Consider the following 72,089-nt stretch of genomic DNA (forward strand, 5'->3'; position numbering starts at 1 on the left):
AGAACATGCCCACCCCTCCAGCACCTTGCTGAACGCTGTGTCAGCTAATTCCATGGTGCCTTTGACCAACTGGTTGAGTCTCTCGACCTAACCATTGCTCTGTGGTTTGTAAAGTGAAGGGTTTTAGTGATGAACACCCACACCACTTAAACGACATTGCATTTCCCTGGAGGTCAACTGTGTACCATTGTCAGTTAATTTAGAGGGTATGACTTCCCTTCTAAATATCTCCCCAACACAGAAAGTGTACCTCTGGTGTTTATGGACTTCATAAAAACAACCTCCAACCACTGAAACTTGACATCTACTATAACAGCCGCATACCTTTCATGATCTGGGCGGGTGACAAATGGGCCAATGAAGTCCAAACACAGTTTTTCCCACACTTGCTAAGCCTCAACCACATGCTGATTGCACTTAGTCACCCTCAGTCTAACTTTCAGCCTTTCCTCTGAATTCTTGAAGATCACACAATTCTCTACCCATGCCTTAGTTTGGACATCCATCCCAGGCCATCAAAATTGGTCTTTAAGTCTCTTAATCGTTAGATTTTGGCCCAAATGTCCTTCATGGGCCAAACCTTTGAGTCTTTTCCCTCACAGCTGTAGGTGGCAAAAATCTTTCATTATGCATGATTAACACTAGAGATAACTCCCCCAGGACATTATAAAAAAGGTCTTACTGCCTGCGGTAGTGTGCTTTCCCTCCTCAGTTGACCTTTGAGCAACTCCCTCACTGCTTTAAGGACTTCATCACACTCCATGGCTACCCCCCAATCACCCATGGACACACATCCCTTTAAACCTTTGATCAAATCCTGTACATCAGAAACTACCTTTTCTGTTTCAAAAGTGCACTTGTCTGCTGCCTTGTCTGGAAACTTAGACAAACAGTCTGTTACCTTGTTCTTCCAACCCAGCAGATATTCAATTTTGCAATCATACTCCTGTCACTTCACAGCCAACCTTGCCAGACAACCTAAACATCTGGTTGAAGCATTAGGTCCTAATACTTGTAATAACGGTTTGTGATCAGTACTTAGAAGAACCTTTCCACCTCATATAAACACCCAAAAATGGTTGGTAGCCCATACTGCCGCCAACGCCTCTCGCTCAATGCTCCGAGTAGTTATTTTCTGCCTCAGTCAACAAGCACAACACAAAAGCTATTGTTCTTTCAGATCGCTCATGCACTTGAGACAACACAGCTCCAATACCATTTTCAATTGCATCAACAGTTCAAATAGTTCTTAACCCAAATTGAAATGTAACTAAAAATCAGCTTAAGCAATGTCCATTTTGAGTCATCCGAAAGCCATTTGCTGGGTTTTCTCCCACTCAAATTTCTTTCCTTTTCTCAGTAAGACCCTCAATGGAATAGACTTTGCATCAAAATCCCTCACAAACTTTGAATAGTACTCAAGGAGCCCCATGAAGGATCTTAACATATCTTTGTCATTGGGAACTTGTGAATTAACAATCATGCTTACCAAATTCAATTTTGGTTCAAACCTTCCCCAGTAATCAAATGGCGTAAGTAATCCACCACACTGACTTGAAATTTGCACTTGTCTTTCCGCAGAGTCATGCCTGCATCTGCTATGTGCTTTAACACTTGTTGCAAGATTTTGTTGTGCTCGGGGACATCTTTACCAGATATAATTATGTAATCCTGGAAGAAAACTACGTTTGTGATCCCAGCCAACAAACGTGTCATGAGCCTCTGAAACACACTTGCAGCTGAGGAGAGCCCAAAAGGTAATGTACTGAACTGAAATTCACCTTCAGTGGTGATGAAGAGTGTCAAATGGGTTGAGTCTTGATGAAATTTCACTTGATGATAGATGCTCTTATGGTCTATCTTCGAAAAGTATCTACAGTCAGATATGGAAGAGATCAATTCATCAATATTAGGAAGGGGAAAGCAATCCATTACTACTGCTTGGTTCAGACTGAGCAAGTCTGCACAGAACCTAAGAGAACAATCAGCCTTCTTGGTAATAACTACCGGAGACAGCCACTGAGATGCTGCAACAGGTACGATAATTTTGCCTCTGAGCATTTGATCAATGATGGACTTGACTTCAGCAAGAGCAGCTTGCGGAACCTTTCTAAGGCAGTGCTTTACTGGAAGAACATTCTCCTTCAGTATCATCTTGTTTTGGTAGTCTTTGACTTCATCGATACGATCCTCAAATACTCTTCCGAACCACTTGAACAACTCTTCTAACTCTCCTTCTTCGACGACCATCTCTTGTTCCTTGGCCCTGGGATTCACAATGATATGCAGATCATACTGATGAGACCACCCCAATATAGGAGGTCCCTCAGCTGCCACATATACTCTTCTCTTTGTCGAACGACTTTTGAACATTACTTCTGCTGCAAAGTAACCAATGACACCAATGTAAGCTCCCTGATAGCCTTTCAAGATCACATCTGATATCTCCAATTTTTCTTTTTTCTTTGGGCCACAAGTCATCAATCATGTGCTTAGGAACGATGGCGTACTAGGAGCCCAAATCTACTGTCAACACAGACATTTTGCTATTAATCCTAAATTCAGCCTTGGGTCGTATCTTATTGTTTCGTAATCCTCATCACTCACCATCAACACTGTTCTCCGCCTCATCATGGACTTCTTTCAGGAAGGCAACCCTTTTGCCTGATGCTTTGCAAACTCGTGCGAAATTACATTTTCTCCCAGATTTAGGACAGTCCCTACCCATGGCAAAAAAGATTTTGGAGTCTGCCAAGTTCGAGAAACGACCACACATGACAAGATCCATCACTTTGGTTCTTTTGTAGGTTCACATTGGACCAAGGTTTCTCCAGAGCACCTTTCACTGCCTATTTGTTTGAATTCACATTTTTCAAATTGAGTTTTCCTCACAACATTAACTAACTTGTCTACATCATCTACTTTTGCTCCAACGCCATCAGATTCGACATCCCCCGTTTAAATTTCCTTCATGCACCTCTTCCACAATTTCGGCTATCTTTATCTCATCCTTCAGAGTCGGGTCACACGTAGCCCTAATCTCTCCTGGATCTTCTTGCTGCTGCATTGAATGATAAGTTGATCTCAATTATTTCCTCAGTCATGGGTCCAAACTTACACTTAGCTGCAAGTTCATGCAACCAAGCCACAAACTAATCGATGGATTCACCAGATTTTTGCGGTTACTTTATTTCAAATGTTACACACTGACTGCCCAACCTGTTATCAGGAACATGGGTCTAAGCTCTGAGAACTGGTAGTAAAAGACCCTGAACTGACATGAACAAGTAAAGTACTAAAGTCTCAAGCATTGGCAAAGCCTTTAGAAGTACAATAAAAAGTGTTGGTTTGATTATCCAATGTATGTATGAGATACTTTTTATAATGTGTGATGACTGCAATTTTGAGAAACAATAGTCCCTCATATATTGCAATTCCAGCACTCGATAAAAGGTGGAATGATATATCAAACAGCCTGTGCCCATTCTATGTATATTCTAAGAAATTGTTAACAACAGATATATCAGTAATGTGCGCTGTCAAGCTAGACCTAAAAACAAGTGGTTATTTATTTTTAGGTTGAGTAGTTTCACATTTAATTATACACTGAATACACCAAAATACTAACCCTACCAAATCCTGATTTTCTTATATATGTGCCAGCAGACACTGTTTATTGCTATAGAGGGAGTTCCCATGTTGTTGGTTAAGATAACAAGCACTGACAAAGGTCTCCCCTTTGGAATCCATTGGCTTTGCCAATGGTTTTTAGCCAAGCTGCACAGCACCTACCATGCAATGTAGAATGTCTAAAGTTTTAAAAGAAAAAAAGGCTCTCTGACGCTGCTGCCGGCGTCATTCTGCAGAAGTGCGCATCAAGTGTGCACATGCCAATAAAATGTGCAAAAGCATTTTTTTTTAATGAAGTGATCGAAGGCGAGGCAATCTAGGGTGCAGGCAATACAAAAGGTGCAAATAACACAGGGTACAGAAGCAACACAGGGGAGGGCAAGGGTTGTGGAAGCAACACAGGGGAGGACAGGGAGATGCAGAAGTATCACTGGATGCAGAAGCAAAACAGTGGAGGGCAGGGGGAGCGAAAGCAACACAGGTTGGGGGAAGAGGGTGTGGGTGGAAAGAAGCAACATGGCGCAGGGAAGTAATGGGAAAAGCATGCGAGTAAGCACAACATTGAGGGGGTTGGGAGAAGCATGTGGGTAACTGTTGGACCCGGCCCTTTTTGGCAGGTTCACCCCGAAACTTTTTGCTTTTGCCTAGCCTGTTTCTGTAACCTGGTGTTGGTGATTTTAGGCCTCTGCGCACTTTTTCACTGCGGACCAGTGTAAAGTGCGTGCGCTCTCTGTATGTGTGTGGTGAGAGTGACCTGCCTTCCCATAGGAATGAATGGGGAATATGTGTGACCATGGTAGTTCCTGATGGGTGGGGAGTGCAGGGTCGAATTTGGTATGTGCAAACTTGTGTGATTAAATGCTGCGCAATGATGTATGCGGCGTGATTGTGTCTAGTGTGGAAGTGCCACTTCTAGAAGTTGGCATGTTAGTGTCATTTGTGTCTGGCGTGTGATTGGCTGGAGCTGGCTGGTGAGCCTGGCTCCAGGAGTCAGGATGGGTCTGCCCCGGTGGTGAGTGGAGAGATTAGCATGCTGATGTGAGGGAGGGGTACACCTGGGACCTGAATAGGACTGGTCCTTCCCTCCAGAATGCTGGCTCCACCCCCTGTGGTGCGTCTGATGTCCCTAGCCTGGCTAGTGAAAGGGAGTTCCCCATAACCAATTGTAGCTGGTTCTCACATTGCCTGCACCCTGCTAGACAAAGGATTTTGCTGTATAAATGAGGGGCTGTGACCCCATGTAAGTGTTCTTGTTTTCCTAACTTGAAACAACCTGCGGTGGGGCCCAGGGGAAGGCTTGCCTCCCTGCGTCCTGCCCAGCCCCTGGACTGCTGATGGACTTGGATGCCGGGAGGATCTTTTTGCGTGGGGTCCCCTTTGCTCCACTTTGCCACCAGGACCTTTTTCTTTGAATCCTGTGTTTCTGGGACCCTTCTGGTGATAGGGATCATTCCTGGAGCCTGTGGGCTTGCCTATGCCCCTAGCGCCTTGAGAGCGTGTAGTGTAGTTCCTAGTTTCCCACTAGGCCCTGCGCATTGGAATAACATAAACAGTAGTATCGACGTAGAAGTGCGGATCTTCCAGGCCTCCACTGACTATGCTAAACTTAATTGGGTGTGTTACCAACTAGTTCAGAGGTCACTGGAAACTTTCTTCTCTGCATGGGAAGTGATCAGCTTCCCTGGCACAGACAAGAAGGGATTCAGCTTTCCAACAACCGTGCAACATGACAACTTTGCTCCTCAGATCAAGAGTCAATCTCTAGGGTCGTGTGAAACAATAGACAGGTATTTCACTCAGTCAGATTAGTGCAGATTACTTTCACGATATGTAGAGAATAGAGAGACGGGCGTTTGTCAATAAAGGGTTAACATTTATTGAACAGTCTTTCTTCTCGTACAAGAGAAATGTATTGCCACAATTGCAAGACTTGTTATTATAAAAAGTATGTACAGTAAGATAAGTATTGCGAAATAATACTGTAAAAGCATTGATATGGTTTCGTAGCCATACAATGGTTTAAAAGTAATAAAACATATATACATTCATATATACATTAGGCTAAAATACTCAACTGGTGCTTCTAACTAAGCCTACCCCGGTGTGCCTGACCTAAGCCTAACACGTGGAAGGGGAGTAAGTAAGTAGCTTTAAGTTAAGTTGGTTTTGCCAAGGTTTGCTTCAAGAATTCTCTTCTAAGGGTTTAGTCAACACCATACCTCTGAATAGAATGATGGAGGTCTGGTATCTCCTTCAGGGGGTCTCGGTATCCCAGTCACCCGCGAGGGCAGTCCGGAAACGCTGGAGCTGGATTTCTCTGCAGGAGAAAGGCAGCGTCTCTCTTCAGCGCGTCGAGGAGGAGGAGGGGGGACAGCGTCCGCGGGCAGTTGGCATCTGCTGGGCTTCTTCGCAGAGGGACGGCTGTTCAGCTCCTAAGCTCACCACACCATCGTTCGTGCTTTAGCAGCGATAATGGTATCAGTAGCTTCACCACCAAAGGGACAGTAGCAGCATCAGCGTACTGCATACAGCATACAACAGCAATGGGACACCAGCAATTGCTTAAGGCAACGTTGGTAGTATTTATACCTGACAGGTGCCTGGTTTGACGCAAGTTTGCTGGACATAAGACGTCAATTAAAGATGTCACTAGGAAGTGATAGCTATCAGTTGCTCATTAGAGTTCCATTACTAATCAAAACACAGCAAGCGGGGATTTCCAGGTTTGCTGAGTTTTTATCTTGTTGAAGAACTCGGAGTGTTAATCTAGGAATATCAGATAGTGACTTCTGCTCTGTCATTGCACTAATTGGTTGCAAAGGAAGTGCCAGAGAACTATTCTGGAATGTGGCTCTGTTCGTGTGAGGCCAGAGATGACTTTCTGAATATCGCACTTGAACGGTTATGCCAATATAGGGAATAAATGGATTTATAGCCGAATAGGGTCATACGGTCACAGTATCGATCAGGAACCTAGATAAACACGCAACACCCACTCCACGGTTTCATGTCCATCAAATTACTAAAACTAGAGCAATGGGATGCATGTGTAACATTGCCCACCCCAAAATACATATATGCATTCGAAATAGGCGTATAATGTAATACGTGAAATTTAGGTACTGTACGTTTTTGAAGCATAGAAATCATTCAAAAATTATTGCATATGAAATTAATGAACGATTATGCAAAAGAATTACACATGAAATATCTCTGAAACAGAAGAAGGGCGAGATAAATCATCACATATAACTGCATTGCAATAACATGTGCTAGAGGCTGATGTAAGTTATTATGTCTCTAGATGTGTGTAGGAATAGAAGTTTGAACTTCTGTTCTTTAAGAATAGTTTTTACCTTAAGCAAAGAATTGTTCGTGCCAAGAAAAGGGTCAATATTAAAAAATGTTCAATTCAAAAGAATTATTGCTTGAACGGGGAAAAATAGAGTTCCAACGCTTTTAGCAGTTTTTGTTGTTCAAAACTGAAGGCCGAATTCAGAGTTCATGGGAACGCTGTGTGTCGGACAGTTTCTCAAAAGTTATTGTTTCTGTTCGGGTGAGAACATCATATCAGACAGGCTCTCAAAGAATTGGTCTACAAATTCAGGTGACAGTTCAACCAAATTCGATAGTGCTGTAACTTGGCAGGTGTGAGAATGATTGCTGTCATCGTAGTCTGGGTCAGCAATGCTCTCAGATTGTTGTACCTGGATGATGTTGCTTTTGTCACTCGCTCCACTGTTACCACTTGGTTGTAGCACAGGAGTCTCCACGAATGCCGTCATCAGGATTGGTAGCCGCTGGGGACAACACAATGCGTGAGCCGTTATTGGACTGAGCAAAGTATCGACGTCCATTGGTACTGCTGATGGAAGTGAAAGACAGATGTCCAACACGCATTCATCTCTGCAAAGCATACACCGTAGCACAGGTAAGATGCAATGTTGCCATATAAGTCTGAATGAAAGGAACCAGGTCATGTTTAGATCTCTCAGCCTGGCCAATCCGAGGACGTTAGTTATCCTGTCCCGGTAGCGCATTGCTAGGATTGTCTCTTCCATTCCCATGGGAGCTATGTCTGAGTTTCGGCTTGCCATAACGAAGCAGGAGGGTCAAAAATAAAATCCCTGCTACAAGTCCCAAAAATAAGGGTATGCCGCCAAAAACAGAGTGGACAAAATTTGGAACGATTCCCAGAATTGCTTGAAAAGGTGTTAGCAGTCCCGTAAAATCGTCTTAAATATGCCTGGGATGCTTGTGGCACTAGACATGTTAAGGAGTTGGCTAAGCATTTCTACGAAATGCACGGGGCAATTAGTTGATAAAAGTTCATGAACTTCAGTAGCTGTCCTTGCAACTAGAAGATCATACGTCTCTTTTGATGACGTTATAGGCACTGTTGTCTGCAAAAGCACAGACTTCATTTTGCTTAAAGTATCAATTCGTATAGAATAGAGATTCAGACGAGGCCAGATGGGAGTCACTGTGTCTGCAGGCCCACTCGGGAACAATGCCTGCATACAGCATTTGACCATGGATGTTACGCTTACTAGATAACTTTTCCCTGGCACAAGGCCACAACATCTGTGATCCGTTCTAAGAATGTAACTCCCGTTTGCAAGTTGCATAAAGAAGGGCTCTATCTGAGTTGCAGGTGTGACTAGCTGGTTGCATGAAAGGTTGTTAGAATTTCCATCACATGCTCCGTGTAAATTAATACCCTGACACAAAAGTGTACCGCTTAGTGAATGTTTACAGTTGTCACCACTAAGAAATACATTTTTGTCGCTGTCACTGTAGCAAGAATGTGTGTATGGTAATTTCCATTCTGATTTTACATAACCTTTACCCAATCGCTCATACTGGCCAGTAGGTATGTACTCAAGGCACTTTTTAAATCGGAAAGTTGTTATCGGAATGGTGATAATTCCGTGTATTATCCATTCAATGACAGGACTCTCTGACATTGTCAATGGTAATCTCTCGAGTTTTTCGATGCTCAGGATTGTATAGTCTGCTCCTTTCTGTGCCAAACTGATTTGTTTATCAGTAAGGTTAAAAATGGAAAATAATGACGTTGTGTTGATTAAACGCCAAGGCACATAGCCTGAACGAAGATTTTGCAGAGTCCAGCCCAATTGTACAATAGAACGTATTTGTGACTGGCCATGCTGTAACATTAGCAAGTCTCTGTCTATTCTGTCAAAGGCAGAAGATACAATATTGTCCAACGAATATATTCTGGAGGACAGAGTCATTAACCCATTGTCCACTACAGAAAGTGATTTTTCCAAATTAATACGATCAATTTCTCGTATTTTTTCAGCTGTTTCAATTTGTGTGACTTTCCAAGCCTCGTTGTACGCAGCATAGATACTGGTCGCTATGAAACGCTTTTGACGCTGTTTGCGTGGTCCAAGAATGAAATTGCGCAAATCAGCACCATCTTTTAGTAAAGACAAGTGTTGCTTAATTTCAGCCAGTGTGGATGATGTTAGCCATTCAAGGCAGAGTTTCCCTACACTGTATGTTGTTATTATCCCCGGATGTTGTCTCTGGGAGTATCTAGGGTCTAGTCTGGTCATTGTTAACCCCTGTGTTTTATTCAGGAATCTATCTTGACAGTTGTTTGTGTCACTAGGCCAGATTAACCACTTTTTCCAATCAGGATGTGTTCTGTTAAAATGTAAAATTTGTGATACGTCTAACTCAATATCTGCAGTTGTATTTTCAGGTATTGGCTTTGGTATAGACGGTTTTTTAAGGTCTTTGATCTTAGCTAGGCCAAGACAGGATGTTTGGTGTATTGTGTCATTTAAAAACATCATTTGTTCTGGTATCATGCAGGTTCTAAATAGTGCTTCGAGGCCTTGTACCTGCCAATCTTTTGTACCCCAAATTGTTTTCGTTTCAATGTTATTTTTCCAATAATCAAAACCAAATGTCATCATTTTGTCATAAAATGCTTCTGAATATATCAATTTAGAATTTGTCAGCATTGTTTTCATTCCTGTTTTATCTAACAGTTTGTAATAAAACGTTTCTGCATCACTGGTGTTAAAGCCTGAGAAGTACTTGAATTTCCCAAAGAATGTTTTAGAACTGCTTTTAGGTGGTGTAGCACAATGTTCCCATTGATTATACTTAAAAACATTTCTAGGCTGTGCAGATTTATGCAAATAATGATCACCATAATGTGTGTAACAGAATGTTTGCTCATAACTAGATGAACCTTGTAAATAATCATGATCTGTGAATCTAGCTGACATTACTAAATCAGACATCATGTCATTAATACTGTTAAAGTCCCAATCATCAGAGAATGTACTAGGTTTTACAAAGTCACTTAAGGAAACCTTCAGTTGATGAGGATACTTCAGGATTTCGACCGGACCATAGATCTCATAGTCTGTTTTCTCCCATACTACCCCACCAGGTATTGGAATTGCTGTGACATTTACTGTTGACAGTTCTCTTTTCTTCACATGGGATGATCTGTGTGGTTTCACGACTAGGTTGATGTTCTGACTTGCTGTGTCCATTGTACTATATTTTCCCTCAATGAAATTTTCCCAAACAGAGTACCATGATGAGCCAAAGCAGGAGGAAAAAAACACCTAGACCGAACCAGAACTCTAACCAAGGGGAAATAAGGTAGATTTCCTTCAGTTGATGAAAGAGTTCCGTTGCTTTTTCTTTAAAAGTCTTTTTTATTTCTGGTATCACTTGGGGTCGTTTTGATCTTCAGAGAAGTTGTCGAAGTTGATGAAATAACCAGAGGCAGTTCTGTCAATTGTTGGGATTGTTCTTTCAATCTGTCTTTCGGTAGCATTTTCTGATGCCACATTAGTGTAGACTGGTGTTGTTTCTTGACGAACTGTTTCAATCTGTGTCCCAAGAGGCACGAGTTCCATGGCATTATTGCATAGTCCTTCTCTGTGCACTGCAGGCTGATCGAATGTGATTAGTCTTTCAGTTTGAACCTCTTGGATTGTTGCAAGTTTGGGTATTCTGTTGTTTCTCGGGAGTCCACTGGGCCTACTGTTGATTATAGGCCACATGCTAGTGGTTTTACCAGGTCGATGGACACGACTCTGTTCTCCTTTTTACCAGCAAGGGGCGGTAGCACAACTGATCTTGTTCCGGTGACTGCCAAGACAGGTACTGCTTTTCTGTAAGAAGGCCCAAATTCCTTCTTCACCGCAATCTTTTCTCTGACTAGATCCCCAATCTTTGGAATCCAGACAGGCCTTGCTGGGGCTGTTGCTTGTGGTGCCTCGTCAGTGGTAGTTGGCTGTTGCTTTAACTTTATGTTGCTTAAGGATTTTCTTATTTCATTCAGTTCCTGTAAAACAGCCAAACGATCCTTTACATCAAAGTCTGTTGTTTTTTCTTGTACCACTGAAATCTGACTATCGAGGTCCTGAATGTTCATTCTAATTCCGAACAATAGTTCGTATGGGCTGAAACCTTTTAGAGGGTTTCTTGGCAAGTTATTAAGACTAGTCTGGACACTTATTAAATGTTTGACCCACCCAGCGCCTGAACCTAATACCTTCGCTGTTATAGATCGCTTTATGTCCCGGTTTTTTCTTTCTACCACACTATTCCCTTCGGGGTGCGACGGACAAGAATACCGCAACCCAATTCCCATGCTGGCCATGGCCTCCTTATAAGCTCGAGAGCTGAAAGCAGGACCCTGGTCAGAATGGAACGTGGTAATTGCGTATGTGCCGATAAAGACTCGCAAATCTTTTATAACCGTTCTAGCGTCAGCCGAGCGCTGGAAGCCTCATTTTTTAAGTGTGTTTAGCCTTAACTATTAATAGGACGCAGGATGGGGTGTAGGCAGCGTTACGCTCTTTCTGACTGGTAGCCGGTAGCATGGTTCACTACTGCGATCCCTGTTGCAGTTTTCACAGTTGTTTGCATATATTTGGTGTTCTACACTCATTCCCGGCCACCAGTACACTGATTGTAATTCAGTCAGTGATTCCTTGATCTCTCTGTGCCTAGAACCCAAACCCATATGTGCGTCTGCTATTAAAAATATTCTCCTGTTCGTGTTTGGAATTACTCTGTCCCCCACTCCAGGGATTCGAGCAAAAGGAACGGAGTTTGCATCGATTACGTATGCATAATTGAGTGGATAGTTCACGAGCAGTGCTGCACAGTCGCCTTTTACGGTCGTTTTTACTGCCAGCATGGTTTTCCCGTCTATGTATTTTTCTGTACGCTTTTTTGTGGCTACGGAAGCCAGTTTAGTTGCTTCCGCTGTGGCTGTATTAGCCAATGAATTCCCTGCAACGTGAACGCCATCACGTTGAAGACTCTGTGCGTGAATCACGTGAGTCTTTTGTAGTTCTTTGTATAAAAGAGCTACCTGTTTCCAGAGCAATTTATGCTTTATTGTGGCACCTGTGCCATCTTTGTAATCGTTTTCAATCCATCTCTGCAGTTTATTATTGTAAGAGTTGACGCAAAAATGAGAATCGCACACGATAAGTGTCGGGAATTCACGTTCTGCATTTTCGAGCGCCATCTTTAAAGATCTGATTTCAGTTCTCTGAACCGAACAGTTTCTTACAGATTCAATTTTTGTTACTTTCGGTCTGAATTTACCGCACAGCCAACGACCTTTAACAATCGCACAGGCTGCATTGTAGGATTTGCTCTCTACGTTGAAATGCTGTACAAAGCTATCTGTATAGATTATACAGGCGTATTGTGGGAGAGGCAGAATTTCAATTGGCAGAGGATATTCTTCTACATACTCTAAATCATTCAGTTCTTCGAATTGCGGGGCGAAATAGTATTTCACGTCTTCCGCTCCTAGAGAATCTATACACTGTATCCATTTCGGATCCAGTGACACTGTAGGCAGGTTTACTGGGCTGAATAGCGCCTCGAAGGCGGATTCCGCTGTGAGGATATTAATCCGTTTGCCGTGTGCTAGTTCTCTTTCATTTGCTAATGCAATTTGCACTGCTTTCACAGTTCTTTCTGTGGGACTGAATGTTTTTTCTACTTGTGTGTACAAGTGAGATTTGATTGAAATTGGTACCTTTTCTCCCTCATTAGAGGTCAGGTATGTGAATCCGCATCTTCCTGGGATGACTCGGATTACAAGATCGCGTGTATTGTCACGTGTATCTAATTTTGTTTTTGCTAACATGTCTGTTTGCAGTGATCTCAAAATTTCTGTGTGTTTTTTAGTCCAATTGATTTGTTTAAAATCAGGTTTAATTAGTTCGTAAAGAGGTTTAACCCTCTCTGCGTAATTTAGAATGTAAGTTCTTCCGAAATTCAGAAAACCTAGTATGGATTGTAAATTCTTCAGCGTTTTTGGAGCTTGGAGTACAGCGCACTTCTCTAAGAAGTTGTCCGCTAGGCTTTTCCCTTCACTTGATAATTCGTACCCTAAGAATAGTACTGTCAGCTGGGCAATTCGAGACTTTTTAAAGTTGAATTTGTAACCCTCTGCTGCGAACCCAAGTATAATGGTGTTCACTCTTTTCAAGTGAGTATCCAAGTCGTCGTCTGTGAGATAGATATCATCTACGTAAGATAATGCCTCAGCATCATATATTTGTAGTAACTCTGTTACCCTAGCTGAGAATAGTCCTGGGCTGTTCTTGAACCCCTGTGGGAGTCGACAGAATTTTTCTGTGACCCAAATGCTGAGAAAGCGGTCAAATATCTGCTTTCTGGTGCAATGTTTTGACAAAAGAAACCATTAGATATGTCTAATGTCGTTTTATATTTTTTCCTAACTATATTATTCATTAGGGCTGCACTATGCGAGTTTTGTACTGCAAATGTTTTACAACATGCATTAAGGTGTCTGTAGTCCAAAACTAGACGATATGAATTGTCTGGCTTGGAGACAGGAAACAAAGGATTGTTCATTTGAGAGGTGCATGTTTCAATCACCCCCTGGTATTCAAGTTGATCTAAGATCTCCCTGACTTGTTTTTTAGCTTCTTGCTTAATGGTATACTGCCGTTGGGCAGTTGGTTGACTTTTTAATTGGATTTTGTGAGGAGTTGAGTCCTCATCCCATCCTACATGATTTTTATATAATGCAGGTGCCTGGGCTACTGCCCATTTCCTTGCATATGTATATTTTTTGTGAATCGGAATGTGATTGGAGAAGGCAGGCATAATCACTTCTTCGCCACGAGGGCACTCCCTGACAAACTCTGGGGGCCAATCTTTTTCAGCTAACAGAATATCATAGCCTTTTGAGAGTTTATCCCAAAATAGACCCTTTATTTTCCTAGTCTTATCACCCTCTATGCGCAATGTTATTTCGTATATTTTATGGGGCTCGCTAAGTCTGGTGTCGGCAGTTTCAACCTGAATGTATTCATTCGTGTCCACTGTCTCCAGATGACTCATCAAGATCTTGCGCGCTATACTGATTTCTGCTGCACTGTCCAACATTGTCAATGCCCACTCCCCATTTTTCAACTGTGTCCTCAGTATTCTCGGCATGGTTGATTACTCTAATACTGGCTACCTTCTTTTTTGAAAATTGAGATTTTTTACTCTGAGCAGGTTCCTTGTCTTTGGACTTGGTGTGCTCTCCTGGGTCTGACCGTCCTCTTCTTTCCGATTTCTGCGAAAAAGATCGAGAGGGACGTGTATCAATACTTTGGTATCTATCAGGTTTTTTCAGATTATCCCTATTTCTAAGGTTATATCTTTTTTCAGAGGGCTTCCGTTGGGGAGACTGGTGTTCTCGAGTCGGAGTTCTTTCCCTCCGTCGAGGAGACCTTCCTCTGGACTGGAAAACGTTTTCCTTGGGAGTGGATTGTTTATTTCCATCCCAGCTCTTTTTAGGAGTGTTTAAATTATTTTTAATAAATAATTTTTCAGGATTTTCGAGCAGTTGGGGCTTTACCGGTTTCCCACCCAAACTGCCTCTACCTAGTTCTTCATAGCCTTTTTCTATGATTTTGAAAGCTCAAATGGCTGATCTTTTATATCTGTTTCCTTCAACTTCTGGCGGATCGCCACAGATGCTGCTTCTCCTTTTATGTTGGCTAATAATATAGCCGAGACCTGCTTGAAGTCTTTCAGTAATTTCATACCAAGAGTTAAAGCGGGCTCTGGACCGTATTCATTTTGAATCTGTTTTAGCACTTCTGGTATTACCGCCATAGACAGAAACACCGTGTGTTTTCGTGTAAATGGAAGCAAAGACTGTACCCCAAGTGTCACAGTCTTCTATGTGTGGTGCGATTCCCATAGGAAGGCAGATGGTCAAGATTCTGTGTTTCTCTATAGGTGTAGTATCAGGAAATACTGCCTCTATTTGAGTGATTTTCTGTGCTAACCAGAAAGGAATTTGTTCCAGTTTTACGGGTGTTTTACCAAGACATGATTGTATGTTCTGTGGAGTAATTTTATTAGTGTTCCCCTGATGAGGGGTCAGCTGTGGTACATTAACAGCTGGTTGGACTGTTGCAGTCCGCATTACATATTGGACTAATTGCCTATGTATTTATATTAATGTTTTTAGCTGTACTAACAGCTCTTCCTTTGACATTTTTACAATGTCCGGATGTGGTGTGTAGCTGGCTAGAACCGGCCACGTTGCTCCTGGTCTACCTAGTGGACCGAGCCTAGTTATGTGATCATTGTGTTTTAGGGCACCATTAAACCAGAGCAGGTGCTCTTGGAATTTAAGTGGAATTTCAATCTCCTCGAAAGGAGCGTACTCTTCTGGTGGTTCCTCTATTTTGTAATAGTGAAACTCTTTTGTTCTAGCGTTTGCCGCTGGAAAGTTTATCCATGAATAGAATACCTCTGTCTGCCGATATTCGTGAGCCTCTATCACGAAAATTACTGTACCACCTTGTGGTGTCAGTCCGTTTTCTATAAGTTTTAACGTTATAGATTTTCTTAAGTGGACCGGGATGTCGATAGCATCCGGGTCAATCTGTAGGAGACTCGAGTCTTCCTCTATTAGTTGGGCTGCCAGTCTAACTGCTTCCCTTTCTTCTTCACTGTCTGTCATTTTATTAATGCAGGCTTTGCAGAGTTGGTCTCCAAGGAGACAAAGATTAGGTGCACAATATTTTGGAACACTGTATCCTTCAACGTTGAATAAACCAGAGCTTTACATAGGAATCTCTTCCTACTAAGGTCGGGCGGATTTTAACCTTTCACCCACTCCAGACGTCTATTGGAGTATTTAAGGGAGAAAGGGGTCTGTGTGAAATATGCACGACTGAGTTACTCTAACGTCTTGCGTTAGTTTATCGCCTTACCAAACGTTTGGGCGCCATGTAGTGTAGTTCCTAGTTTCCCACTAGGCCCTGCGCATTGGAATAACATAAACAGTAGTATCGACGTAGAAGTGCGGATCTTCCAGGCCTCCACTGACTATGCTAAACTTAATTGGGTGTGTTACCAACTAGCTCAGAGGTCACTGGAAACTTTCTTCTCTGCATGGGAAGTGATCAGCTTCCCTGGCACAGACAAGAAGGGATTCAGCTTTCCAACAACCGTGCAACATGACAACTTTGCTCCTCAGATCAAGAGTCAATCTCTAGGGTCGTGTGAAACAATAGACAGGTATTTCACTCAGTCAGATTAGTGCAGATTACTTTCACGATATGTAGAGAATAGAGAGACGGGCGTTTGTCAATAAAGGGTTAACATTTATTGAACAGTCTTTCTTCTCGTACAAGAGAAATGTATTGCCACAATTGCAAGACTTGTTATTATAAAAAGTACGTACAGTAAGATAAGTATTGCGAAATAATACTGTAAAAGCATTGATATGGTTTCTTAGCCATACAATGGTTTAAAAGTAATAAAACATATATACATTCATATATACATTAGGCTAAAATACTCAACTGGTGCTTCTAACTAAGCCTACCCCGGTGTGCCTGACCTAAGCCTAACACGTGGAAGGGGAGTAAGTAAGTAGCTTTAAGTTAAGTTGGTTTTGCCAAGGTTTGCTTCAAGAATTCTCTTCTAAGGGTTTAGTCAACACCATACCTCTGAATAGAATGATGGAGGTCTGGTATCTCCTTCAGGGGGTCTCGGTATCCCAGTCACCCGCGAGGGCAGACCGGAAACGCTGGAGCTGGATTTCTCTGCAGGAGAAAGGCAGCGTCTCTCTTCAGCGCGTCGAGGAGGAGGAGGGGGGACAGCGTCCGCGGGCAGTTGGCATCTGCTGGGCTTCTTCGCAGAGGGACGGCTGTTCAGCTCCTAAGCTCACCACACCATCGTTCGCGCTTTAGCAGCGATAATGGTATCAGTAGCTTCGCCACCAAAGGGACAGCAGCAGCATCAGCGTACTGCATACAGCATACAACAGAAATGGGACACCAGCAATTGCTTAAGGCAACGTTGGTAGTATTTATACCTGACAGATGCCTGGTTTGACGCAAGTTTGCTGGACATAAGACGTCAATTAAAGATGTCACTAGGACGTGATAGCTATCAGTTGCTCATTAGAGTTCCATTACTAACCAAAACACAGCAAGCGGGGATTTCCAGGTTTGCTGAGTTTTTATCTTGTTGAAGAACTCGGAGTGTTAATCTAGGAATATCAGATAGTGACTTCTGCTCTGTCATTGCACTAATTGGTTGCAAAGGAAGTGGCAGAGAACTATTCTGGAATGTGGCTCTGTTCGTGTGAGGCCAGAGATGACTTTCTGAATATCGCACTTGAACGGTTATGCCAATATAGGGAATAAATGGATTTATAGCCGAATAGGGGCATAAGGTCACAGTATCGACCAGGAACCTAGATAAACACGCAACAAGCGCTTTATTCTACCTTCCTGGGCAGAGCGCTGTCGTTTTCCCTCTGAGGGAAGTGCTCCTGCCCTTCGTATGCCCCAGGGTGCCCAGGTGCCCACAATGCGACTTTTGCATGATTTAAAATTCCTTACGGGTGCTACCCAGTGTATGGCGGCCTTAGCCGGTGCCCACCCCGCGTGCTGGATTTCGAGGGTGCCCACCCCTCATTTGTGCCAAAAGTGATCGCCACCGCAGAAGCACCGGAAACTGCAGTCCGGCCCGCCGCCTGGTTGTGGGCGGGGCCAGGAGTCTGTTGCTTCCGCTTCCAGGGTAGGCAGCGCTGAATCCCCGGGAGGGGAGAGAAGAAGCATGGCGGCTGTGGCATGGAGGAATTGATCCCGGGTCCCAGGAGGGAGCCCGGTTGATGCCGCGTACTGCCGCCTCCAGGAGAGAAGTGGCCGAGTGATTGTCTCCCACGGCCCGGGGCTTCCGTGAGTTGAGGAGAGCCCGGAGCCGCCAGCAAGTAGCAGCCTGAGTGTTGCGGGGCTCCCATGCGCTGGAGGGAGCCCCGGAAAGTGGAGTCCTGCCCCAAGATGGAGAGGCGTCTCCAACAGCAGCCGGTGAGTCAGGGCTGGACCGGGTGGAGAGAGACTGATCCAGAGCGGCCCCGTGTTCACAGGGGGGGGCGCTCCAATGTGGGTCCCTGATTGTTAGGAAGGGCCCAGAGGGGCCCAGGCTTTTATGAAATAAGAGCCAGAGGGGGCCTGTGACCCCCTCCCCCTGTGCCCCAGTGAGAGGACTTCCCTCATTGCAGTTGAGGCCCCCGAAGCACCCCGTGGGTATTTGCTTGTACAAGGGGGGGCGTTGAGAGGTCCCCATACCGAGGGGCCCGTGTCGCCTCCAGCTTTCCTTTCCTGAGCCTAGATGGCTCCAGCAGGGGCTATGTTCTTGTAAAGGCCCAGTGACCCCATGCTCCGTGCCCCATTGTGGGGACCGGTTATTTCTAGAACCCCGTGTGGCTCCAACGCTTTAGAGGGCATGTTTGTGTAAAGAGCCTGTGTGGCCCTAGCCTGGCCTTATTTGTTTAAAGCGCCAGCGCACTTCCTATACTGCGCCTAGCTAGTTCAGGGGCCGAGGGCCCCAAGGCACATGTTTTTTAGAGCCTAGAGGGCTCCCCTGTGCGCTACATTGTTTCTAGAGTCTAGAGGGCTCCCCATGTTTGGCGCAGTTTTGTCCAGAGGGGCTAGTGAGAGCCCCAGTCGCAGTTTTGCTGATTTCTCAGCTGCCCAGCAAGTAGTGGGCAGCTGCACCGTTTAGGCTTTTGGTTCTTTTAGGAGGACCTGTTCTTTGTGAATCCCGGAGTGAGTCGCACTCCCTTCACCCCTACCTTGGCCTGTCACAGCTGCGCAGCACTTAGTGCCAGCTGCAGTGAATTAAGCCCTTGTGATTGTCATCAGCTGCTCAGCAAGTAGTGGGCAGCTGCATTGTTTAGGTTTGCGCCGGTGGCGCACCACTGACTGGCGCTGCATTGGCAGCGCGCCCAGACATTCTGGACACAGGGCATTTGAGCCCCTTCTGGGATGGCCAGTTGGCCAAGGGGGCTGGTATGTGGATAGGGCACAAGGCCCTGATGTGATTTATGCGCTAATCTGATTTAAAATGTGATATATGCTTTAAATGTAACCTGCCCTCAGGACACCCCCGCGCGCACGGCCACCAGCTGTAGCGTTGCGTTCCTTCCCGCTGCTGACCTCAGCCTCGCTGAGCCCGCCCTGACGTGCCCGCCCCCCGCCGTAGTCACGTGATTGACTCTGTCTGATCTCCTTCGTTTTTTGCACCGTACTGTTCTGTCCCCTATTGTTTGTTTAGATTGCCGTTTTTCTCCCATATTGTTGTTGTTGTGTGCCGCTTTCCTCTCTACCCCTGTGCCCCCCGCCCCGCTCCCCGCTTCCCGCCGCCTGCATGCAGCCACGCCCCCTTTCCTTCGGGGCCCTCCCCGCTCCCGCCTCCCAGCTGCTCCTCCCTCCCTCCCTCCCACTTCGCCATAAATGGCAAACGTGCGTACGCGCAGCGTTGACGCGCAGCGGGCGCGCCGATTGTGCGCCAAAGGTAAGCCCGTCTGCACCCGTCCGCGCCTGGACCGCGCCCAGTGCCAGGACCCATGGCCCCCGCAGACACCAGCCCACCCGCCGGACCTACGACGCCGCCGAACTCAACGAACTCAACGCCGGCCGAATCCCGGGTTGCTACCGAGCCACCCCGAGACGCACCCACGGACCCTTCTGCTACCACTCCTGCAAGTTCACCTGCATCCGGACCTGCACTACACCAGCACCGACCAAGACGAGCACCAGCAGCAGCCACCTGAAGTGCATCCTGCTCAACACCCGCTCCGTCCACAGACACGCCGTCGAGCTCTGGAACTTGCTCGATACCACAGCCCCAGACGTGGCCTTCCTCACGGAAACCTGGATGAACGCCTCCTCAACGCCCGACATCGCCATCGCCATCCCGGACGGCTACAAGATCATCCGGAGGGACCGCGTCAACCAGACAGGAGGAGGCATCGCCGTCATCCACAGGAACACCATCCGCATCACGACCAACACCGACGACACCCTCGCACCCGCCGAACACCTGCACTTCCAGATCCACATCAACCCCAGGACCACCCTCAGAGGCACCCTCATCTACAGACCCCCGGGACCACGCACACAATTCAACGAAGACATCGCCGACTTCATCAGCCCGCACGCCCTCCTCTCCGCTGACTACATCCACCTCGGGGACCTCAACTTCCACCTGGAAAACAACAACGACCGCAACACCACCTCCCTGCTGGACAACCTCGCAAACCTCGGACTCATGCAGCAGGTGACCACCCCCACCCACTACGCCGGACACACACTCGACCCCGTGTTCTCATCCAGCAAGGACATCACCTTCAGCCACGCCACCGGACTCCACTGGACGGACCACAGCTGCGTCCACTTCAGCTTTAGAAGGACCACGATCCACCACCACCAGCAACAGGTTGCACGCAGAAGCTGGAACAAGATCACAGCCGACCAGCTCGCAACTTCCCTGAGCAAGAACCCTCCCACCAGCGCAACGAACCCCAGCCAGGCGGCCACCAACCTCACGAAGTGGATCCGCAACTGCGCAGACGACCTCGCCCCTCTGAGGACCCCGCCTAGCAGACCCGGCAGCAAGAAAGCCCCATGGTTCACCGACGAACTCAAGAGCTCCAAGAAGAACTGCCGAGCCCTCGAGAAAGCCTGGCGCGGAGACCCAACACCGGACAACATGACTGCCCTCAAGCTCGCCACCCGAAAACACCACCAACTAATCCACGCCACCAAGAAAACTGCATTCAAGGAACGACTGGACAACAACGCACACAACAGCAAGGAACTCTTCAACATCGTTAAAGAGCTCTCCAACCCCAACGCCGGAAACAACGACATCACCCCTTCACAAGCCCTCTGCAACTCCCTCGCCTCCTACTTCCACAACAAGATCGCGGACATACACAACAGCTTCAGCACTCAACCGACGCACGCCACGACCGAACCACCACCTCCCACCACCACCCTCCGCGCCTGGACCCCAATCAGCACTGAAGACACCGTCCGCACGATGAACTCCATCCACTCCGGATCTCCGACCGACCCCTGCCCTCACCACGTCTACAACAAGGCCGACGCTGTCATCGCACCCCACCTGCGGGACATCATCAACACCTCCTTCGACACCGCTACCTTCCCGGAGAGCTGGAAGCACGCCAAACTCAGCGCTCTACTAAAGAAGCCATCACCCGACCCCACCGACCTCAAGAACTACCGCCCCATCTCGCTGCTCCCGTTTCCTGCAAAAGTCATCGAGAAGACCGTCAACAAGCAGCTGGCCGCCTTCCTCGAGACGAACGGATCCCTCGACCTCTCGCAGTCTGGCTTCCGAGCCAACCACAGCACCGAGACCGCCCTGATCGCAGCCACCGATGACATCCGAGCCCTGCTCGACAACGGAGAAACAGCGACCCTCATCCTCCTACACCTCTCCGCTGCTTTCGACACTGTCTGCCACCGTACCCTAGTGCAGCGCCTCAGCAACGTCGGAATCCAGGAGAAGGCACTAGAGTGGATAATCTCCTTCCTCGCCGGAAGGACACAGAGAGTCCGCCTTCCTCGTTCAGATCAGAAGCCACCGAAGTCATCTGCGACGTTCCTCAAGGCACCTCGCTCAGCCCAACCCTCTTCAACGTCTACATGAGCCCCCTCGCAGCCATCGCACGCCAACACAACCTCAACATCATCTCCTATGCCGACGACACCCAGCTGATCCTTTCCCTCACCAACGACCCCGCCACCGCCAGAGCCAACCTACATGAAGGGATGACAGACGTAGCCAAGTGGATGATGAACAGCCGTCTGAAACTGAACTCGGACAAGACGGAAGTCCTCATCCTGGGATCTTCACCCTCTGCCTGGGACGACTCCTGGTGGCCCCCCGCCCTGGGCAGCGCACCCAAACCAACAGATCACGCACGCAACCTGGGCTTCATCCTGGACTCCTCCCTCTCCATGACCAGACAAGTCAACGCCGTCTCCTCGTCGTGCTTCAACATCCTGCGCATGCTACGTAAGATCTTCCGGTGGATCCCCACGGAGACCAGGAAGACGGTCACCCAGGCCCTCGTCACCAGCTGTCTGGACTACGGCAACTCCCTCTACGCCGGAACCACCGCCAAACTCCAGAAGAGACTCCAGCGGATCCAGAACGCCTCAGCACGACTCATCCTGGACATCCCCCGTCGCAGCCACATCTCCGGACACCTGAGAGACCTGCACTGGCTCCCGGTCAACAAGAGAATCACCTTCAGTCTCCTCACCCACGCACACAAAGCCCTACACCACCAAAACCCAGGATACCTCAACAGCCGCCTCAACTTCTACGCTACCACACGCCAGCTTCGATCAACTGGCCACGCCCTCGCCGCCGCCCCCCGCATCCGTAGAGCCACCACAGGGGGAAGGTCCTTCTCCTACCTGGCCGCCAAGACTTGGAACTCCCTCCCGACCCACCTCCGCCTGACCCAGAACCACCTCGCCTTCAGGAAGCAGCTCAAGACCTGGCTGTTCGAGCAGTAGCGGACCCCCCCCTCCCCTAGCGCCTTGAGACCCTCCGGGTGAGTAGTGCGCTATATATAAGTGCCTTGATTGATTGATTGAAATGTGATGCTAGGAAATGTATGGTTTATAGTATGTTTGGCGCACCCTGTATCTGATACCTCTAAAACTTTGGTTTATGATTATGAGATTGTTTTACCTATGTAGGTTTATGCTATTGAGTTCATGTTTCACTCTCTGAGTTACGCCCCTAAATGTGAGATATGCTTAGGGGTAGCGTGTAATGTGTTTAGACTAGTGAAGAGATTGCCTACAGTATTTATACTAGTTAGGCCTAATGTTATTTAGGCGTAATGTGCAATGCCATTATGCCTGCGATACCTCTAGATGTGCTTTCATGCTTAGGAGGTTGTTTTGCCTAGTATAGTTTATACTAGAGAGGTTATGTGTCCATGCGTGATCTAGGCCTATGGTTATTAGTATTGCTTAGTTTGTACCTACCTTCTACCAGTGGTTACTGGTTTTGGTCTATAAATTGTTATTTTGTGTTACACTTATTCTATGTTCTAGAAGTGCTATTTCTGCTAAGTGCTGATCCTGAAAGTGGCCCACGTGGCCCTGTCCTGTGTAAATAATCCCTTGTGAATATTGCCAGTGCCAGTTAGCACAATGTAAATTGTGTGATTACTATCTGATGTGTTTTGACAATACAAAAGTTATTTTATATAACCTTGTGTGGAGTTCCTTTTGTGGTGTGCCTAGGATGTTGTTGCTGTTGTGTGCATGCGCAAAAGCTTTACACATTGCCTCCGGGATAAGCCTGTCCGCTCGTGCCAATTTACCAAGGGGGTGAGCAAGGGTTATCTTGGCGTGTGACTCCCTTGCCCTGACTAGAATGGTGGTTTCTGCCTGGCTTTGGCGTAAGCTTTAGCCAACCAGAAATCCCAGTTCTAACTTTGGTGATCAGTGTTGAGGATTAGGACTTGTGTTTGCGCAGTACCACAGCGACAACTGGCTACATTACAAAACTCGGCATTTTAGATAGTCACATGTTGGGGATTATTGTTTTTGATTTTGTTTCTCCTCAAGTGTCATTTTCAAATGGTGTTTCCTGCGCTTTTATGTTTAGTGGCAGAAGAGAGAAAATGACAGGGCGGGACGCCAGTAGAGTGGGAGGTTCCCATAGATAAGGAGTCCCTTGCTGGGTCCAGTGCCCAATCCCTGTTCCTGTCCCCAGAGGTGTGGATAGAAAGGAGAGAGGGAGTGTGGAGGAGAAATGGCTAGCTCAGGAGGGTGGTTATCGCCCGAGTGTAGTGTGTGTGTCTGGATTCCCCAGTATGGTAGGATCCAGTGGTGGCAGCTAAAATGTGTCCAGTGCGTGAAGTCCAAATTCCCAGTTCCCAGAGGATGGTGCCTGGTGCTCAGTAAGAGGGGTACAGGTTGAGAGTCAGGGGCAGTGAGGAACTGTCTCACCAGTCTGGAAGGGAGTGTGAGGATGAGTGGTGTGTTGAACTGGAGGAGTTGGTGTGAGTTTTTTTTTGGTAATAAAAGGAGCTTGCACGGGAGGTGTACCTCTGGTGGTTTGTAGGAGGTCCTGTAGGGGCCCTGGACGAGAAGGTGGACATCTGGCGGTGTGCTAGATGTCTGACAGAGGCACTAAGGAGTGATTCCAAAAGGAGTGGCTTGTGTATTGTAGTGTAGTTCCTATTTTCCCAATAGGCTCTGCGCATTGGAATAACATAAACAGCAGTGTAGACGTAGGACTGAGGTCTTCTAGGTCTCTACTGACTATGTTAGACTTAATTTAGGTTTGCGCCAGCTAGCTCAGAGGTCACTGGAAACTTTCTTGACTGAAGTAGGAAGTGATCAGCTTCCCTGGCTCAGACAAGAAGGGATTCAGCTTCCGACAACCGCATAAACATGACAACTTTGCTCCCTCAGAATAAGAGTCAATCTCTAGAGTCGTGTGAAACAATAGACAGCTATTTCACTCAGTCAGACGTGCGTTCTTAGTTTCATCAGAGTGCAGAGAAGAGAGAGTTGTTATAACGAAAAGTGCATACAGTAAAAGGAGTATTACGAAATGATACTGTAAAAGCATTGATATGGTTTCTTAGCCATAAAATAGTTAAAATGAATAAACTATATACATTCATATATACATTGGCTAACGACCTCAACTGGTGCTTCTAACTACGCCTACCCCGGTGTACCTGACCTAAGCCTAATACGTGGGAGGGAGTAAGTAAGTAGCAGTTTAAGTTACGTTGGTTTTGCCAAGAGTTTGATTCAAGAATTCTCTCTAAGGGTTTAGTCAGCACCGTACCTCTGCAATAGAATGTAGAAGGTCTGGTATCGCCCTCTCAGGACCCGATATCCCAGTCACCCGCAAGGGTATGCTGGAAACGCCGGAGCTGGATTTTCTCGGCAGGAGAAAAGACAGCGTCTTTCTCAGCGCGCCAAAGAGGAGGGGCAGCGTCCGTGGGCTTCTCGCATCTGCTGGGCTCTCTGCAAGGGGACAGATGTTCTGCTCCAGTATTCACCACCACCGTGTGTTTGCTTAAGGCAACGTTGGTATATTTATACCTGAAAGGTGCCGAGTTTGACGTACGTTTTGGACATAAGACGTCAATAAAGATGTCACGAAGAACTGGTCGTTCTTACAGTGCTGACGGGAGTTCTATTACAAATCAAAACAAAGCAAGCGGGGCTTTCTCAGGTTGCTGGGGGTTTGGTATGTCGAAAGAACTCGGTGTGCTCTCTAGGAATCTAAGGAAGTGGCTTCTGCTGTGTCATGGACTGCAGAGGCGAGTTACTGAAATATGGCTCTGATTATTATGCCATTATAGGGATATTTATTGATTATAGCTGTATAGGGGCATAAGGTCACAATATTGATCGGGTTCCTAGATAAAACACATCATCCACTCCACGATTTTATGTCCATCAATTACAAAAAACTTAAGCAATAAAGATGCACGTGTATTCCTACCCACCCCAAAATACATTTTTGCATTTGAAAATGGTGTATATGAAATACATGAAAATATAGGTACTGTACGTTTTAAGCAGAGTAATCATTCAAAAAATTTTGCATATATATTCAGTTGAACGATTTTGCGAAAAATTACACATGAAATGTCTCTCAATACAGAAAAGAAGGGCGAGACTATTTCATCACATATAAATACAATTGCTGTAAAATGTGCTAGAGGCTGAGGTAATATTTTGTCTCTAGATCTACTAAAAATAGAAGCTCTGTTCTTTATGAATAGTTCTACTTTAAGCAAAGTACGTGTGCCAGAAAAAGGTAAATATTTTGGCATTTTTGGCAAAAATAATTTCATGGTGAGCGGGGGGAAAAAATAGTTCCAAACGCTTTTCAGTAGCTTTTGTTTATCAAAGCCGAAGGCCGAATTCAGAGTTCATGGGAACGTTGTGTGCCGGATTGTTTTTCAAAAAGTTATTGTTTCTGTTCAGGGGAGAACATCATTTCAGACAGGCTCGCAAAGAATTGGTCTTCATATTCAGGTGACAGTTCGACCAAGTTCGATAATGCTGTAACTTGGCAGTTGTGAGAATGATTGCTATCATCGATTTCAGGATCAGCAATGCTCACAGAAGGTCGTACCTGGGTGATGTTGCTTTCATTTCTTGCTTAACTGCCACCACCTAATCGTAGCGCAGGAGTCTCAACGAATGCCGTCATCAGGATTGTTAACCGCTGGGGACAACACGATGCATGAGCCGTTACAGGACTTAGCAAAGTATCGATATCCATTGGTACTGCTGATTGTAGTGCAAGACAGGTGTCTAACACGCATTCCTCTCCGCATAGCATACATCAAAGCACAGGTAAGATGCAGGTCTGCCATATAGGTCTGAATGAAAGAAACCAGGTCATATTCAGATCTCTTAGTCCAAGGACTTTAGTTATGCGGTCCCGGTAGCGTATTGCTAGGATCGTTTCTTCCATCCTTGCCAGAGTCATGTCTGCATTTTGGCTTGCCATATCGGAGCAGGAGGGTCAAAAATACAATCCCTGCTACAAGTCCCAAAAGTAGTGGTAGGCCGCCAAAGACCGAATGGACAAAATTGGGAAAGATGCCCAGGACTGCTTCGAAGGGTGTTAACAGTCCCGAAAAAATTGTCTTAAATACATTCGAGATACCACTGGCATTCGACATATTTAGGATTTGGCTGAGCATTTCTGTGAAAGGCACAGGGCAATTTGTTGATAAAAGTGTATGTATCTCTGCAGTTGTCCTTGCAACTTGGAGATCATACGTCTCTTTTGATGACGTGATGGGCACTGTTGTCTGCAAAAGCACAGACTTCATTCTGCTTAAAGTATCAATTTGTATAGAAGAGATATTCAACGGAGGCCAAATCGGAGCCACTGAGTCTGCAGGGCCATTTGGATACAATGCTTGCATACAGCAAGTGACCATGGAACTGACGCTTAAGAGATATGCTTTCCCAGGCACCAAGCCACAACAGCTGTGATCCGTTATTAGAACGTAACTCCCGTTAGAAAGCTGTCTAAAGAATGGCTCTATCTGTGTTGCAGGTGTGCCGTGCTGGTGGCATGAAAGGTTATTTGAAGTCCCCTCACAGGCCCCATGCAAGTTAATACCTTGGCACAAAAGTATACCGCTTAGTGATTGTTTACACTCATTACCACTAAGAAATACATTTTTGTTGTTGTCACTATAACATGTGTGTGTATAAGGTAATTTCCATGATGACTTAATGTATCCTTTACCCAACCTTTCATACTGGCCTGCTGGTATATACTCTAGGCAATTTTTAAATTGGAAAGTTGTTATCGGAATTGTGATAATCCTGTGTATTATCCATTCAATGACAGGTCTTTCTGACATTGTCAATGGTAGTCTCTCAAGTTTTTCAATGCTCAGGATTGTATAGTCTGCTCCTTTCTGTGCCAAACTGATTTGTTTATCAGTAAGGTTAAAGATAGAAAACAATGACGTTGTGTTGATTGAATGCCATGGCACATAGCCTGAACGGAGGTTTGGCAACGTCCAGCCTAGCTGTACAATAGAACGTAATTGGGACTGGCCAAGTTGTAACATTAGCAAGTCCTGGTCTATTATATCAATAGCAGATGATACAATACTGTCCAGTGAATATATTCTGGAGGACAGAGTCATTAACCCATTGTCCACAACAGAAAGTGATTTTTCCAAATTAATACGATCAATTTCTCGTATTTTCTCTGCTGTCTCAATTTGAGTCACTTTCCATGCCTCGTTGTAAGCAGCGTATATACTGGCCGCTATGAAACGTTTTTGACGCTGTTTGCGTGGTCCCATTATGAAATTGCGCAAGTCAGCACCATCTTTAAGTAAAGACAAGTGTTGCTTAATTTGTGCCAGTGTGGATGTTTGTGGCCATTCAAGGCATAGTTTCCCTACACTGTATGTTGTTACTATCCCTGGGTGTTGTCTCTGGGAGTATTTAGGGTCTGGTCTGGTCATTTTTAACCCCTGTATTTTGTTCAGGAATCTGTCTTGATAGTTATTCGTGTCTGTAGGCCAGATTAGCCACTTTTTCCAATCAGGATGTGTTCTGTTTTCATTTAAAATTTGGGATACGTCTGCTTCAATATCTGTGGTTGCATTATCAGGTATTGGCTTTGGAATAGACGGTTTGTTAAGGTCTTTAATCTTGGCTAGGCCAAGACAGGTCGTTTGTTGAATTGTGTCATTCAAGAATATTATTTGTTCTGGGATCATGCAGGCTTGAAATAATGCTTCTAGGCCTTGTACCTGCCAATCTTTTGTACCCCAGATGGTTTTTGTTTCAATGTTATTCTTCCAGAAATCAAAACCAAATGTAATTATTTTTTCATAAAATGCTTCTGAATATATCAATTTAGTATTTGTCAGCATGGTTTTTGTCCCTGTTTTATCTAACAGTTTATAATAAAATGTTTCTGCATAACTTGTGTTAAACCCTGAGAAGTATTGGAATTTCTCATAGAATGTTTTTGAACTGCTTTTAGGTGGAGTAGCACAATGTTCCCATTGGTTATATTTAAAAACATTTGTAGGTTGAGCAGATTTATGTAAATAGTGGTCTGCATAATGAGTAAAACAGTACATCTGTTCATAATTCGATGAACCTTGCAAATAATCATGTTCTGTAAATTTTGCTGACAAAACTAAATCTGACATCATATTATTTATACTTTCAAAGTCCCAATCATCAGAGAAAGTACTTGGTTTTACGAAGTCACTTAATGAAACCTTAAACTGATGAGGATATTTCAAGAGTTCAACCGGGCCATATATTTCGTAGTCTGTATTGTCCCAAACTACCCCGCCGGGTATTGGAATGGCTTGTGACATTCACTGATGATAGTTCTCTTTTCTCGATGTGAGATGAAGGCTGTGGTGTCCCTTACATAAGTGGACCACGCTTGTACAAGAGGTTGGAGATGATAATCGAGATAACGTCCTAGTGCTTCATGTATTGAACCGCTCCCCGCTACTATAGGGCGGAATGGTGGGTTTTCTCTGCTCTTGTGCACTTTCGGCAGCATGTATATGGATGGAATTTGTGGAACTGGATTAAACAAGAATTGTCGTGTTTTTTCATCAATAACCCCCATCTCAAGTCCTTTGTCCAAAATTTTTTTTTTAATCTGTTGAAATTCATGTGTTGGATCGCAGACTGTTTACAAAAACTAGAGACAATCAAGGAGAGCTTTCATGAGGACATATTTTTATGTACCATTGATGTGGTGGCGTTGTATACGTCCATAGCCCACGGCGAAGGATTAGAAGCCACAGAGTGGAGATTACTGGCATCAGATCTCACAGAAGACAAATGTGTGTTCTTATTAGAACTTTTACATTTTGCTTTGTATCACTCTTACTTTCATTGGCAAGACCATTTTTACGTGCAGAGAACAGGTACCTCTATGGGCTTTCCGGGGGCACCTGCGTATGCCAATAAATACATGCCATATTTTGAGCATCAATTTATTTTGCACCTCCCTATATGGCAGGAACATGTAATTTTGTTCATACGATATATCGATGATATCCTGGTCATCTGGAGGGGCTCAAGACAACAATTGGAAGACTGCATAGCAGAACTGAACACATTCAACAGTAGGATACAATTTACATCGGAGGTGGACAGCGAAAGGATACATTTCTTGGACATTGAAATTTTAAAAACCGAAAGCGGTCTAGAGACACGAGTTTACAGAAAGCCAACTGATGTAAATTGTGCTTTACATTTTTCAAGTGTGCATCCTCTATCTTTGAAACAACATTTACCGGTCTCACAGATGATGAGAATTAAGAGGATAACTTCGGATGAAAACAACTGTGAACAAGAGATTGAAATACAAGAAAGACAATACAGAAAGAGGGGGTATCCAGAGAGTACACTGAGTGAAGCAAAAAGGACTGTGTCCACTAAACGAAGGGAGGATCTGTTGAAAAAACAAACAAAGGCTACATCTAAGAGAGAGGTGTATGTATTAAAACACTCGGCACAAGCACCGAAGATCAAAGCCATCATCCACAAAAGGTGGGAGCTGATAGAAAATGAACCAGATTTTCAAAACATTTTCACTCAACCTCCTTTATTTGCGCACACTCGAGCACAAAATTTACGGGAGCTTTTGAAAAAACCTTCAAACCAACAATGTTCCAAGGGTTTCAAGGGCATGAGGAAATGCCACAACTGTGGACAATGTGGGAATGTCATTACAGGAAAGGTCTTTCAACATCCTAGGACTGGGAAACCAATACCTTTGAAACATACATCTGACTGCACGACTGAAAACGTCATTTATGCAATAAAATGCCCATGTGGGTTAGTCTACATCGGCAGGACGAGTAGAAAAATTAAAACCAGGATAGTTGAGCATAAAAGCCGCATTAGGAACAAGAACTTAAATTCATCACTGGCAGCGCACTGGGTGAATGCTACACACACCATTCCCCAACTTCGATTTACTATCCTAGAACACATTACATCACACCCAGGCATGGACATCAACACCACTTTAGCTAGAAAAGAGACTGCATGGATAAAAAAACTGGGGACCATAATCCCGGGGGGTCTGAATGACCATTATGAACTTCTATGCTATTTGTGAAGAAATATGTGCCCTAGATTGTAAAGGGGAAACATTGCATTCTTTTGTAATATCAGTTTACCACTTTATTTTGCACTTTGCAGGGATATTAATTTTATTTTCATTGATTTTATTCACTTTATTTCATGGCATAAGCGCCTTCATTTTGATTTTGATTTCTGCACCTTCTCACTATTGGATGATTCACCTCTTGCAATATTTGCATCTTTTCCTAGTATTGGAGAGTTTTTTTGAACCTTTGAGTTGCTCGATATTTTAGTAAGCGCCATCTTTAAAGAGTAAAACGAGCAACAGTCCTCTCTCGATGTCTGTTTACACGCACGCATTCAAATACATGCACTTAAACCGACCGGCAACTCACTGCTCTATACTGACGGCGAGACCGGGTGCACAACAGTTTCCATCATAGGACAGGTACGGGCTCTCTTAGCACTAGCAAATGCAGCCTTTTGCAGCTTTTTGATGCTTTTGGTGTATCACGATACTAAGTGAGTCAACTTGTTTATAGATTTGACCTACGAAATAGAAGAAAGAAGGTAGAAACAAACACGTGGAAGATTTGTGTACCTTTCACTCTGCTTGGGGTAAGAAGGAGACTGCGGTCCCTTTTTTGAGTTTCTTACAATCTACACGTCAGGAACCGGTTTCATCCGGGATTTTTTTATCTTTATTTTTCTATCAGGCATTAAACTCACAAGTTGACGGCCTTTGTGATTTGAGGAAAGCTTCAGGATTATTTCTCGAGAGAGAATGGTATGTACACGTTGATTACAGGCAGATAATTAGGAGAATTGACACAAATAGGGCAACATGGTTTTGATTTTTATCTACCCACTCACAGATTTGGACAGGATAATTCAAGAGGCGCCATCAATCAGAGTTATCTTGTGGATACGATACGGTACACAACTGAATTCTTTGCATCAGAGCATGCTTTAATTAATCAATTTTTTATACCACGAGTTCTATTCAACCACTCTTGTCACTTTCTCATCAGTCTCTATACTTTGGGATATCGGCACCAATCCTTGTGAATTTTCATTGATTTTCATTTCGTCACACGGGTGGGCACTAAGATTTAACTATGAACTTTTATATCTCTACAGGCACTTCATTCACTTGTTCCTTTTGAAAGTTTTGATTGTTTCACTTCTCTTTTGTTTTCACTTGGATATTTGGGAGAATGCAAACCCTGAGGTTACGATGAGTGTGATAATGTAGGACATGCAATGTGATATATGTACATGCAATGTATATAATTGATTTTGAATGTCATGCATATTTTGTTGTAGATACGTTACCTGAACCATCCCTGAGAATTTGAACCTTGAACTTTTAGTACACTTGAAACTTTATTATACCCCTGAGGAAGGGTCAAAAGGGACCCGAAATGCATTGGATTGTTTGAAACTTTACTTTTCTTTGCTTGGAAAATTATATTGATTCGATACAAGTGCATGAGATTTGCATTGATGCATTTATGAGTTTCGCTGAAGCTATGATTTATTGATGTGTCTTTAAAAATTGTGTTAGACAAATTGAAATTCTTGAACAGTTTGCGTTAAAAAAATAAATAAATGTTTTTTGAAAATGTGGTTACAAATGTTTGAGGCATAATTGCCCGATTGCTGTGCCCTGCATAGTCCCCGGTTTCCGAGGACTCATCACTAAGCATGGGCGGAAAATCCGTTTCGCTCGCGGATTTTGCGGATTTTTGGAAAATTCGCAATCCGCGAGATTTGCGAATTTCCCGCAAAATCCGCAAATTCGCACGCAGTGGATTTTTTTTGCGGCGCGCGGCGTTGGTGATACAATTTTTGCGGCGCGCGGCGTTTATCATCGTTTGCCGAGTTGTTTTTCTCGATAGTTTGCGAGTGCTGCGCCATTTTGGATCTTGCTGTGTGATCCCGCGGGAATTGGCGAGCGCGATTACGTCATCGCGGCTTGCCAGCGATAGTTTGTCAACGCGAGTACGGCGAGATCACGTCTCGCTGTACTTCGCAATTGCGAGATTTGAGATGCGGCGAGCAGCAAGAATCTCGCACAAGCGAAAATATAAAATTTGCAATTCTGCACAAGAAATCCACCAGCAAGCAGCATAAACCTTCTTGAAATGATGATTTTTATCTGAATAACTCCTTAGGTTGACATTTGCCTGCACTTTTTTAGCGAGGAGTCCATTTTGGGGAGGGGGGCAGGGGGGTGGGAGGAAGGAAGTGCCCCACAGTCTTCAACTTCCTGTTCCTGTTCAGCAGGCTCCTCCCAGTGCTTTGTCCATCTCCTGGTCACTTTTCATTTGGATCTGGAGCTGGAAGGATTACTTTTTGTTGATGCTGCTGGATCTTTGGATTTGAGGCCTTTTTGACTTTCTTTGGATCACTGTTGGATTAGAAATTTTACAAGTAAGTTTGTTTGGGGCATTACAGTTGCTGCAACATAAATTTTGGAATTTTCGATTTTTGGGCTGTTTTGGGGCCTTTTGCCCAGGGGTACTCAGTGGTGGGTGGACTGAGTCTTTCTGTGGGTTGTCTTGAACTTAAACATCATGGAGGGCATGGATGGATTGGGATTGTGCTGATTTTTCAGTGATTTTCGTTTTTTGGGGCTGTACTTGTGGCCTTTTCACCAGGGGTATTTGAGTCTAGCATGGGCCTAGTCTTTCTGTGGGCTGGCTTGAACTTAAACATCATGGAGGCCATGGATGGAATGGGATTGTGCTGATTTTTCAGTGATTTTCGTTTTTTGGGCCTGTACTTGTGGCCTTTTCACCAGGGGTATTTGAGTCTAGCATGGGCCTAGTCTTTCTGTGGGCTGTCTTGAACTTAAACATCATGGAGGGCATGGATGGAATGGGATTGTGCTGATTTTGCAGTGTTTTTCGATTTTTGGGGGTGTTCATGGGGAGGGACAGGCCATGTGGCTGGTGGCCATTTTGAGTGCAGCTACAGGCACTGGCCATGTGCTGGCAGGCAAGTGGCCATTTTGAATGCAGGCTTTGTTGTTAGGCCTGCAACCATTTTGCCTACTTTTCAACCTTTATTTATGCCCAGGGGTAGTGATTCTTGCATGGGCCTAGTCTTTCTGTGGGTTGTCTTGAATTTAAACATCATGGAGGCCATGGATGGAATGGGATTGTGCTGATTTTTCAGTGATTTTCGTTTTTTGGGCCTGTACTTGTGGCCTTTTCACCAGGGGTATTTGAGTCTAGCATGGGCCTAGTCTTTCTGTGGGCTGTCTTGAACTTAAACATCATGGAGGGCATGGATGGAATGGGATTGTGCTGATTTTGCAGTGTTTTTCGATTTTTGGGGGTGTTCATGGGGAGGGACAGGCCATGTGGCTGGTGGCCATTTTGAGTGCAGCTACAGGCACTGGCCATGTGCTGGCAGGCAAGTGGCCATTTTGAATGCAGGCTTTGTTGTTAGGCCTGCAACCATTTTGCCTACTTTTCAACCTTTATTTATGCCCAGGGGTAGTGAGTCTTGCATGGGCCTAGTCTTTCTGTGGGTTGTCTTGAATTTAAACATTATGGAGGGCATGGATGGATTGGGATTGTGCTGATTTTGCAGTGTTTTTCGATTTTTTTGTGCTGTATAACTGAACTGATGTTCCTCTGTCTTCCATTGTTTTTAGGTGCACAAGACTCAAGAGAACCACCAGTGCCAGGAAGAAGTCCTGCAGCGGTGTGTGTGTGCAGCATAACGTCACGCGACGTCACGTCTGGCCTCAGACAACTCTACAATTCGTGCAACTGCGGCCTGCTGTCTGGCCTGCTCTGAAGAAGATGGCCCCAAAAAAAGGTCTCCGTAGCTCCTCTAGCAAGAAAGTTGCTAGTAAGGAGCAGAAGAAGCAAGTTACCAAGGAGGCTGGTGTGCCACCCGCCACGTTTTTTGGGAGAAAAAAAAAAGTACGCCTGCAGCAGCAGGATCTGCTGGGGACCAAGCTGGGAGCAGCACCCCAGCTCCATTGGGTTCAGTGCCTCCACCACCACGCCAACTTAAGTCAAAGCCCTTGAGTGCTTCAGAGGCAGTCAGTGTACTTCTCCAATCACCATCGACCAGTGATGTTGGCTCATCGCAAGAAAGTAGCAGCAATGTCCCTGAATCAACACAGGTTGTTGTAACTCATCTGACAAGTGTTGAACAACCACAGTCGCAACAACAACACCATGTGCAAGTACACGCCCAAGTACATGTGGAAGGAGAGGCAGCAAAAGGAGATGCGCAAGCAAAGGTGCATGGAGGTTCACAAGTGCCCACAATAGTTGTTCCTCCCGAAGTAGGGGCACATCAGGAAATCGACAATGAAGCCGAGGTATCATTGGAAGCCACTCCTCCTGATGATCATTCATTGTCTTCCACATCCCTAGCAAGGAAAAGATCAAGGGGGGTGTCTACATCTTCTTCAAGCCCACCTCGTTCTGATGCAAGTGATCTGTCTTGGGAACCACAACTGCGGTCTGACAGTGAGGCACACCATGATCTGACACAGGAACCTAAGCGTAAAAGGAAGGTCGTCGAAAAACTCATACCTATGGAGTGTGATGAGGCTCAACAAGAAGTGACAGATACTGCTGGTGATGAAGCCTCTCACGATGACGACGAGCCAGTCATCACAAAGGTCACTGCAGCCCCACCGGGCATGCAGCAAAGAGACATTTTGACCCTATCCCGAGAAGCTGCTGAGCGTGATGATGATGTCGGCGAGGAGGCAATGGAAATGGAATCATTAGATTTGGAGTTAAGTAGTACACCAAAACCTACCGCTTCCATATTTCTTCCTCGCAAGAAGGTACCCACCTCGTCCTCGACCTCAATTCGTGGTGGTGAAAGTGCAAAACGTACTGAAGTTCGGCAATCCACATCCTCCACTTCATCTGGCATTAGCAGCAGGACCACCACCACCAGTATCGCCGCCTCCTCCGGCCCCCAAAGACATTTCAAGTCTCCAGTTTGGGACTTCTTTAGTGTTTGCCCAAAAATGGAAAACGTAGCCATTTGTAGCATTTGTAAGGTTCGAGTTGGTCGTGGTAAGCTTGGTTCTAACTATGGTACCGGAGGCCAGAGAGGTCATCTTGAGAGAGCGCACGCTGTCCAATGGTTTCCGCACCTAGAGGCGTCTAAGCAAGCCAGAATTGCACGTAATGAAAACGTTGATTTTTCATCTGATGATGACGAAGAGGAAGAAGACGATTCAAACACTTCACTTACAACCAGTACCCCTGTCAGCAGCACACCCCATGTGAGGCACACTAAGAGTGTGGGAGAGAGTGAGACATCAATGCGGAAAAGTTCATCAGCGAGCGTAACTGGGTCGAAGATATCATCATCATCCCGTAAATCCTTGGTCCAGGGCAACATTAAAAAGATGTTGTTTACAGAAGCGCAATATGAACGCAACCACCCACTGACGCGTCTGTATAACACTAAGCTGGCTAAAATGCTTGCTCTGGACCTTCTCCCTTTTTCTTTTGTAGAAGGGGTTGGTTTTCTAGAATTAGTGGCAGCGCTCTGCCCTAAATGGAAGGTTCCTAGCCGGTTCTATTTTGCCCGAGTTGCGGTTCCAGCACTACATGAAGATGTTCTGAAGGTGATTGGGGCAGCTTTGCAGAAGAGTGCTGTTCACACTATACATCTGACAACAGACATGTGGACCAGTGGCGCAGGCGCTGATTACATGTGCATCACTGCACACTGGGTCTCTTTTTCAGGGGCTAAAGCAAAGCTAAACACAGGTGTTGACACGGACATTGTTTTTAAATCTGCTCGGAAACATGCAACACTAGCCATGTTTGGTTTGGAGAAACGTCACACAGCAGAAAACATTTTGGATGTCTTTAAGACAAAGGTCCTTAAGTGGCTGTCCCCACTAAAACGGCAGGTTGGTTATTTTTCCACAGACAATGGCGCCAATATAGTTAAGGCCATGAGGCTGGGTGACTATTTCAGAGTGCCGTGTTTGGCGCACTGTATAAACCTGGTTGTCCAAAAATTCTTGGGTAATAAAGGCAGTGCAGCGTACAGTGTATTGGACACCTGCCGAAAAATGTGCAAGCATTTCAGCCATTCTTTTAAGGCCCGGAAGCAGCTGAGGAGCCTGCTATATCAACATCAAATGCCAGTGAAAGCACTCATCCAGGAGGTGGTAACACGTTGGAACTCAACCTTCTACATGCTTGAGCGTCTGTATGAGCAGTATAAGGAACTCGATCAATATTTCCTTACAGAGGGTACAGAGGAGCTGAGGATGGGTGGGGCGCAATGGAACATAGTTCAAAGCCTGACACGCATGCTTCGTCCTTTTGAGTTCTTCACGCGTGCAGTCAGCAAGGAGGACTCTAATTTGGGAAATGCTATCCCATTGTTGTTCATGCTGGAGGACCAACTGAACGAGGTGTGTTCTGTGTTTGCAGACGATGACAAAAACCAAGACTCTTTGCTTCTGGCTGAGAAATTATTAGAGCTCCTACAAGGTGATTGTAAGCGGCTGGACGGGAATAGGAAGGAGACGAGTCCGTGTAGGCTTCAAAGAAGGTTTTATTGACTGATACAGTCGATCTGTGCAAGTAAGACGGGTGGAGGTACGTCGAGGTGATCGACTTCTTTCCCGCCGGCTCTTTCCTTTCGCTACTTCTTCCCGCCTGAGCTGGGTTGCTCTTCGTTCTCTTTTGTCGGTCTCCGTTGTGTCCCAGACTCCACCGAAGGAGAGAAGCACAGACAGAGGAAAGTATCAGAACAGGTGTTTTGATGACAGTCGTTATCAGGGAAGGGGGGTGGAGGAACACTCAGTGCACTTTAATAAATGTGACGGTGAGGGTTGTGCTCAAGGGAACTTATCAAGGGTATCGGGACTTTCTCAGGGTTTACTCCGCACCCACCCCGCAACTTTGTTACGCACCTCTGATAGCCACGCCCCTCCGGGGGAGTGGCTGGGCGAAGCGTGTTGTCGTTGGCCTCCTGGCTCTGATGATCTTGCTAGTTGTCCGGGGAACCACCGGCGTCTCGATCCGTCCGTTGTCGGCTCTCTCCGGATGGCGCTCCCTGCTGGTGAATCCTCTGGTCCGGACGCTGTTTGCTTCTCGGTCACTCCGCTCGAGGGTTCTCCTTCTCTTTCCTTGGCTGACTCGGGTCCTCGTACCGGGACTGTCGACTCCGTCGATCTCCGCTCCTCTTCTCCACCGACTCCTGCTTCCTCTCGCTCCGTTGTCGCCTCCGCTTTACCGCTCCTTCTTCCACCGCTGCTCCACGCCTCTCCGCCTCTCCAATCCACTCTGACCGCTCCTCCGGTGTATAGACACACCTGGTCCTGGGGCTGTGAGCCTTTTAAGTCCGCCCTAGGCTCCTCCTCCTCATCAGTCATACCTGGCCAGTTAAAGGGACCTTGTTCCCATTCCGCTTCGTCTCCACCGAAGGGCTCATCCACTCTGTGCCACGTAGGTGCTTCCGATTCCTGGTGAGAAAAGAGGGGGGGGTCACAAGTTACGAGTCCCTCATCGCATACGGGGGCCTGGGGCTCCCCCACCACGCTACAGTGATGAACGTCTTAAAAAGATCCACTCAGAAGAGCATTACATTTGTGCTACTATTCTGGATCCACGCTACAAAAAGGCGCTGGCAGGCCAAGCATTCTTTCCTTTTGATGATGAACATGTTCCAAAGTACAAACGTTGGCTAGCCTTGTCAGCCAAGAGGTTTGAAAGAGAACGGCTGGAAATTGAAGGAAATGGCAGTACATCAGCAGGCCATCCCCAGTCAAAACAATCCACTTCTGCACCTGTGGCTTTGGCACAAGTGACCTCTCAGCCGTTAAAGACACCGGCAACCGGATCATCTGCACGAAACACAACAGAAACATTGGAGGCTGAAGAGGAGTGGCTAGCTCTGCGTGGGTTTGGTTCTCAAAAGGTCAGAGGCACAGCAAGAGCTAAGCAAAGTGGAGGAACCTTGGATGAGGACCTTGAGTCGATGGTGAAGGACTATCTGAATGACTCAACAGAGGTCTATGTTAATTCTGACCCATTGGCGTATTGGCATGGGAAAAAAGAATTGTGGCCACAGCTCACCAACCTGGCTTTAAACTACTTGTCTTGCCCACTCGCAAGCGTGTCTTCTGAACGGGTTTTCAGTGCTGCTGGTGGCATTGTAACTCCCAAACGGAGCCGCCTCTCGCCCAAAAATGTGAAGAGGTTAACAATGATCAAGATGAATCAGCACCTCATACCACCAGATTTCAGAGTACGAGAGAGCGTGCCGGATGAAGAGGAGGTGGCCAGCAACATAGATGAGGGAATTTCTACTCTGTCAGGTGACACTGAGCTCACCCTGCCTGAATTCGCAGAGTATGATGACGAAGCCTTATTCTTATTCCTGGACCGTGATACCGAGCCCTGAAAATGAGACAACGAATCAATAACTTTCTTTTTCGTCCCTATTCACTTTTATTCCTGTGTGTCTGTCTTTCTTTGTTGTGCACAGTTAATATATTTCAAACTTTAATCAGATAATCACAAAATCAAGCCCATCAGCAGAACTGTCTTCACTGGTTTGCTAATTGATTTGAAGTTGCCGCAGTCTGCATTCCTCAGGTTCAAAAGTTCAGAAGAACATGCTCCTCTATCCTTCTCCTCCAGACTCCTATTTCCATCAAACCAGAGGGCTGGTTTACGCCCGATGAAGAAAGACTCAGCACTTGTGGGGGTGTTGTTGTACCTCTTTGCAGGTGAGTTGACGGCTCTGGGACCATTGTTGGGAAGCTCTAATACCGGATAAAAGTGGTTTGGACCAAATCCCAGGAAGAAATTTTTTTGTGTTTTTGATGACTTGCTTGCCTTTTAGGTGCTCTTAGGGAAGGTTCCGTCTGTTTGTGGGTGAGTTTCGTGGTCTGGGAGCATTGCTGGGACACTCTAATCTTGATTGCATTTGCTTTTCAGGAAATCCGTCGTGGCAACCCCGACTTATGGCCTAGCTACGCAGCGCGTTTGGACCGAAGGCCGAGAAATATTGCAAGTATGAGATTTTGCTTTTGGCCTGTTTGGGGGTGTTATGCTTCTTGGCGGGTGGGTTGGCGGGTCTTGGGGCATTCCTGGGAAGGTCTAATACCGGGTAGAAGTGGTTGGGACAAAATCCAGGCCGATTTTTTTTTGGCTATTTCTGAAATTTTGCTCAATGTAGCGTTTTCGGGGGCCTGTTTGGGGGGCTTCCTGGTGTTTGTGGGTGAGTTTCGGGGTCTGGGAGCACTGCTGGGACACTCTAATCTTGATTGCATTTGCTTTTCAGGAAATCCGTTGTGGCAACCCCGACTTATGGCCTAGCTACGCAGCGCGTTTGGACCGAAGGCCGAGAAATATTGCAAGTATGAGATTTTGCTTTTGGCCTGTTTGGGGGTGTTATGCTTCTTGGCGGGTGGGTTGGCGGGTCTTGGGGCATTCCTGGGAATGTCTAATACCGGGTAGAAGTGGTTGGGACAAAATCCAGGCCGATTTTTTTTTTGGCTATTTCTGACATTTTGCTCAATGTAGCGTTTTCGGGGGCCTGTTTGGGGGCTTCCTGGTGTTTGTGGGTGAGTTTCGGGGTCTGGGAGCACTGCTGGGACACTCTAATCTTGATTGCATTTGCTTTTCAGGAAATCCGTCGTGGCAACCCCGACTTATGGCCTAGCTACGCAGCGCGTTTGGACCGAAGGCCGAGAAATATTGCAAGTATGAGATTTTGCTTTTGGCCTGTTTGGGGGTGTTATGCTTCTTGGCGGGTGGGTTGGCGGGTCTTGGGGCATTCCTGGGAAGGTCTAATACCGGGTAGAAGTAGTTGGGACAAAATCCAGGCCGATTTTTTTTTGGCTATTTCTGACATTTTGCTCAATGTAGCATTTTCGGGGGCCTGTTTGGGGGGCTTCCTGGTGTTTGTGGGTGGGTTTCGGGGTCTGGGCGCACTGCTGGCTATATATACTTTACTTTGCAAGAGGTTTGAAGCAAATCCATGGTGGCAGAGGGGAGTTAGGGCCTAGCTGCAGAGCGCGCGTGGAGTGATTTGGGAAATTTGTGAAAAATTGACTAAGTCCCCATTTTTGTACTTTTGCTTTTTGGCTGTTTGGGGGTCTTCTACTCGTTTTCTCCTGGGTTGACGGCTCTGGGGCCATTGCTGGGAAGCTCTAATACCGGATAAAAGTGTTTTGGACCAAATCCCAGGCGGAATATTTTTTGTGTTTTTGATTACTTGCTTGCCTTTGAGGTGCTCTTAGGGGGGGTTCCGTCTGTTTGTGGGTGAGTTTCATGGTCTGGGAGCACTGCTGGGACACTCTAATCTTGATTGCATTTGCTTTTCAGGAAATCCGTCGTGGCAACCCCGACTTATGGCCTAGCTACGCAGCGCGTTTGGACCGAAGGCCGAGAAATATTGCAAGTATGAGATTTTGCTTTTGGCCTGTTTGGGGGTGTTATGCTTCTTGGCGGGTGGGTTGGCGGGTCTTGGGGCATTCCTGGGAAGGTCTAATACCGGGTAGAAGTGGTTGGGACAAAATCCAGGCCGATTTTTTTTGGGCTATTTCTGACATTTTGCTCAATGTAGCGTTTTCGGGGGCCTGTTTGGGGGGCTTCCTGGTGTTTGTGGGTGAGTTTCGGGGTCTGGGAGCACTGCTGGGACACTCTAATCTAGATTGCATTTGCTTTTCAGGAAATCCGTCGTGGCAACCCCGACTTATGGCCTAGCTACGCAGCGCGTTTGGACCGAAGGCCGAGAAATATTGCAAGTATGAGATTTTGCTTTTGGCCTGTTTGGGGGTGTTATGCTTCTTGGCGGGTGGGTTGGCAGGTCTTGGGGCATTCCTGGGAAGGTCTAATACCGGGTAGAAGTGGTTGGGACAAAATCCAGGCCGATTTTTTTTGGGCTATTTCTGACATTTTGCTCAATGTAGCGTTTTCGGGGGCCTGTTTGGGGGGCTTCCTGGTGTTTGTGGGTGGGTTTCGGGGTCTGGGCGCACTGCTGGCTATATATACTTTACTTTGCAAGAGGTTTGAAGCAAATCCATGGTGGCAGAGGGGAGTTAGGGCCTAGCTGCAGAGCGCGTGCGGAGTGATTTGGGAAATTTGTGAAAAATTGACTAAGTCCCCATTTTTGTACTTTTGCTCTTTGGCTGTTTGGGGGTCTTCTACTCGTTTTCTCCTGGGTTGACGGCTCTGGGGCCATTGCTGGGAAGCTCTAATACCGGATAAAAGTGTTTTGGACCAAATCCCAGGCAGAAAATTTTTTGTGTTTTTGATGACTTGCTTGCCTTTGAGGTGCTCTTAGGGGGGGTTCCGTCTGTTTGTGGGTGAGTTTCGTGGTCTGGGAGCACTGCTGGGACACTCTAATCTTGATTGCATTTGCTTTTCAGGAAATCCGTCGTGGCAACCCCGACTTATGGCCTAGCTACGCAGCGCGTTTGGACCGAAGGCCGAGAAATATTGCAAGTATGAGATTTTGCTTTTGGCCTGTTTGGGGGTGTTATGCTTCTTGGCGGGTGGGTTGGCGGGTCTTGGGGCATTCCTGGGAAGGTCTAATACCGGGTAGAAGTGGTTGGGACAAAATCCTTGCGGAAAAGCCTTTTGGCACTTTTTGTAACTTAGGGTTCGTTAGGGTTAGCCCTAGCAGCAGGATTGCATGTGTTTCGGGGTGTTCTAGATTTTTGCAACTGAGTTCTGGGGTCTTAGAGCACTTGTGAGAATGTGTAATTTTGGTTGCAAGTCATTTGAAGAAAATCCATGGTGGGAAAGGGGGGATTTGGCATAGTTAAAGAAAGCCTTTGCCACTATTCTTAACTTAGGGTTCGTTAGGGTTAGCAGTATTTCTATTGCATGTGTTTGAGTGGGGGGGATTTCGAGTCTTGGAGCGATGCTGGCTATGGCTAATTTTGCTTGGTTGCTTGCAAGTGGTTTGAATGCAATCCACGGTGGGTAAGGGGTAATTAGGAAGGGGGTACTTCGGCCTACTTTTACTTTCAAAGTAAGTTTTGTCACCAGTTTTCTGCTAGGCCTCGTTTTTTGAGATTTGATTGGGGGTCTTCTACATTTTTGCGACTGGCTTTATTAAGGGTCTGGGTGGGAGCACTGCTAGGAAGATCTAATTTTGTTCTAAAACACAGTTTACAGTACACCTAGCTTGAGGGGAAAGATCCGCTACATTAATTTGCCCATACTTATTTATCCTTCAAAAGGTGACTCTGACAGAGTACGCACTTTCAAAAATATTGTACTGTCTACTAGGAAAATCAAATTGTGACTTTTTGCACTCCACAGCCTACATACCTTATATTTATTTATCAGTGGTGTTGTAATATTATATCACTTCCTGTTTTTCGTTGAATAATTACAGGCCGGGTTTCAGTCTCTGCAATGGGGAAAAAAGGATGGAGTCAGGCTTCACAGTAGCGAGCCACAATTCAGCATCAGGCAGGCAGTGGACAGGGTGTCTTCTGGTGACCAACATCGATGGACGAAGCGTCGGCTGCAATGGAGGAGTGCCGCTAATAGGAGGATTTTTTTTCTGCAGGCAACTTACTTACCACTTCCAACAGGACCACTACAACCACATAGATACAGTATCCCTTGCCTTTTTCTCTGACTGTGACTGCATTTCTTGGATCTCTCTCTGCTTCTAAATTGATCCCTTAACACATCACTTAGTCCACTTCACTATCACATCTGCACCACACATAGTCATTTGTAAGTGCTCCTACGTAATTCGCAAGTCGCAGCACGCCCCAGGCCTTAGAGGACTGGGATGGCCCCAATGATGAAGCATGTCACCAAGGGGCAACCCTGGTGAGTGAGGGGACACCTAGAAAAAAAGCAATTTCTCCTTTTCTATCTACTATACCTTCCAGACCAACCCCATTGAGTGTTGTTGTGAATGGATTTATAGTGACCAGCAAGGCTCTCGGGTATCTGGCTACAGAGACCTTATGTTGAATATCGTTATCAATAATTCCACACAGGCCCTGTACTGTCGCATTCTTTCTTCCACAGTTGTCGAATGTACTACTTACTTTTCACTGACATGCATGCAGTAGTGCATGCACTTTCAAAGATTGATGGATAGGTTTGTACCCAAAGAATTGTTTATGTTCAATTGTTTGTCTATGCTGTGCTTTTTATTACAGGGTGTCTTCTGGTGACCAACATCGATGGACGAAGCGTCGGCTGCAATGGAGGAGTGCCGCTAATAGGAGGATTTTTTTTCTGCAGGCAACTTACTTACCACTTCCAACAGGACCACTACAACCACATAGATACAGTATCCCTTGCCTTTTTCTCTGACTGTGACTGCATTTCTTGGATCTCTCTCTGCTTCTAAATTGATCCCTTAACACATCACTTAGTCCACTCCACTATCACATCTGCACCACACATAGTCATTTGTAAGTGCTCCTACGTAATTCGCAAGTCGCAGCACGCCCCAGGCCGTAGAGGACTGGGATGGCCCCAATGATGAAGCATGTCACCAAGGGGCAACCCTGGTGAGTGAGGGGACACCTAGAAAAAAAGCAATTTCTCCTTTTCTATCTACTATACCTTCCAGACCAACCCCATTGAGTGTTGTTGTGAATGGATTTATAGTGACCAGCAAGGCTCTCGGGTATCTGGCTACAGAGACCTTATGTTGAATATCGTTATCAATAATTCCACACAGGCCCTGTACTGTCGCATTCTTTCTTCCACAGTTGTCGAATGTACTACTTACTTTTCACTGACATGCATGCAGTAGTGCATGCACTTTCAAATATTGATGGATAGGTTTGTACCCAAAGAATTGTTTATGTTCAATTGTTTGTCTATGCTGTGCTTTTTTTTACAGGGTGTCTTCTGGTGACCAACATCGATGGACGAAGCGTCGGCTGCAATAGAGGAGTGCCGCTAATAGGAAGATTTTTTTTCTGCAGGCAACTTACTTACCACTTCCAACAGGACCACTACAACCACATAGATACAGTATCCCTTGCCTTTTTCTCTGACTGTGACTGCATTTCTTGGATCTCTCTCTGCTTCTAAATTGATCCCTTAACACATCACTTAGTCCACTCCACTATCACATCTGCACCACACATAGTCATTTGTAAGTGCTCCTACGTAATTCGCAAGTCGCAGCACGCCCCAGGCCGTAGAGGACTGGGATGGCCCCAATGATGAAGCATATCACCAAGGGGCAACCCTGGTGAGTGAGGGGACACCTAGAAAAAAAGCAATTTCTCCTTTTCTATCTACTATACCTTCCAGACCAACCCCATTGAGTGTTGTTGTGAATGGATTTATAGTGACCAGCAAGGCTCTCGGGTATCTGGCTACAGAGACCTTATGTTGAATATCGTTATCAATAATTCCACACAGGCCCTGTACTGTCGCATTCTTTCTTCCACAGTTGTCGAATGTACTACTTACTTTTCACTGACATGCATGCAGTAGTGCATGCACTTTCAAAGATTGATGGATAGGTTTGTACCCAAAGAATTGTTTATGTTCAATTGTTGGTCTATGCTGTGCTTTTTTTTACAGGGTGTCTTCTGGTGACCAACATCGATGGACGAAGCGTCGGCTGCAATGGAGGAGTGCCGCTAATAGGAGGATTTTTTTTCTGCAGGCAACTTACTTACCACTTCCAACAGGACCACTACAACCACATAGATACAGTATCCCTTGCCTTTTTCTCTGACTGTGACTGCATTTCTTGGATCTCTCTCTGCTTCTAAATTGATCCCTTAACACATCACTTAGTCCACTCCACTATCACATCTGCACCACACATAGTCATTTGTAAGTGCTCCTACGTAATTCGCAAGTCGCAGCACGCCCCAGGCCGTAGAGGACTGGGATGGGCCCAATGATGAAGCATGTCACCAAGGGGCAACACTGGTGAGTGAGGGGACACCTAGAAAAAAAGCAATTTCTCCTTTTCTATCTACTATACCTTCCAGACCAACCCCACTGAGTGTTGTTGTGAATGGATTTATAGTGACCAGCAAGGCTCTCGGGTATCTGGCTACAGAGACCTTATGTTGAATATCGTTATCAATAATTCCACACAGGCCCTGTACTCTCGCATTCTTTCTTCCACAGTTGTCGAAAGTACTACTTACTTTTCACTGACATGCATGCAGTAGTGCATGCACTTTCAAAGATTGATGGATAGGTTTGTACCCAAAGATTTGTTTATGTTCACAATTGTTTGTCTATGCTGTGCTATTTTTTCTTGTCTCCCAAAACCTTTCCCAAAAACCCCCGTACCCATCCATTTTTCAAACCCTAACCCTCTTCCCCCGGGCTGTGTGGTTTTGATTGATGTGTGACTAAATTACAGCAATAAATCCACACACTTGCTGGGGAGGATAAGGTGATAGCAACAGGCTGGTGAAGAAATCCGAGGATATATTCTTACTCTGCTTGACAAAGAACCATTGCTAATGTGAAAGAACTTCAACCGAATTAGTAGTTATACTTTACCATTTGTTAGGCTACAATGTGGCACTGTTCTACTGTACTTCTGTCACCTGCTATATTCTCAGTTGTACCATTGAATTGCTCAGGAGGACAAACCAGATTTCATTTTCTTTTTTTTCATAGGCATGCAACTGCCACTGTGTCACACCACTAGTACCAACGCTATGAGGAAATTTTATCCGACCAAGATTGCCAACCTTATTCGCTGTTTCCCGTGGAGCCAGCCCTGGGTCTAGCCCTACTTTCAAACACAAATTACAGGTAAGATAAGCGTTTGGTGGTTTGGGGGTATAATGGAGTATTAGTAGGAGAGACGAGAGACTGAAGGTAGTACTACTAAAGTCCTAGGACTCTTGGATTCACTTCACTTAGTCTGTGAGAGGCACTTAGTGTTGAAAACATTTGGGCATTTACACTTAAAGGAAGAAAATGGAACTAAACTTTCAGGAAAACAAAGTCACTGTTAAACCCCCACCCACCAGGCAAGCAGTAAGAAACGGGTATGCTCAGATAAAGTTTGAAAAAGTATATTTATATCCCTAACAAAATAATCTCCCGCAAGACCCTCCCTAACCCCAACGATTGTCCTTCAAAAGTCCCCAAAAACCCAACTCCCAATTCCCACCCCCCAAAAGTCTCTAAAAAAGGGGCAAGGGACACTATGGGTGGATGCTGTCAACTTTTTGGGCCAGGGCATCATGCTCCTGGCGGAGCAAGGCGTGCTCTACGCGGAGCCCCTCCAACTCCTTTGAAAAGTGGTGGAGCTCCTGCTGGAGGCGGGACACCATCAGGGTACTGCGGCGCAGGCGTGCCTTCAATGCCTTGTAGGTGCAACGGCTGTGAGAGGAAGCTGTTGTCCTTGCTACTCGGCGGTGGCGTTTGGCTTTGGCAGCCCGGCTCAGTCTGGGTGGACCACTGTGCTGGGTGGCACTGGCAGCCTGTGGGGGAACGGAGGCCGATGCAGACGACGTAGTTGTTGTGGTCGACTGCACACTTTCTTCGTCCTCCAGGGCCACCAGCCGCCGATATTCGGCCACAGTGGCATCGATCCTCCGTTGCCGGGCCGCTCTAGCCAGCTCCTTCCTCCTTGTTCGTTTGGAAGGAGAACCTATATGAAGAAAGAAAGACATAGTCTGTAACCAATGCTCTTTAAGATTAACTCAATCATTCAGCAGAAATTTGTGTTGCACTACAACTAGCAACTTGCAAGCGCATTACATAACTATTGAGGCCAGTATATATCTAACCTCACACTTCTTTATCCTTGCTCTAACATTAGTGGGAGTTTAAGGAATAAATTCTACGAGCACTATGGACTTCCATTGGAGTCGACTATGAAAGTACACCAGTCTTATTCTTCTTCTTGTCTCTAGTTTAGGAAAATTGGTACGTTATCTTCTGCAAGCCGGCATAATGCCAGCGCAGTAAACTTGCACCCGAGAAAAAGAGACGCACGCCATGAGGAGTGACCTAGACTTGCGTTGCGTTACTGTACCCGTCCAGTACATGCAGGTGGTGAAGCTCTTACTTTTCTATTACGGGTGGCACTGAGAATACTCTGTTACAACTCAAGGGCTACTGCTTAATTAATTTAACTTTCACCCTACAGTGGAAATGAGTACTAGAAATGGAAAATTGAAGAAGATAAATAATCTGATTATCTATCACTTCACATGGGATGTTTTTGCTTATATATGGGATGACTTTAAGTGCTTTGCTTTTTATTGAGTGACCAGTGATACATCCACACATGAATGACTGAGTACTACTAAACTTATTAAGAGAGGTAGGGAGTGGCCACCGTAATAACCGGATCTATGCTGTGCTTGCAATACAAACTACTGCTACTATTGATGTTAGTATTTGGACAAAATTAAAACTTCTTTTCCTTGCCTTTCCTACACTGGAACGGACGTGCGGGTGCAGTGTTACATGCTCTTCAAAGTTACACTTAGTTCATCCACTGACCGTCTACTCTCTCTAGATCATGGGTACTCACAAACTTTCTCTCAGGGGCTAAATTTACAGTGTAGTTTGTGGCCGAGGGCCGCACTGGTGGGGGCGGAGTCAGAGGGGGCGGGGCTAAAGCAAAACGATAACTTGTGACCATGAGGTTGCACACAGGTCCCTGCAGCAGATGCCCTCATCCACTGAGCCACCAGACCCAGCATTTACATACATCTCTCTCCCTCCTGCTCTCCCTCCTGCCCTCCCTCTCCATCTCTCTCTCCCTCCTGCCCTCCCTCTCCCTCCACCTCTGTCATCTCACTGTGTGTGTGTCTATCTGTGTCAGCCTTCAGACCTCAACGCGCACACACAGACAACAACACCAAAGTACTTAACAGGTCTTTAAAAGACCATTAACATATTATTGAGGCTTTGTTTGTTGTAGCGCCCCTGCTTCTCCACCCTGACAATCACTGCTTGCCCGGCCCCACAGAGCAGAGGCTTTGTTCTATTTCACCTCTTTGTGGCCTTGCATCTCCACTCTGCTCTGTGGGGGCCGGGGGAGCAGTGATTGTCAGAGTGGAGATGCAGGGGCGCTAACAGGTGAAATACAAAAAAGCCTCTGCTCTGTGGGGGCCGGGGGAGCAGTGATTGTCTGCAAGGTCTGCGCACCGCCAAGGAAGGCTTGCCGGGCCACCACCGGCCCGCGGGCCGTACTATGAGTACCCCTGCTCTAGATACACATATGCTATCTAAGAGTCAGATAGTAGCATGATCCAGGTATATGGACACATACAGTTTCTGTGTCACCCACCCAGGCTGTTGTCCTTCCACCCATCATTGCTTCATCATTCACCCAGCCATGCATCTCATATTCTTGCCTTCCCAGCTAGTCTTCAATCTCAATAAGTAAGGAATATATAAGAGCTTACCTCTGGCCGCCACCACCACCGTCTCAACTCTCACAGCCGCCGCCTCCTCCCCTGAAGAATCGCCCTCCGCCTCCGTGTCGCGCACCACCACCTCCACACTGGCCCCGCCACCAGATGTTCCACCTACAAAGTACATTTAAGAATGTTAGAATAAAGCACTCACTCGGCTTTGGTCTAGGAATGAAGACATGTGAAAACAATGTAATTTGTGACTGTCTACTTTAAAGTTAAAAAAAATGTCCCTTTTTCCAGGGAAGGTTGTCTTGCTGCACTTTTTGGCACAACTGATGAAGGCTGTTTTTTTAACACGCACCATTTTTCTCCACACAGACAGAAGATGGACTTCTAACAACAAGATCAAGTTGAAACCAGGTGAGAGCTCGGCTCGACCACAAGAAATGTCTTCTATTAATCGTCAGCACTAACCACTTTTCCATTATCAGTTAAACGTTTAGTTTTATTATGACTTCATTTTAATAAATGTGTTTACTTTTAAGAAAGCTTTTAAACTTAAATACAATCTGTGTTTTTTGGTCCAGACTAGAGTGACTGAGCGAAAGGTTTTGCAATTTTTGCAAGCATGAGTCCAGATAGAACACTTCAAAAGACATTATGGACAATCCCAGAGGACTGCACTAAGTTGATAGAGCTATTGCTGACTAGAATCATGGGAGTTTCGCCAACCGTGCAATCTTAGTTAGCTACACAGACAGACTAATAAGAATAATCTAGTAATACCACAGGGAGTCATAGTAGAGGCAGGATAAGAATTTAGATACAGTCTACAAGAAGATCAAAGACAATTTTGAAAAAAGTCAAATGAGGAACGCTAGGAAAAATAGGTACTAGTCTAAAATGAAAACTTACTGGGGCCAGCAGAGGAGCCCTCGCCTGCCCGATCCTGGCCCTGTTGAACAGCATCCGCTGCCTGCTGCTCCTGTGTCCTCCTCTCGCCCCTGGGGGGAGCTGACGTACAACATGAAAGAAAGAACAGAAAACATGGATGATTGTTGCTTGTCAATGTCAACCAAATCAAACATTTCAAAAGAACAATAACAAAATATTTCCGCGAAATTATATTGATTAGGGTTAGTTTTCATTTATTTGCGGACCTGTGACTTCGAAAGTCAGGTAACTCACTAAACAAAGTACTGAAACGTTCACCTAGGACTGGCAGGCAGCAGTCAGCAGGCAAGACGCAAAGTGACAGACAAACTCCATTGTGATTTCAGTCAGATCAGTGACAACACTAACAGTTGCCTGCTACATTACCAGTCATTTAAATAGTCAAACTATCAATCCACCGCCACTATTTTTCTTATTGTCAGGGGTACAAAGGAAGGGGCAGATTTAAGCCCCTTGCGGCTCTTTTGCGCCGTTCTTGCGTGACTTTTGTGACGCAGCAGCTAAACAAAAAAGAGCGCCATGGTGCAGCGTATAATATTATAACAACGTGACGCATTTGGGAGATGCATCCCGTTATAAAGCCCTGCGCCATCAGGGGGCGTTCCGGCGCAAGGGAGGGCATTCCTGCGCTGGAACACATCCTAAAAGTGGCTGAGGGAAATCTACAAAATTTCAATCAGTCACCTTTAGGACAATGATGCGTCACACAAACCCTGCACCTGCTTGAAGCAGACGTACGGCTTGACCCAGCATTGGGGAGATAGGGTACCCCAGAGCATTGCTGGAGCTGCCCATCGTTGCGACGCAACTCCAGCAGTAAAGCTTCGGTGACGTTTTGGGCCCATGGTGCGCCGCATTGCAAATACGGCGCACCATGTTTGGTGGTGGTAGGGGGCCGCACAATTAATGGCGCATCCCTGCTACTTTGCAGGGATGCGACGGTAATTGCAATTCTGCCCCTTAGGGGCATACTTACTTACGCGTTCTGGCGCATCTCCAGAGATGCGCCAGATCAAATGCGTCACGCAAAACTACCCTTGCAACATGGCAGATGCTCCTCATTTACAATGCGGCGCGCCCTGGCGCAAGGGTAGGCACTTGCGTGACGCATCTCGTCACGTAAGAGCGGCGCATCGCTGGAGTCACGTCGCCAACGCAATGCAACTCCAGTAATGCTCAGGGCCACCCAATACTTAACATGCTGTGTCAGTCATTTCGCCTGCTTCGAGCAGACATAAGGAATTGAATTGACGTAGCAGCGTCGCAGAAGTGCCTGCGTTAAATCTTGTAGATTTCACGCAGGCAATTTTGCGAGGCGCACAGCCGCCGGACCGCCCACCCTGCGTACTAGGAACGCACCCATTGTGGTGCAGGCCCATGGCTTTATAACGTGACGCATCTCCCTAGATGCGTCATGCTGTAAATGACTCGCAGGGATGCGGCATGTTTACGCCGCTGTTGCGTCACGCAAGGCAACATAAACGTGGCGCAAGGGGCTTGTAAATGTAATCTGCCCCCTAGTGTCTAGCATTACGCAGTTCTGTAAAGTACACTCATACATAATAGTTACTCAGGCCAATGAGACCACGAAATAGAAAACAAATAAGCATAGTAGCAACGCCACTGAGAAGGAGAGCAGTGCACCTGAAATGCACAGAAGATTTTGAAATATAATTTAACTACAATGTAATCGTCATCAGCGGCATTATTGGCTTGCTCCATGTAAAAAACAAATATTTGCAATACAAAAACACAGAGCAGGAGAAAACATCATAGTAGTGAGTGATTAAATGGCTACTACTACTCACCAAGCCCGGGGATCTCCAAGCCGAGCTGGTCCAGCAGGTCGCGCTCGCGGTCCAGGAGGTCCGTCCAGCGATGGGTGACCTGGCTGTAGGTGCGCTGGACCCCGTAGAGGTGGGATATGGCCCAGCACACCTTCTCCCACCGCTTCCGGCGCTCCCGCATGTTGTAGCCGCCGGCCGCGATCCTGCCGCCTCCCGCGATGGTCCTGGGCAGGCGGCGCTGGACGAAGTAGACCAGCGCGCCCACTTCCTCCGGGCTGAATATCTCCCATCGCGTCACCTGCTCCCCCCTCAATCTCCCGCATGCTGTCCTGGCACTGGGTCCAGCACTACTCCCCGCCGCCGCTGCGGCCCTCAAGTGCCTGGGCAGCTTCACGGCGCCTGGCTTGACCATGGTCTGGGCAGGTAAGGTAGGAAGAAGTAGAAAATTAAGAAAGAATAGGATAGGGAAGAAGAAAAGAAAAGAGTTTAAAAAAGTAGTTTAAAAGTAAAGAAAAATAGCAGAAAAGACAAAAATATACAGCTAGGAAAAGAGAGGGATAGATAAGAAGCAAAATCGTAAAAAAAAAAACTGAAAACAAGCAAAGGATGGCAAAGATACCAAGAGGATTAAACACCATGCCCAGACACAGGAAATGAATGAAAAACAAGATGGCCGGCGCCCGTTCACGAGCGCGAAAGTAAGTTCGCGCGAGATTTTCCTCGCGATCTCGTGCGAACCTCTAGATTTCCCGCGCGATCTCGTGCGAACCTCTACTCGCAATGCGCTTACTGCGCGAGATTATACATAGCGGGCGGAAACGGAAATACGTCACGCAAACAAAATGGCCGCGCCCGTACTCGACCTTGGGGTAAATTCGCGTGTTGCGCTGCAAGCGGCTCGCGAATACTGCAAAAAAACTCGCGAAACAACAAGCCGCAAAAAAATAAAATGCTCATTCGCACGAATTGGCGGCTTCCGCGGTCGGTATCGCACGACGCCGCGCCCCGCGAATAGCGCGAAAAAAACGAAAAACGATTTTAGCAAAAGCAAAAGCAATGAGCAGGTGCAAAAGGTCAACCTCATGATTTGTAACGATTCTCTGTAGTGCTTCCTGAGGGGGCCCTCCAGAAGTCGGTTGCCTGCTTGCAACTATTGTGTGACCCTGCTCTGACCTTAACTGTATGCCACAAAGGTCCTGATTTACAGCTAAAGGAGCAGACAAGCAGGTGCCAGGCTGGAACTTGAAATTCTTTCAGTGACACATTAATTAGCCCCTAATTCATTATTGTCAGTTGGGGCAGGGCAGGTGTTGTTAATAAACTAACCCCAAATTAATTCATGTCAGTTCAAGCAGGGCAGGTGGGCTTGCTTTTCCCCCCCATCTTCTACAGTGATGATGAACCAGAGGGTGGCATTGATGTAACAGAGGGTGGCATGGGTCAAAGAGAGGGTGCCAGTGGTGAAACAGAGGGTGCTGGGAGGCTGTGATGATGAACCAGACGTAGAAACAACATAGTCGCGACCGTTGCGAGCCGACAAGTAAGTTCGCAATTGCGAACTAGTACCAAATCCTCGCGAACTGGCAGAAACACTTGCAAACACAAAAAAAAAAATCCGCAAATTCGCGGATTTTGCGGATTGCGAATTCGCAAATCCGCAAAATTCGCGAACGCGAGATTCGCAAAATTCGCCCATCGTTACTCATCTCAGACATAGTACCTTGGGGTTGTGGTACCCTCTCCCTATGCACCGCATGCATACAACTTGATCACACATTATACACTGTGATTAAATAGGTTTACTAGAGGAGTGCAGACCCACCCACATCATTGATAATCATTTTTTCGCCATAAGGGCACTCCCTGACAAACTCTGGGGGCCAATCTTTCTCGGCTAACAGGATGTCATAGCTTTTTGAGAGGTTATCCCAAAATAGACCCCTTATTTTCCTAGTCTTATCTCCCTCTATACGCAGTGTTATTTTGTATATCTTATGAGGTTCGCTAACTCTGGTATCTGCAGTTTCTACTTGAATGTATTCATTCGTGTCCACTGTCTCCAGATGACTAACAGGATCTTGCGAGCTATGCTGATTTATGCTGCACTGTCTAGCATTGTCTGTGCCCACTCTCCGTTTTTCAGCTGTGTCCTCAGTATTCTCGGCATGTTCGATTACTCTAATACTGGCTACCTTCTTTCTTGGAAATTGTAATTTTTTACTTTGAGCAGGTTCCTTGTCTTTGGACTTGGTGTGCTCTTCCCTTTGATCTGACCGTCCTCTTCTTTCCGATTTCTGCGAAAAAGATCGAGAGGGACGTGTATCAATACTTTGATATCTATCAGGTTTTTTCAAGTTATCCCTATTTCTAAGGTTCTATCTTTTCTCAGAGTGCTCCCTCTAGGGAGACTGGTGTTCTTTATTCGGAGTTCTTTCTCTCCGCCGAGGAGACCTTCCTCTGGACTGGAAAACTTTTTCTTTGGGAGTGGATTGTTTATTTCCATCCCAACTCTTTTTAGGAGTGTGTAGATTATTTTTAATAAATAATTTTTCAGGATTTTCAAGTAGTTGGGGTTTTACTGGTTACCCACCCAAACTATCTCTACCTAATTCTTCATAGCATTTTTCTATGATTCTGGCAAGTTCAATTGGTTGTTCTGTTATATCTGTTTCTTTCAATTTCTGGCAGAACGCCACAGATGCTGCTTCTCCTTTTATGTTGGCTAGTAATATAGCCGAGACCTGCTTGAAGTCTTTCAGTAATTTCATACCAAGAGTTAAAGCAGGTTCTGGACCGTATTCATTCTGAATTTGTTTTAGCACATCTGGTATTACCGCCATGGACGGAACACCATGTGTTTTTGTGTAAATGGAAGCAAAGACTGTACTCCAAGTGTCACAGTCCTCCACATGTGGTGCGACCCCCATTGGAAGGCAGATAGTCAGAATTCTGTGTTTCTCTATAGTGGTAGTATTCGGGAATACTGCCTCTATTTGAGTTATTTTCTGTGCTAACCAGAATGGAATTTGTTCCCGTTTTGCAGGTGTTTTTCCTAGACATGATTGTATGTTCTGTGGTGTAATTTTATTTGTGTTCCCCTGATGAGGGGTTAGCTGTGGAATATTTACAGCTGTTTGGACTGTTGCAGTCCGCATTACATAGTGGACTAACTGTCTGTGTATTTTAATTAATAATTTTAGCTGTGCTAAAAGTTCTTCTCTTGACATTTTATCAATGTCTGGATGTGGTGTGTAGCTGGCTAAAACCGGCCACGTTGCTCCTGGTCTACCTATTGGACCGAGCCTGGTAATGTGATCATTATGTTTTAGGGCACCTTTAAACCAGAGCAGGTGCTCTTGGTATTTTAATGGGATTTCAATCTCCTCGAAAGGAGCGTACTCTTCCGGTGGTTCCTCTATTTTGTAATAGTGGTACTCGTGTGTTGTAGCGTTTTCCGCTGGAAAGTTTATCCATGAATAGAATACCTCTGTCTGCCGATATTAGTGTGCCTCTATCACGAAAATGACTGTACCACCTCGTGCTGTCAGTCCGTTTTCTATAAGTTTTAAAGTTATAGTTTTTCTTATGTTGACCGGAATGAGGATGGCATTCTGGTCATTCTGTAGGAGACTCGTGTCGTCCTCCATTAGTTGATTTGCTAATATAGCAGCATCCCTTTCCTCATCACTCATTTTACTGTCAGAAAGGTTTTTTGTTGCAGATCAGGTTTCAAGGAAATAAAGATTAGGTGCACAATATTTTGGAACACTGTATCCTTCAACGTTGACTAAACCAAAAACTCTACATAGGAATCTCTTCCTACTAAGTTCCGGAGGATTTTAACCTTTCACCCACTCCAGACGTCTATTGGAGTATTTACGGGGAAAAAGGGTCTGTGTGAAAAAGCACGACTGAGTTACTCTAACGTCTTGCGTTAGTTTTATAGCCTTACCAAATGTTGGGCGCCATGTAGTGTAGTTCCTATTTTCCCTATAGGCCCTGCGCATTGGAATAACATAAACAGCAGTGTAGACGTAGGACTGAGGTCTTCTAGGTCTCTACTGACTATGTTAGACTTAATTTAGGTTTGCGCCAGCTAGCTCAGAGGTCACTGGAAACTTTCTTGACTGAAGTAGGAAGTGATCAGCTTCCCTGGCTCAGACAAGAAGGGATTCAGCTTCCGACAACCGCATAAACATGACAACTTTGCTCCCTCAGAATAAGAGTCAATCTGGGGCGTGGCTTGGACGCCGATCGGGATGGCGGCGTGAGCTCGCAGCTCCGCGCGGAATCCCGCTAATTCTCCTGATTTCAGCACCCTGGGCGACCCGTGGTCGATGCTCCTGCCCTACGAAGTGTAGGAGGTCCACTGGGCGTTGATGGAAAGTGGTCGGGGGACTGCTGGCCCCGTGGAGACCCAGTTGGGTGACGGCTGAGGTGTCGCTGAGAGTGAGAAGAAAATGGCGGCGGAGCGGCCGGGCAACTCCGGACGTCGACATTGAGCTGCCTTGGTGCCCACTGGTGGAAGGATCTGAAGCTGAGAATTTGAGGCGGTGGGGACTGCGGCGACGGTCCTGAAGATCGGGGGACAGAGGACCCGACCCCGCTCGGGCTTCGAGGACACTTGCCGGCTGCTACCCTTCCCTTTCCCCTTCCCCTCCGAGCTCACGGGGGTCGGGTCTGACGGGGCTCGCCCGCTTGGCCCTTGGAACTACGGGCACCGGCGGTGGCATTTGATCCTGTTCAATGTTGGGGGGGTTGCCCCGGCTCACCAGTGCCGGGACCGGACGGGCTTTCTGGCCTGTGACGCAGTACCCTAAGATGGCGGCCAAGGGAGGACCGGTGGCCGGAGAGCGCGGACAGGGGGACCTAGCGGCGCCGTCCCAGATGGGCGAGACCCCCCCGAAGGAGTTGGACCAGGAGCAGCGACTGAATCGACGCCTGGATGCCATACTAGATGCAATTACCTCGACCAAGGAGGCGTTGCAGCAGGACATTGCGCAAGTAGCCACGGGGCTGGGGCTCTTGCGAGCGGATCATGCGAAGCTGGCGGATAAGGTCAAGGATCATGATCAGGTGCTATTGGACCTGAAACCGTCGGTAGTGACCGCGGAGCATAAAATCACGGACATCCTGGCCCGGCTGGACTCGCTGGAACGGCGTGCGGAGGATGCCGAAGGCCGCAATAGGAGGAACAACGTGCGGGTCGTAGGCCTGCCGGAACGAATTGAGGGGGAGGATGCGGTGGCCTACATGGAGGACTGGTTTCGAACTGTGGTGGCGCCGGAGGGGCTTACTCCTTTCTTTACGTTGGAACGAGCCCACAGGGTGCCTGCTCGCCCGCCGGGGCTTGGCCGCCCCCCCGACCGATGGTGGTGCGGCTCCTCCATTATAAGGACCGGGACCTCCTCATTCAGAAGGCTCGGATGTCGGGCCCGTTTGAGGTGGAGAACAGTAGGGTTACAATCTTCCCGGACTACACCCAGGCGGTCCAGAAAAGCAGAGCATCGTTCCTGGTGGTGAAGAAGGAGCTGCGAGAAGAGGGCATTCAATACTCCCTGCTCTTCCCGGCCAAGCTGCGGGTTATCCTGGATGAGACTACGCACTTCTTTCAGACCCCGGACGAGGCATGGCAGTGGCTGAAGTCGTATAGAGCGGGGACGGATCGGTCCCACAAAAGTAGGCGAGATCGGTCTACACAGCCTCAGGTCAGAAAATCGCAACGCATCCGGTCCCGTAATAGGCGCCAGCGGGAGAAACGGGAGGCTCAAATGGCTGCGGAAAAGAGAGATGCGCTTGCAGCGACGGCGGCCATCACGGGGTCGCAGCAGGACAGTGAACTGGTGGAGACGGAATCCGGCGGAGAAGGCAGCAGGACAGGAGAGGACCTTTCGGAAGCGGAAAGCTCGAAGGGGCCGGTGGTGACCCCCCAGACTTCTGATGGGATATTTCATGGTTGAGACTGTGTTGGGACTTGGACAAGAACTGATGGTAGAGCGGTATCCTGTTGGCGATGGGTGGGTTGCCGGATGGGGTGCCACGTCGGCAGGATGGGATGGGAGCGCGGGGCGTGGGCTCCGCTAGCTGGGGTCGGCGATAGCTCACCCCCCTAGGGCCCTTAAGGCCTTCTGTGGTGGAGACCACAGGTTAGGGGAATGTGTGGTTGGACTGAGGTTTGGATTGGGGCTGACACTGGGTTTGTGGGCTCTGTCCTGGGGAGTGGGGTTTGGGGTGTTTTTCTTTTCAGAGTTTGTTTTGGGGGGGCAACTGCTTTTGGGGGGATGTGAACTGGCGTGGTTTGATCTGGACTAATTGCAGCTGGTATGGGGACGTTACCTAGCTTAAAATGCCTAACGTGGAATGTCCGGGGGCTACGTACCATGGTTAAGCGCCACAAGGTGCACGCATATCTGGTGAGAAGGGGGCTGCAGATTGCTATGTTGCAAGAGACCCATCTGACAAAAAAGGAGTGTGCGGCGTTGCAGAAAAGATGGCGGGCCAGGTGTTCGGCACCACTTACTCAGCATATGCCAGGGGGGTATTGATTTGGGTGAGGGCGGGGATACCGTTCCAGGTGCTGAACCAAGTGGTGGACCCTGATGGCAGGTTTGTGGTGGTGGAGGGGAGGCTGTATGGTAGAGATGTGGTTCTCTGTTGTGTGTATGCGCCGAATACTGACCAGGCCCGATTCTTCGACGGCCTTTCTGGGTCCTTGGCCTCTTTCCTAGCGGGCCCGGTGGTACTGGGGGGGGATTTTAACTCGATTACGGATGTGGTATTGGATAGGTCTCACCCCCCCCTTGTCGATTCCCCGGTACGTAAGTTGGCCTTGCACAGGAAGGACTGTCAGGACAGGTGGGGGTTGCTGGATGTGTGGCGGGAACAGCACAGGGACACCAGGGACTATTCCTTTTACTCAGCTCTCCATGCACTACATGTGAGGATAGATTCAATGCTCTGTGGCGGATCCCTGGCCCCATTGATTTCACACACAGAATACTTGGCTAGAACCATCTCGGATCACAATCCCCTATTGGTACATATCCAGTGGCAGCGGGAGCGTTCAGCGATTCCAACATGGCGGCTCCGGCCGGACACGCTGGAGGACTCAGTGTTTAGTGACGCTATCCAACAGGGCATTGATAATTACTTTGGCGAGAACGAGGGTACGGCCACGTGTAGGTCCACTGAATGGGATGCGATGAAAGTGGTGGTGAGAGGGGTATGTCTGGGTCGGTTTTCGAATGTTCGTACGACTGTATTGAATGCTCTTGCGAAAGCGGAGGAGAATCTGAGAGACTTGGAGCGGCGCAGGCCAGACTTACAGGCCCGGTTGTTGGAAGCAAAGGAGGTGGTCGCCACCAAAACGGAACGGTTGAGGTGTTACGATTACAGGCAATACGCCATCAGAGCGCATGCTGAACGGGATAAGGTGGGCACGCTCTTGGCCAGACTCGCTACGCCTGAACTTAGGGGCTGCCCGGTCCTTAGCATTAACAACGCACTGGGGGAGACGGTGTATTCTCAGGCGGCGGTGTTGGAGTGCTTTCGGGTGTATTACGAGGAATTGTACCAGAGTCAGTTGGGAGTGGAGGCCCAGGAAATTGCGGAGTATCTAGGGGCGAGGCAGCTTCCGGTCCTTGGTGAGGAAGACGCGAAAGAGTTGGGCGGCCCGATCACGCTTACGGAAATACGGGTGGCCATTAAAAATATGGCTCGGAACAAAACGCCAGGGGTGGACGGGTTGCCAGTAGAATTCTACCAGCAGTTTGTAGACAGCTTGGCGCCCAGACTGCTGGTGGTTTACACGGAGGCTTATGAGTCAGGGGGTTTGCCTGGGTCCATGAGGGAAGCTTTGATTGTGCCGCTCTTAAAGCCCGGCAGGGATGCAACAGATGTGAGGTCCTATCGCCCGTTGTCCATGCTGACGGTGGACACCAAAATCCTGAGCCGAATTCTGGCCGCCAGGCTGGCCCCACACATGACGGGCCTGGTACATAGAGATCAGGCGGGGTTTATCCCCACGGGGAGCACAGCGATGAATATCCGTCGTCTGGTTGGGATTCTGGACGCCATTTTGGACGTGGATGGGACCCAAGCGGTCCTGTCCGTGGACATAGAGAAAGCGTTTGATAGTTTGGAATGGGCTTTTCTGGATGGAGTGCTGGAGAGGTTTGGCATAGGTGACGGGTTCCGCTGCTGGACGAAGGTCTTGTACTCCTCAGCGACGGCGCGGGTACGTTTGGGTGGTTTGGTGTCGGCGGCATACCCGGTGGGTAGGGGCACGAGACAGGGATGCTCCCTTTCCCCCCTCCTGTTCGCCCTGGCGATGGAACCCTTGGCGGTCCACGCTACGTTAGGTGACAGATACGCGGGGATAAATAGCGGCGGGCGGCTACATCACATCTCGCTATATGCGGACGACCTGTTGCTATACCTAGACGACACGGAGCGGGCCCTGGAAGGAGCGATGGACTTGTTATCAGAATTCGGCCAGTTGTCGGGCCTCAAGGTCAACTGGGCGAAGACCTGCGTGTTCCCGCTGAGAGCGGAGACACCCGGCCCTGCTCGTGACTTAGGGGTAATCTGGGAGCCATCTTGTTTTACTTATCTGGGAGTCCGCATCTACCACGTGACTGCGGACCTATTGGAAGGCAACATTGGTCGGTGCATTCGGGCGCTGAGGGGCAGTATGTCCTTTTGGTCGACCCTCCCGCTGACGGTACTGGGTAGGATTGCTCTCTTGAAAATGGTGGCACTTCCCCGCCTCCTGTACTACTTCCGGACGCTACCCATCTGGATTCCTCAGAGGATCTTTAGGGATCTGAGGACGATGATAATTGGTTTCCTGTGGGGACATGGCCGCCGAAGAGTGGCTCTGACCACGTTGCTGCGCCCCAAGATTGAGGGGGGGATGGCTGTTCCTGATTTTGAACTGTATTACTTGGCGGCGCAGCTTCAGATCCTCACGCAACATGTGGCCCGGGTGTTTAGGGGACCGGAAGGTGACCGTGAGCTGGGGATACCACGCCATGTACTGTCTTATATCGTCATGCAGCAAAAGCTGGAGCTGCGGGGCCTCACTATGGAGGAACGGACGCTCAGGCTATGCTGGCAGAGGAGTCTCAGGAGAGCGAGGGCAACTCGACCTTATGCGCCGGAAATTCCGATAGGCATGCTCACGGCCCTGCCACATGGGGGTGATTGGTCCCCATTGTTGGAATGGGAGGAGGCTGGGCTTCAGGTGGTGGGAGACCTGTATGTCGACGGTACCTTGGTGCCCTTCGGAGTGCTTCAGGAGCAGTTCGGGCTGTCAGACGGGGGGTTTCTGTTGCATGCGGCGGTGGTAGCGGCTATACAGAAGCACTGGAAGGGAGGGCTCATAGAACCGGATACCACTATGGCTTGCCAGTATGTGGTGATGGCAGCGGGCACCTTTAAGGCTGTGACCTGCCTCCATAACAGGATGTTGAACGAGGGACTGGAACCGCTCCAGGGGCTCAAAGCTAAATGGGAGGAGAGTGTGGGCAGACCCATTCCAGACACGGTGTGGAGCCACATTCTGCGGCGCACATGGAAAGGCACGAGGAATGCGCGTTTCCAACAAGTGCATTTCTTTGTGCTACATAGAGCCTATCTGACTCCGGAAAAAATACGGCGGTACTTTCAGGTGCAGGACGCACGGTGCCCGAGGTGCTCGTCTCCGGAAGCGGATATGGATCATTTGTTCTGGGGTTGTCCGCATTTGGAGACCTATTGGGCAGAGGTGGGGGACCTTCTAAACGAAGTAACCGACAGGGAGGTGGACTTCGACATGGCGGCGTGCCTGCTACTCTGGTTCCCGCATACCAAACACACTAAGGTGATGAGCAAATTTATTGATTTGGGTCCGATACTGGCACAAAGGGAGATCTCATGGCATTGGAAGTCCAGGAGCGGGCCGTCGGCGAGGAGGTGGAAGAATGAATTGTTGCGGTGGTCTGATTGTGAGAGTGTGCTCCGAATGAAACAGGCTGTCAAGCTTGGTAATGAGAAAGCCTTGGATGCAGCGCGTGCGTGGGAATTGGTGGTGCAAGCCTTGCGTGACTCTTTAGTGGAGGATGAAGACTGAGTGAAAGGGACCTGTGGACACCGTGAGGCGTACTAACTCGGAGTCGTCATTGACACTGTAGCGGGATCCATACTATACTTACGGACGGGACACACACCATTAGCAGTTGCCGGGGGGGGGGGGACACTGGGGGGTTGTTTAGTGGGAGTTCGGGGTGGGTCGGAAGCCAGGAGATTGGTTGATCGCGTTGGCGACACTGAGCTGCGAGGGCCTGTGGAACGTGGGTGATGAGAGGGAGGTGGTGCAGGAGCACGGGTCAGTTATGGGGGGCCCTGCAGTGCACGGGGCGGGTCAGGAAGCGGCTGGTAGCATTGACCTGCGTATGTGGGATGGCTGACTGTGTTCTTTGTTGTGGGCGGGGGGGTAAAATGCGGATACGTAAAATGACCTTTCGACCATTGTCCCTAAGGGACACCCACCGTGATGCCTTCCTGCTATTTAAGGTACTACGCCGCCCGGCCTCCGGGATGCGGGCTGAATGGCTGTGTATGTATTACGTTTTGATGCTTGACCGGGGGGACATTACGAGTGGACTGGTTGAGCCTTTGTATTCTGTGGTTTCTAATTCTGCAATAAAAATAAATTTAAAAAAAAAAAATTAAAAAAAAAAAGAATAAGAGTCAATCTCTAGAGTCGTGTGAAACAATAGACAGCTATTTCACTCAGTCAGACGTGCGTTCTTAGTTTCACCAGAGTGCAAAGAAGAGAGAGACGGCGTTTTCAATAAAAGATATTATTTATTGAGCAGTCTTCCTTCTCATGCAAGAGAAATGAATTGCCACAATTGCAAGACTTGTTATAACGAAAAGTGCATACAGTAAAAGGAGTATTATGAAATAATACTGTAAAAGCATTGATATGGTTTCTTAGCCATAAGATAGTTAAAATGAATAAAATATATACATTCATATATACATTGGCTAACGACCTCAACTGGTGCTTCTAACTACGCCTACCCCGGTGTACCTGACCTAAGCCTAATACGTGGGAGGGAGTAAGTAAGTAGCAGTTTAAGTTAAGTTGGTTTTGCCAAGAGTTTGATTCAAGCATTCTCTCTAAGGGTTTAGTCAGCTCCGTACCTCTGGAATAGAATGTAGGAGGTCTGGTATCTCCCTCTCAGGACCCGATATCCCAGTCACCCGTAAGGGTAGGCTGGAAACGCCGGAGTTGGATTTTCTCGGCAGGAGATAAGACAGCATCTTTCTCAGCGCGTCAAAGAGGAGGGGCAGCGTCCGTGGGCTTCTCGCATCTGCTGGGCTCTCTGCAAGGGGACAGCTGTTCTGCTCCAGTATTCACCACCACCGTGTGTTTGCTTAAGGCAACGTTGGTATATTTATACCTGAAAGGTGCCGAGTTTGACGTAAGTTTTGGACATAAGACGTCAATAAAGATGTCACGAAGAACTGGTCGTTCTTACAGTGCTCGCAGGAGTTCTATTGCAAAACAAAACAAAGCAAGCAAGGCTTTCCCAGGTTGCTGGGGGTTTGGTATGTCGAAAGAACTCGGTGAGCTCTCTAGGAATCTAAGGAAGTGGCTTCTGCTGTGTCATGGACTGCAGAGGCGAGTTACTGAAATATGGCTCTGATTATTATGCCATTATAGGGATATTTATTGATTATAGCCGTATAGGGGCATAAGGTCACAATATTGATCGGGTTCCTAGATAAAACACATCAATATTAGCATTTTCAAACTATGGAATCTTTTTCCTCATGACATAGATCTATAAATCCACCATCTCATCATGGCCGACACATTAGACGACTTATCTTGTTGATTTACTCAACGGAGGTTCTCCTTCGGTCAAAATCCAACAAAACACGAGAGAACTCGGGCTTCTGTTTTCAGAAACCCGGAAATCAACTGAAGGGGATATATACGCTGAGGACATTAACTCCCTTCAAGGTCAGCACAGTGATTTATAAAGATTCACCACATCTAGTCGATTCGAAATAATGGATTTCCCCTCAGTAATTTACCACTTTGTTGCATTTTTCCTTTCAGACCACGACTTACCTTCGTGTCTACAAGGTACTTTTTACATTTAGCACTGCATGCTCACTCGTTACCGTTCAGCTAGGCACAAAGGTTTCACGCCAATGAGGCCTTAAGAGCCTCTTTTCTTTCGTTCACAGACCCACATTAGGCCTGAATCTGTCTGACCTTGTACAGCAAAGACATCCTATATATTCAACACGTGAGTGTTTCCTCGCTATAATTATATGTCAACTGAGACTGTAGGTTAAACATTAAACAGAATGTAAATATCCGGCTCTCAAATTCTCTTAGCAACAAGCTGCAAAACTAAGCATCCTCAGAGATTTAGTCTCTTTTAAACAGTGCTCCATCGTGTTAGTCGTGAAAACACCAAAGGTCCCCCTGCATGCATGAAACAATGTAGCGCGTACAAATAAAAATGTGAATCATTAATGAAGGCATCTCACATGTACAAAATTTGGTAAATGCAAGCGCATGAAATATGTATATTATGGTACAACCACGGTGGTGTACTCAAAACCTAAGAGTGGCGTATTAAGTTGATGTATATCATTTAACGCGATGTGTTATTTATATATGTTTTTTTTTTTAATTTACAGAGGCCCCTGAAGAAGGGACACCGGTCCTGAAATGCATCGGGCCAATCACACCAACAATCGCCGCAAAATGTTCATAATATTTGTATGAAGTACAATACAATCACATGATCAAATGTAATGTTGAAACCTTATAACTGAATGTTAATATCTATGATTTGAATTTTATGAGTAATCCAAACATCAAATGGAATTACGTGAATAAACAAGAAAATTTCATGAATAAATTCTCAAAAGAGCATAGTGAAGTTCTTTAAAATTTGAAAAGGAGTTAAGACACCAGCACAGCTGTGCCATCGGTAGGGTTGTGATACTTTATCACTAACCATTCGCTTATTGTTGATTTGCCAGAATACTATTCTGACTTCGTTGATTTAGTGGTGAAATTGGAGCACAGATTAGGAGAAAGGAAGGGAAGATAGATCCAAATTGGAATCACGGCTAACTTTTGTTAGACATGAGAAAAAAGACTCGGACAGTAAACTCCCAGAACCCGAGCCTATGCAAATAGGGACACTTAGAAGACCACTCTCGTCAGGGGAAAAAGAGAGGAGGAGAAAACTTCAATTGTGTTTATATTGCGGCAAGGCCGGTCACTTTGCCAGAGAATGCCCAGTAAAACCTAAGACTTCACAAAAGGTTACAGTTTCCTCCGTCTCCTCTAATGAGCCGGGAAATTACTGAACTCGACAAGAGGAGAGGTTACTTGTTCAAGGAAACATATTCACCAAACCTCTAATACTGCAGCTTTCATGGTACCCCACATACCAAGGCATTTCTTAATCCAGATCTTTTTAATTGTAACTACCCAAATAAGACATTCTCTCCCTGTACTATTGGACTCTGGAGCGACAGGAAATTTTCTGGATAATAAGTTAGCTGAAACGTTAGGCCTCCCTGTATGTTTAAAGCCTTGTCCTGAAGCAGTGTGTCCTGTGGATGCATCGGAATGAACGTCTGGTTTAATTATGAAACAAACAAGTCCACTTGTCATGGTTTGTCAAAACGGGCACACAGAAGTGATAGACCTAATAGACACCCCTAATTTTGGCTTGATTCTCGGGGTACCCTGGTTAACAGCTCATAACCCAAAAATTGATTGGTTAAATAGAACAGTCACCTTGGATTCCTCTTTTTGCAGAACCACTTGCTATCAGGAAGCAGGAACTGAACAGAGTACAGTAATACACTGTGATAACACGAGACAAGAACAACCAAGTCTCCCTCCTGAATATTATGACTTCAGAGATGTTTTTGATCCAGTGAAGGCTAGTGTTTTACCCCCACATCGGTCTTATGACTGCCGTATAGACCTTATCCCAGGGACCCCTTTGCCTAATAACAGAGTGTATGCTGTGACCGATGAAGAGACCAAATATTTAAGAACCTATTTAGATGACCTACTACAGTCGGGGTTCATTCGTCACTCCAAGTCTCCGGTGTCATTGCCAGTTTTTTTTATCCCGAAACCAGATAAACTCCTTTCGCGTGTGCATAGACTATAGAGGACTAAACAAGGCTACGATAAAAAATAAATACCCTCTTCCCCTAATACCCGTTCTGCTGGACCAGTTAAGACATTCTACAGTATACACTAAGCTGGATTTACGGGGGGCATACCACCTGGTCAGAATCAAGGAGGGGGATGAGTGGAAGACAGCTTTCAAAACCAAATTTGGACTATTCGAATACACTGTAATGCCCTTTGGGTTATGTAATGCCCCTGCGGCATTCCAATTCTTTATTAATGAGGTCCTACACGAATTCCTGGATGTATTGGTCATTGTATACATTGACGATATACTCATTTATTCTAAGAATCAGGAAGAACATACCCAACACGTTCGTGCAGTGTTAGCAAAGTTAAAAGAAAATCATCTTTTTGCTAAATTAGAAAAGTGTACATTCAATGCAAGCAAGGTAGACTTTTTAGGATACTGTTTGTCACCTCAAGGGATAACTATGGACATAAAGAAAATTAGTGCAATCACTGATTGGCCTGAACCATCCACTGTCAAAGATGTCCAGAGTTTTGCCAACTTTTATATGAGATTTATTTCTCATTTTGCGGACATTGCGGCTCCGATAACCACTCTGTTGCGGAAAGGGCAACGATACCTTTGGTCTGAGGAGGCAGCACATGCTTTCCAACAGTTAAAACAAGAGTTCACTTCGGACCCAAGTCTGAAACATCCTGACCCTGATTTGCCGTTTTTGTGGAAGCGGATGCTTCACAAGTAGCTTTAGGGGGGGTTCTCTCTCAACGTGATGCAATGGATGGCCAATTACACCCTATAGCCTTCTTTTCCAAGAAATTGTTACCAGCTGAACAGAATTACACTGTGGCTGAGAGAGAGCTATTAGCTATCAAATTAGCCTTTTCAGAATGGAGACACCACTTGATGGGAGCAAAGTTCCCTGTTACCATCTTTTCTGATCATAAGAATTTACAGTTTTTTGGATCACTTAAAGCTCTAACACCACGCCAGATGCGCTGGTTAAATTTCTTCAGTTTGTTTGATTTCGGAATTACTTATAGACCAGGGCGCAACAAATTATATCTGATGTGTTATCTAGATACGGATATACCTCAGAAACAAAACAAGATAAAACAGGAGAACCCATTATTGCCCCTCAAAAACTTCTAGCACCAGTACAACAGAAAGATGTTATGACAGAATTGTATAACACACATATGCAAATAGCACCTCAAGAATGGTTGAAGGGTTCTTAGAACACTATACAACAGGGGTTAATGTATCATGACAACTTGTTGTATGTACCCATCACAGAGTTACAAACACAAGTGGTGACTTGGCATCACGTTTCACCCTTGGCAGGTCATCCTGGTTGGGTAAAGACCCTGGAAAATGGGCGGAAACACTTTTGGTGGAACAATAGGAGTAGGTACATAAAACAATTTGTCACTACTTGTCCTGTTTGTGCAAGACAAAAATCATCTCACAAGGCCCCTGCAGGATTGCTAACACCAATGCCATCCCCCACACAACCTTGGCACACGGTGAGTGTAGATTTTATTGTAGGATTACCACCAGTAAACTCTTTTACAACAGTGTTAGTAATAGTGGATTTTTTATCTAAGATGGTGCATTTTGTACCATTATGGAAACTGCCTACTGCAGTCGAGTTTGCCGATATTTTTCTTAAAGAACTAGTGCGTTTACATGGCTTGCCAAGTAAAGTGGTGTCAGACCGAGGGAGTCAGTTCAATTCTAGGTTTTAGAAAAGCTTATGTAAAAAACTAAAGATCGATGTGGCATTGTCCACTGCTTTCCATCCAGAAACGGACGGGCAAACCGAACGATTGAACCAAACCTTACTTCAGACGCTACTTAGTTTGTTGGCAGACTATACTAGTGAAAGGTTGGAAGCTCTCCCTGTAGCGGAATTTGTTCATAATAATACTGAGCATGCAGCATTGCATTGTACACCATTCTATTTCATGCACAGTTACCATCCGAGAGCTTTACCCATTCTACTCGAAGATTCTTTACTGCCAACAGTAACGGATAAATTAACAAAATTAGTTAATATTCAGGACAAGGCCAGGAAACATTTAGTGAAGTTCAAAGAAAGCATGAAAAGACAAGCTGACAAACACAGAACTAAGGCCCCCATATACCAGATCGGTGACAAGGTATGGCTTTCTACAAAGAACTTAAATATAGAAGGATCCCGAAAGTTGCAACCTCTTTTTATTGGACCATTTAATGTCACCGCCATAATAAACTAGTCACAGTAAAATTAGATTTACCAAGTGATTACCCGGTACACCCCACATTTCATGTGTCTCTACTTAAGCCATACAACCCAAGAACTCGTTCCGAGCCACCACCTCCACCTATACCAATCAAGGGGAACTTAGAGTATGAAGTACGGAGTATAAAAGATGCAAAAAGAATTCATGGACGTCTATTCTATTTAGTAGAATGGAAAGGATATGATGAAACGGAGAATTCTTGGGAGCCAGCGTCCTATGTACATGCTCCTCGGTTAATTAAACGAATCTACTTAAATCATCCAGGGAAACCCCGTCCAGTAGGAGGGCCTTTTTGGGGGGTGACTGTTAGGGGTTGTACACAACAAAGAGCTTGTCCCCTCTCCTTTAGGTAGTGGCCCCACTGATAGCTTCCATTTATAAACAATATGTTTGTACCCTTCTCATTGATAGTTTCCATTTACACACAATATGTTTGTCCCCTCTCATTGTGCTAGTGCCCCCACTGATAGCTTATTTCCACTAATTCATCCATTAGGCTTTAGGTTTGTGTGTTTGGAGTTCTTTTTTTACGTTTGCTATTCTTGCTTTTACCAAAGCTTTTTTAGGTGCCACTCCCTAGGCAACGTGCAAAGCCCTCTCGTGTTTTTCTCCTTATTTTGCATAAAAACCGAAGCGCTGCACGCCTCTCAGGAACAACGTGCAGCGCATGAGAACCACACCCAGCTGTGTCTATAACAGGCAAACCCTGAGATTCACCCAGTGCTAGTGCTCGTCGTACTCCCGCCTTACCTGAGAACGGTTCCTCCTGTTAATCGGCGCTGGCTCTCCTGCTACCTTCCGGACCTGCATCAGCCTTGGGAGGGGGCGCGGTCGCTGGCACTTCCTCCATGCAGCTTCCGGCTCTTCAGAGTCCCGGTCCCTCTCCTGACCAATCGAATCCACCTGCAAAAGAGAAAAAGGACAAGGTCAGATCGAACTAAATTTCCTCCGAACATTAAGTAGGTGCAAACCCCATTATTTCCGACAAGCTCATTTGTCAACTCTCCCAAGAGTTTCATTCAGACTTTGGTGAAAAGAAAAACGGACATTCGTTTCAGGTACTGCACTCGAATTGTGGAACTTTGTGAATAGAACATTGTTTTACTTGGAACTTAGAAATCATTACCTGCTCGACGTGCAGTTAAACAAGAAATTGTTTTAATTACCTACAGTACTTTGATGTAAGAGTACAGAACTCGTTTTGGTGAAAATCCTGGGCATGTGTGCAAAGTGAGTATGTTAATCAGAACTCCAGGTTTAGCTATAGGAAGGTAATTCTTGACATTTGAACTCCTAATCACAGTATTTTTTTTAGTTTTATAGAAACTTCGCAGTATTAGAAGTTACATCCCAGAACATTGAAACACACCAACCTGGAAGCTAAAGACCAGAACTAGAGAGGTACTTCACTCCAAATTTAGTAAGGAAGCGTCAGGAACACAGTTAGGGATAGGTTGTATTTACCTGTTCTTTGCTTGTTTCTCACTAGGCACTTATTTCACAAGAAGTCTGGGTGAGCCACATATGTACATCAGCACTTCAACAGTGGAGAACGAAAGAGCGGTGTTGTCTCTCTCTCTTTTTTATTTTATCCACTTCCCCTTTCCCTGGAGCTTCTGGTTCTTTGTACACTGTGAATAACTAGTGTGCTGGAGCAAGCAGTTTCAGGGTGGGATTGGACTGTCTTCATTCTTCAGCAGAGCTGACCGGATACTCAGGTGAGCTGGGCTTTGACAGATATCTTGCAACTCCAGCGCGGTGGATCCAACCCCTTGGCAAGGTGCTGCGTATATCGAAGCAGATATTGTGGCCAGCACACCCACTAGGATCTCCCCCAATTTTCAGCTCGTGTCCCCAAAGCTTTCCTGGGCAGCTCCTTACCACTTCTAAAGATATGTCCGACAACACCTCACAGCTCTTCCTGGCTGAACCTGCCAACTCTCAGGCATCTCTCGTATGGGGTAGACTTCGGGGGCATCCCATGTGGCATATAACCACCTCTGGCCACATACAAGACGTTAGCAGGGGTCCTCCCCCAGCCGGCCACGTCAACATCCACTTCTGAGTGGCCTTCTACACCGCCTCTGGCATCTGCGTAGATCCTCTGGGAAACACCACCATCACCGCTCCCCGGGCCGCGCCGCTATCCAGATCCTCAGGGCCGGGCCACTGCGACAGCCAACGCCCACTCCCCCAAGGCGTTGCATCAATTCCGTGGCAAGTACGGAGCGAACACTCTCTGTATCTCGGGGGGGGGGGGGGGCCCGACCAATACGACGGTCCAACCATTGCAGCAGGATCACCGCACTCACCGGGCAGTCCCCAGGGGCAGCCAAGATCTTCTGGGGCTCTCTCTCGGGGCGTACAGGCAGGCTGAGCGGGTATTTCTATGTCCATGCCCCTCCTCTACAGCTCAGCCGATGCGCTAATGCTGTGGGGTCCGTCGCATATCTCGGGTCCCTCCAGATCGGGCCGATCTAACCTGGCCCGCGGTGACCGATGTTGACGACTTCTAGGCGGGCGCGCCACTACTCGAGGTCCTGGCTTCTCGGATGGACTAGGCCTCGATCTTCCTGACGGCGTATCTTCGCCGCCGGACCTCAGGGGCGGCCCGAAACAACACCCGCGGGCGTCGCTTCAACTCCCATGCAAGGGAGTGGGGTTGGGGCTCAGGATATCAGGCAGGATGTCGTGGCAGGAAAGGGAGGTCGGCGGAGGCGAGTCGCTAAGCGGCAATCTCGGTCGCTGGCTTGGCTCCTTTTTTTTTTTGCGTTTACACCTGTAGCCTGTGATTTTCAACACCTTAGTCTTTCATGACTTTTGGAAGTCGCTGAACAAGTTATTGTTGCTTGTGTTGTCTTCATTTTTGTTGCACAGAATATGCTCACTCCCACCACGCATATTCAAAGACTTCAATGTGTGATGACTCCTTCAGTTTCAGTAATGCCTTTACAGTGGGCTCCTATATTCTCTATATTCAGCATGCACCATAAAATTCCAAAGATTCCTCTGTGAATTACGTAGCTCCCATCCCAGCGTCCTGCTGCTACTACATAAAAGTCGTGAAATTATTTGTCTGAATAGGTTTTTTCTGTTGTTAAAGTGGCTACTGTATAGGACAAATGTGTTGGATTCAGTGGCTGCCTGAGAGAGTGCGTTTGTTTCATCAACCTGTATTATAAAATGTAGGTTTCTGTGTTCAATTGTAATTGCCCTTCAAATATATTTTAACAACGTTACTGCTATTGAATTAGGCTTTGCGTATTAAATGTATGTTTGTTTAATTTAACTTCTTTCATCTATAAACATGCACCACTCCTGCCTTTGCCACTTTGGTGAGAGAAAAATATCAACATTTTTGTTTTGGGATTCTGGAAAGACCAAGTAAATAGTGTTTGTTTTTTAACTATAAAAAAAACCTAGATAGGGTCATTTAGTTGTACATATGGTCTTCTTGGTTTCATATAATATAACAAAAATGCTTGCAGCACTTTTTAATCATAACTTTTCAACATGCTGCTCAGCAGCCACAATGCTCTACAACACAGCTTAAAGACATTGGCAAAGCCGATAGCTCTACCTAAACAGATGCAGTCCCAAAGGCAAGACCTATTAGCTATGCCAATACTTGTGGTGATTTGTTGTAAATATGTTCAGTAGTTTTTGAGATGAAGAATCAAAAGTATTTGGACGGTTGGATTCGAGGGACTCTCGGGAGAGTCTCTCAATCCCAATTTTAAAAAATAGAGCATTCAGATTGGCAAATTGGGCTTTTTTCGTTGGGCCAATATATTCCCATGGGAGACACACTGTTGCTCCCCCTGGGCAGGTGCAAATAAAAGGTGCCAGCTCCCACCAGCACCTCGTATGGTGCTGGCTAGGGAATCGGCTGGGGCTGT

This window comes from Lissotriton vulgaris, chromosome 2_1 (genome assembly GCF_964263255.1).
Source record: "Lissotriton vulgaris chromosome 2_1, aLisVul1.2, whole genome shotgun sequence".
NCBI classification, from domain to species: Eukaryota; Metazoa; Chordata; class Amphibia; order Caudata; family Salamandridae; genus Lissotriton; species Lissotriton vulgaris.